The sequence below is a fragment of the Chroicocephalus ridibundus genome, chromosome 25 (assembly GCF_963924245.1).
Source record: "Chroicocephalus ridibundus chromosome 25, bChrRid1.1, whole genome shotgun sequence".
NCBI lineage: Eukaryota > Metazoa > Chordata > Aves > Charadriiformes > Laridae > Chroicocephalus > Chroicocephalus ridibundus.
In genome coordinates this window covers 2170753-2241027 of record NC_086308.1, presented here as the reverse complement: position 1 = coordinate 2241027, position 70275 = coordinate 2170753, and the positions used below count along the sequence as shown (strand labels likewise).

The following is a 70275-nucleotide window of genomic DNA, read 5'->3' as shown; positions in this document are numbered from 1 at the left end:
CTCAGACACTGATGCTGCACGTCCGGTCATGCTGGTGTATCCAGGGAGGAAAAGCATCCAAATCCACTTGTGTTTTGGGCTCTGGGGACTGCAGTGTGTGGGGCTGAGAGCAAGCCGGCCCTGTGGGCAGGATACTCCATCTTTAGGCTAGTTGGCTCTTTCCCAGGAGTGTCCTGCTTGGCTGCACGCTGCCCTCCAGAAGGGCTCAGCTCTCCCGTGGCGTCCCTGTGTCGTCTAGCAGCCCCACGGAGTAGACATGTCAGTGCCAAGGCCACGTAAATCCAGCTGGAGGGCTTAATGTAGGCAGCTGCAGTGAGCCCCCTGTGTCCCTGGCTGGGAGGGGAGAGCTGAGATCCTCCTGGGGTCCAATGAGCTCAGGTGAGGGGCTGGGAGAACTGCGCTTGTAAATGGGACTCCTCTGCTCTCAGCAGTGTCCAGGTTCTTCTCAGGGGAATGTCTGCTTGGGATCATCCTCCAGCTCAAAGAGGCAGCAGCACAGGGCAGCTGAGAGCAATTCCGATGGACAAACTCGCTGTCCTCGCTCTGCACTGAGGGACAGTCCCCTTGGCTCGTAGGACCCACAAGGTTTCACTTGCAGCACAGCAGAAATGCCAGGGATTTCTGCCTTAAAAACACTCCTCAGGTGTGGTGGGGAAACTACAACAGAACAACACCAACAACAAGGTGCCCTGTGCTCTGCCCTGCAGTCGGGTGACAATGCTGAAAAGCCCTTTGATGCCAGGAGTGGATTTAATCTGAGATCACCCCGTGTTCCTTTTTACCCATGGCTGTAGGGCAGGACTGAACCCTGCAGAGATCTCAGGAATCTGGTGGACTATCAGCCAGCACCAACCAGAGTGTACAAAAAGGACCTGCAAAAGGTCTTCCTGAAAGGAGAGAGCCAGTTTGGTGGGTTTCTAAGACCAATTGAATACTTTAGTTTGAGAGAAATCTTCCCCAACTTCTCACTGCTTTTCTTTCCATTAACAGGTCTCCAAGCCCAGGGGAAGAAAATGTCGAATGGCAGCTCCATCACCCAGTTCCTCCTCCTGGCATTTGCAGACACACCGGAGCTGCAGCTCTTGCACTTCTGGACCTTCCTGGGCATCTACCTGGCTGCCCTCCTGGCCAACGGCCTCATCATCACCACCATCGCCTATGACCACCGTCTCCACACCCCCATGTACTTCTTCCTCCTCAACCTCTCCCTCCTTGACATGGGCTCCATCTCCACCACTGTCCCCAAAGCCATGTCCAATTCCCTCTGGGACACCAGGGACATCTCCTATGCAGGATGTGCTGCACAGCTCTTGTTCTTCGTCTTCTTTCTTGCAGCAGAGTTCTGTCTTCTCACCATTATGGCCTATGACCGCTATGTGGCCATCTGCAAACCCCTGCACTACGGGACCCTCCTGGGCAGCAGAGCTTGTGTCCACATGGCAGCAGCTGCCTGGGGCACTGGGTTTCTCTATGCTCTCCTGCACACGGCCAATACTTTTTCCCTACCCCTCTGCCAGGGCAATGCCCTGGGCCAGTTCTTCTGTGAAATCCCCCAGATCCTCAAGCTCCCCTGCTCACACTCCGACTCCCTCAGGGAAGTTGGGCTTCTTGTGGTTGGTGTCTGTTTTGGCTTTGGTTGTTTTGTGTTCATCCTGCTGTCCTATGTGCAGATCTTCAGGGCCGTGCTGAGGATCCCCTCTGAGCAGGGACGGCACAAAGGCTTTTCCACGTGCCTCCCTCACCTGGCCGTGGTCTCCCTGCTTGTGAGCACTGGCACATTTGCCTACCTGAAGCCCCCCTCCATCTCATTCCATATTCTAGACCTGGTGGTGGCTGTGCTGTACTCAGTGGTGCCTCCAGCAGTGAACCCCCTCATCTACAGCATGAGGAACCAGGAGCTCAAGGATGCCCTGTGGAAACTGATGACCAGGTGATTTTCAGAAGCAATGAACTTCTTCGGTCTTGTTTTGGAAACCACTCAGAATGTAACTTGTTACAGGGCAAGCCCATCTTCTGTAGCTTTTGTTAGTTTTGGTTTGAGTTTGTGATTTTGGCATTGGTTTTCTTTGTATAATGCTGTCCACAAAGAAGTGTCATCATTTTTGCTGTTTGTAATTATGCATCTACCTTAATTTGTGAATCCCACAGACATTGTAAAAGAGGACCTGTGCTCTCTGTGTCTTTAAACAAAAGAAAGAATCTTCTAGCGACTTGTTTGCCCCAGATCCTTCCTTTGGGACCTGCTCTGGAGCTGCAGGGCTGTGCCTGTGAGCAGAGGTGGAGGGGAAAGGGTCTCAGCACAGCAGCACTGTCAGGGAGCCCCAGCCTTGCTCTTTTCAGACTTATTCTCTTTCTGTTTCCACACTCTCCTGCTGAGCGCAGGTGTTGCTGTAAGGACCGAGTGCTCTGGCAGCTCATACTCCTGCTGTGTGCTGTCCTGTCCCCACAGGCAGGGACAGGCACTGGGCGCTTCTCCGGCAGAGCTGGCCTCCCCAACAGCTCCTCCGTCAACGTCACACCGTGGCATTGCCGCAGGGCGGTGCCTGAAGGCTCAGGCCTTCTTCCAAAGTTGCTCTCAAGGAAATGCCCAGGAAAGTGCCCCGCAATCGAAAACACCTGTGTGCAGCTTAACTGTGTGAGTGTGCAGGCTGGGGACAAGCAGCAGGTCCCTCGCCCAGACAGGGCTCCTGGGAAAGACATGAAGGACCAGCAGAGCAGGTTCTTGTCAGGTCCTGTGTGTGCAGGACACCCCAGGGAAGCTGCCACAGGGCAATGGTCGCACACCTGAGTAGTAAGAACCACAGGCCTGAGCATAATGTGTGTGTGGTGAGATTAACCTGAGTGAGAACAAACACCATCAGCTGTTCCTGGGGGTTCCATTAAGGGCTGTGGGACAGACAGTGTCTGGAGGTCACTTCACTTGGAGGGTAATGTCCCCTGGGAAACCCCCTGAATGCAGCACTGGGATGGGCTTCCTTGACCCCAGGTCCCTGTGTCCATTCCTCACGCCGTGGGGCATCTCAGAGAGGTGCCGAGCAGGGAGACACAGCGCGGGGCTGAGGTGCTGCCGGCCTCTGGGAGTGGCAACGGGAGGCCATGGAGTCTGCTGCAGGGCCTCTGCCCGTGCCAGGGAAGGACTCGTGTCTCTGAGCAGCCCTGCCAGCGCCCTGACAGTGCTGGGTGTGTCTCCAGGAACAGCCTGTGTGCTTCTCAGTAAGAGACGAGGACAAAATAAGGTGAAAAAAATAATGGGTCAAAATAAAAGTAAGTAGAAAGAAGAAAAATCAACAAATAAAAAACATTAAAAAAAAAAGAAAAAGCTTAAAAGCAAAGGCCACATGCAGAAGAAAAGGCAAACCGAGGAAGATTTTTTTCTCTATTTCCCATCATCAGACAATGTCAAGTCACCTCCTGGGAGGCAAGGATTCAGTACATGTACTGGTTTTTATGGAAGACAAATGTGTTCAAAGCGAATGTCCTCCCAATTCCTTTCTCTCAGCTTTTATTGCTGAGAATGTTGCCACATTGCATGGAATATCCCTTTGGTCAATTCAGTAAAGCTGTCCCATCTATGGCCCATCCCAACCACTTGCCCACCCCGAGTGTACTACCTTTAGAGGAGGTTGGAGGGACAGCCTTCATGCAGTGCGAGCGCTGCTCAGCGATAGCCAAAACACTGGTGCGGTATCAGCACCATTCTAGGCACGAGTAGGAAGCACAGCAGGGTATGGCTGCTATGGGGAAAGTTAACTCCATCCCAGCCAGACCCGGTACAAGGGTGTTCAGGGGTCTCTTCCAACCTGAACCATTCCAGGGTTCAATGAATCTCTCCTTGGAGAGCTCTTTGAAGACAGAATAGAGAGAGGAAGAAGAAGAAACAGAGCGGCAGAAGTAGAGATGCAAAATGCACCATTCTAAATATAGAAGTTCCTCTGAGGAACATTTCTCCCCTCAAAATATTGGTAGGAAATCTGTGAGAGAAATTTGATGAAAGAAGCACCCTTTTTTCTGCTCAGGGACTGGGCCACAAGGAGGGTGATGGGTGGCTATGGACTCAGAATCACAGACTCATAGAATGATAGAATGTATTGGGTTGGAAGGGACCTTGAAAGGTTATCTAGTCCAAGCCCCCTGCAGTGAGCACGGACATCTTCAACTAGATCAGGTTGCTCAGAGCCTCATCCAGCCTGACCTTGAATGTCTCCAGGGATGGGGCCTCCACCCCCTCTCTGGGCAACCTGGGCCACTGTCTCACCACCCTCAGTGGAAAGAACTTCTTCCTAATGTCTAATCTAAACCTGCCCTGCTCTAGTTTAAAACCATTGCCCCTCTTCCTATTGCTACATACCCTTGCAAATGTCGAGCCATTGACCACTACCCTCTGGATGCCATCATCCAACCAATTCCACATCCACTGAACAGTCCATCCATTCAATCCATATCTCTCCAATTTAGAGAGAAGGATGTTGTGGGGGACTGTTTCAAAGGCCCTACGAAGCCCCGATATACAACATCTGTAGCTCTTCCGCTGTCGACTGATGTGGTCACTCCATTGTAGAAGGCCACTAGATTGGTCAGGCAGGACTTGCCCTTGGTGACGCCATGCTGGCTGTCTCGAATCACCTTGCTGTCCTCCATGTGCCTTAGCATAGCCTCTAGGAGGATCTGTTCCATGATCTTGCCAGGCACAGAGGTGAGGCTGACAGGGCCGTAGTTCGCAGGGTCCTCCTTTCTACCCTTTTTAAAAATGGATCTCATGGTAACAGCATCAGAAAAAAAAAATCCAAAAAAACCAAAAACAGTAAAAAAAACCCAACACAAATTTGAACATCGTGGGAGCACAACTGGGATGGACAGACTAGCACACTGATATCACCCTCAGGGACTGAGCAGCTGCCTTCTGCTTCCTCATCATCTGCAGGCACTACAGTGTGTCACCCAAGTCAGACCCTTGGGTCAGATGAACCATTTTTCAGTTCTCATAGACTATACTCATTATTTCTCCATCGACTCTGACAAGAGCCGAGTTACCCAGATATCCAGGCTGTGGACGGCATATTTCTCATGCAGTGACCACTTGGAGTAGTTCTACTGACCTCTCTCCATATTTGCCATTCTACAGCTTTGAGAGGAGGAAATCACCCTGCAGCGCCTGGCCCTGTCCATGGCTACTCCAAGCCATAGCACTGATTCCTCACAGCCTTTCTGACTTTGGTCTTTCCGTCCTGGTGGGAGATGATATTATTGTCTTAATCCTGAATTTGTTGGGAACCCAAAAGGAGAGACTGGAGGCTGTTGGGTTACATGTAGGGCTTCAGAGAAATCAGGGAGTGCATTAACCTCACGCAAGGGCAGGAGATACTTCCCGCTGGAAGGGGTTATTTGTGCTATTGGCCACACAGCCACCCAAGGCAGCTGGGGTAAGAATCACCCAACCAGGTTTTAGGCATTGGGGTGAAATGAATCTGCACAAATACAGAGATTTGCAGTGTAGTGACGTGACCCCGTCCTTTTTTCCTTCTCATGCACGCAGCTCAAATACAAGCTTTGTCTCCAGGCCCCTTCTGGATGTGAACCATCATGCAGACAGAACAAACAGTGTGAGCTCAGCCTCTCGGGGCAAACTTTGTCTAACATGGGGATAACGTGGGGCACAGGCCCAGGTTTGAACGCAGAGAAGTGGAGGTGCGGAGAAGCCTTTTGAGTTGCTGCACCATTGAGGTAAACCCAGATTGACTTGGCTTTTTTTCTGCTTCCCTGCGTTTTTGGGGTTTGTTTTTCATTCCCCTTCCACGAATTTAGCAGTTTTTCTTTAGCAGCTAAATCTCTTTTTTCAGTTTCTCCACTTTTTAAAGGCATAGCTGAGTCATGACTGACATCTCGTGATGGATGAGGGAAATGTCTCAGCCTGCAACTGGAAATAGGTGAAGTTGTGAGGAGATAAATGTGTTGCTTCAGACAACAACTGGTATGAATACAGCAAAAACAGAGAGTGAAGGTGAATAAGCAGGAAAAAAAGGAAACCTGCCCAGTCCATAGAGCTCTGCAGAAGGGGGCTGGAGCTGTACATAACATGAGGTGATACAAGTGGGATCACGACTTAGAGAAAATTTTTCAGCAAGGCTGTGTGAGAGAGGACCAGATAAACAAGAGACTCCACAGTGTGCGGAAGTGATGGGAAGAAAGGTCTTGGGGTAAAAGCGTGAGAAACAACGGGAGAGATTTGGGTTGCAGAGATTTGAAGTAGTCCTGTCCATGTCTGAGAAGGCTGAGTTTCAGAGACAAGGGAAAATAGAGAAACTCTCAGGCATGTTTTGGAATTCGTGGTACTATCACTAACAACAGAGAGGACGTTGCTGCAAGGCAACTCTTATTCTTCATGATGATGCACTAAAGCTCTTTTATTTCCTTCCTGACAGTTACTGTTACTTGTCAAAGTTGCTGTAATTTTCAGTAATTAGCCTCTAGCATGAAGTTCTTAGAACAGTGTTTTTGCTCTCGCTGCTATCTCTTTGTCACCATTTAAAGATTACGCCTCGTAGACAGAATTGCCCTGAATTCATGCCCGCTTTGTGTATTTTCTCCCTGGTTCCAGTAAGAGGTGGAGGCGGGGAATAGGGTAGTTGGTCCAGGCCAAGGTACAGATCCCAGATTTCTGGAAAGGCACAAAGGAAGGCAAATTTTTCATGTGGTGGTGTGACCGGTACCCACTGCTCCTGACCCCTGGAGTACCCTGACACAACACTGTGACCTGCATTTCCAGTCTGCTGAGTCCGAACTGTGCAGCAGAGATCCTAGAAGCTCTGAACTGCCTTCGTCTGCCCTGCGTTTCAGCACGTCAAATGAAAGTAACCGAGTCAAAGAGTTGGTTTTGAGCTTCTTCACAGCCTAAAGCGCCGCATGGGTAAGGAGACTGGCCAGGAAATGTAAATAATCAAAGGTAGGACGAGACACCTACAGAGCACAGGACAATGCCACCTTGAATTGTCCCAGGAGCTGAAGAAACCCTCACCTGTAGCTGACTCTCTTCTCCCAAGGAACACTGCAAGGCACAGGCTCATGGAAGGGTTTTTGGGAAAGGGGTTGATGGGGAAGCCTCTGGTCCAGCCTCTCACCAAAAGGTAGGGTTGTCAATCCCCAGGTCATGTTGGGTGACATTCTGGGGAGCTGAAAACCTCCAAAGATGGAGATAACAGAGAGTTGATGGGTGTCCTGCTGCAGGGCAACGTCCGCCTAGTCCGTGTTTCCTAATGCTCAGTATAAATCTCCATGGAGTATGCTTGCCGCTGTTGCCTCTGCCAAACGTCTGCCACAGCAGAAGAGTTTGCCTCCACTTTCCTCTCTCGAGGAAGATGTCACCTGCTCTTAGACTGCCCTGTGCCTCCCCTTCAGCAGACTGAAGAGGCCCAGTTGTCTCAGCCTCTCCACACAGCTCATGTGCTTCAGGCCCCTAACCCCATCCTCACAGACTTCCTCTGGACTTTCTCCAGTTTCTCCATCCTCCTTTCACAATGGGATCCATATATGGCATCCACCATAACTCCCACACCCTTCTCCCCAGGACACTCCTCAGCCACTCGGATCACAGCCTGTCCCAGTGCACGGGCTTTGTTCTGCCCCCAGTGCACACCTTGCCCCCTTTGCCTTATGAAACTTCACTCCAGGAGGTTTCATTTGGCCAAGTCCCCAAGTGCGTCAAGGTCCCTCTGGACTGAAAGGCCAAATCATCAGCATTTAAGGTTTGATGGACAGTGCCTCAAACCAGATAAGCATATGGGGAATTGCAGGATGCTACAGGTCATGAAAGAGAATGATTTGCTTTATGGATTTGCCACCCAAGTTTGAAAATCAGCACACCAACCACCTCAGATATACCCCAAGGTTGTAAGAAAAATGAAAAGCATGGCCAAGGGGGAATGGATGGACAGGGAAACCGTTCATTTTGGAGGGTAGTTGGATAAAAAAAGAGAAGCAATTGTCGTTTCAAGGAATGAAAAGGTCAGGGCTGTTTGGGGGCACCTCTGAAGCACCCTGGCACCTGATGTGAATTACTTCTGTGGTCAGAGACAACCTAAGAGCTTTCCCTAATTTGAAGAAATGAAGGGGAAGAAAGGACAGTCATATTTAGGCTGGAAGGGACGTTGGGAGGTGTCTCGAGCAGCCTCCTGCAGGGCCAGATGAGATTACTGAGGGCTTTCTCCAAACACATCCTGGTCACTTGCTAGAAGAGATCCAGTGCACGCTCCCTGGGAAACAGCTTCCAGCACTTGACTATCCTTATGCTGGAAAAGTTTCTCCCTGTATCTGCCCTGACCCTCTTGTTTGTCATCCCATTGCCTCTTGTCTTTGTGTCTTGTACCATGGACATGAGGCTGACTCAGTCTTCAGAATGAAAAGTCTGGGAAGATCATGGAACAGATCCTCCTAGAAGCTATGCTGCGGCATATGGAAGACATGGAGGTGATTCGAGACAGCCAGTATGGCTTCACCAGGCTCATGTCCTGCCTGACCAACCTAGTGGCTTTCTACAACGGCGTGACTGCATGAGTGGACAAGGGGGGAGCTATGGATATCATCTCTCTGGACTTCTGCAAGGCCTTTGACACGGTCCCACACAACATCCTTCTCTCTAAGTTGGAGAGATACAGATTTGATGGGTGGACTGTTCGGTGGATAAGGAACTGGCTGGATGGTCGCATCCAGAGGGTAGAGTGGTCAATGGCTCGATGTCCAGATGGAGAGGGGTGGCAAGCAGTGTCCCTCAGGGATCTGTACTGGGACCAGTGCTGTTCAACATCTTCATCAATGGCATAGACAGTGGGATCAAGTGCACCCTCAGCAGGTTTGCTGATGACACCAAGCTGAGTGGTGCGGTTGGCATGCCAGAGGGACAGGATATCATCCAGAGGGACCTGGCGAGCTAGAGAGGTGGGCCTGAGCAAACTTACAAAGTTCAACAAGGCCAAGTGCAAAGTCCTGCATTTGGGTCAGGACAACCCTCGTTATCAATACAGGCTGGGGGATGACTTGATAGAGAGCAGCCCTGTGGAAAAGGACTTGGGGGTCCTGGTGGATGAAAAGCTGGACATGAGCCAACAATGTGCGCTTGCAGCCCAGAAGGCCAATCGCATCCTGGGCTGCATCGAAAGAACCGTGGCCAGCAGACCCAGAGAGGGGATTCTCCCCCTCTACTCTGCTCTCATGAGACCCCACCTGGAGTATCGTGTTCAGCTCTGTAGCCCCCAGCACAAGAGGGACATGGACTTGTTGGAGCGGGTCCAGAGAAAGGCCCCGAAGATGATCCGAGGGCTGGAGCCACCTGGGACGACAGCAGCCTTGTTCAAGTCCGAGTTTTCTCCACTGCAGTCTGTAGCTCCATCTTTCACTCCATCAGCACTGGTATCCACAAGTTTTATGAAAACCAGTGCCAGCCTTGGCTGTCGCGACCATGAAATAGTGGGGTCTCACCTCCCAAGGAGAAGGAGAATAGAAGAATGCAGATGACAGACCTCAGAGGAGCAGACTTTGGCCTAGTCGTCTGACTTTTTGGTGGGGAGCCCATGTGAGCAGCACAGAAGGGCAGCAGAGGGTCTGCAGTACAGTGGTCTGCAAGGACAGCGTCTTTCAAGTACCAGAGTGTGTGGTCATACCCATAGTGAGGACAACAAGCAGAGCTACCAGAAGAAGAGCTGGGGGAAACCAGACACTCATGGGGAAGCCCCAGAGAAAAAAGGAAGCATGAAGAGGTGGATGCAAGGATGAAAACAAAGGAGGAATTGAGGAATATGGTTGGTTTTGGAAAAGCCAAAGCTCCCGTAGAGTTGACACTTGCAAGGGATTTGAAGGGCACAACAATGAGCAGTTACTCCTTCAGGAACAGCTAAAGAATAAACAAAGATAATGTGTGGTCATGGCTGAATTTGCAGAGAGTAGGTGTAGATAGGTACGAGGTACTCTTGGCCTGCGTCTTCACCAGCAAGGTCTCCCAGGTCTGTGTGCTTAAGAGGCAGAACCCCATGCGAACTCCAGCAGTGGAGGCAGATCAAGTCAGGGGCTACATGGGTTAGGTCAACCTTTGGTCGTCCATTGGACCAGATGGGATGAATCCAAGGTAGCTGAGAGACCAGGCTGATGTCAGAGCAGGGCTGCTCTGATCCAGTTTGGATCACTTTGCGTGGCTGGGCAGCAGCTCTGTGGAAATGGCCCTGTGGCTTCTTGAGCTTTATCAGGCCAAACAAGAGCCAGCAGCAAAGGCGGCCAACAGCATCTGAGGTAGGAGCACAGCCAGAAGAAGTGATTGTCCTGCTCTGCTCAGCACCTTTTACACCACACCCTGACCAGTGACAGTGAGACAATGGCAAACAGGAGCCAGCTCACTGGAGGGCCACTAAGGTGGTAGCCCTTCCGTTGTCCTTCAAGTGTTTGTGTGATTTCCCTAACAACAGCAGCATATACCACAACAAAAAAACATTAAAGCAACAACATCATTGATCGGCCTAAATATAAATACCTGCCCTGGAGCAGTCTACATCTGTGGTAGCCCCTCTGGGCAATGACAATGGAATCAAAGAATCAGCATCGCAGAACAGTAGGGGTTGGAAGGTTTGAAGAGGTAAGGTCTGTTCAGAGGATGTTCAGACTTCTGTGACACTGACTGTGAAAACATTCATGAGAGGCCTTTACCCTATTTACAACCACTAACCTGAAGCCCTACCACCACCTCTAAGTGAAGGTAGTAGGGTAGCAAACACTGAGGGAAATGGGCAAGACAAATTGGAGCAGGGCTGAGTAGAGAGGAAGGATCACCTCCACCGACCTGCTGGCAGTGCTCTTCCTAGTGCAGCCCAGAAAGCCATTGGCCACCTTTGCTGCAGAGGTGCAAAGCCTGGAGAAGAGAAGGCTTTGGGGAGACCTAATATCAGCCTTCCCACATCTTCTTGGCTGTCACCATGAAAAAGGCTCTTCACTGTTCTGTGTGATGGGAGGATGAGGGCCAATGGCATCAGCTGAAACAAATGAGCAAAACTTTATACCTGTCAAGACAGTCAAACACTGGAGAAGATTTCCCAGAGAGCTTGTGTCATCTCCACCCTTGGAGGTTTTCAAACCCAAAATGAAGGAAGCCCTGAGCAACCTGGTCTGACCCCGTAGCTGATGCTGCTATGGGCAGGAGGGTGGTCTAGAGATCTCCTCAGCTTCCTTCCAGCATGAATGATTCTGCGTTTCAATCCACCATCTTTCCTTCATGAGGGGAGGGAAATCAGTCAGGTTCCTGGTGACCATGGAAGTCAACCAGAAAGTGTGGTCAGACGATCAGGGACTTTCTTGTCGCACTCCAGGCATGGTTGCTCAGATGCAGGGCTGCTTGGCAGGTCCCCCCAAACAGCCCTGATCCTTTCCATTGTTTCACCGTTTCTTTTTCCCTCTTTTCCCACTCAAAAGTTTTTCCCCTTGACCATCCCTGTACCCTCCCATGGGCAAATAGCCCATCTCTATTTCCTCTTTCCTCCATGGTCCTAGTTTGGCTTCCTTTGTACTTTCATTTCATGTTTCCGAGCTTCTCACCATGGGAATGTGTACCTTGGTGAACAATGGCATTGATCAAGTGCCTCCTTTGATTATCTGTAGTGTCCTGCGATTCCTCATGCTGTTATCTTGTCAGAGGCAGCACATGTCAGGGAGAGCCATCTGCAGGCACACATGAACGACTGGCCCAATGGAGCTTCATTCCTGGGGGACCCTGATAAACTCTGGGATTCAGCAAATGGAAAACTCACACAGTTTTACAAGGAGAAGTGGTCAGACCTTTCCTGGGGGCAGGATCACCCCACAGGTGAGGGCATGCTGTGACCTGACTGGCCGAGGACTGACCCCGAGGAGAAGGGCCTGGGCATTACGAGGGATGCAACTTTAGCCAGTGGTACATGCGGACCGTGAACTGAACTAGCTGCACACAGGGCTGCATTAGGGGGCACGTGGCCACCAAGACAAGGCATTTATCTTGTCTGAGGGCAATAAAGAAAGATTTCAGGGCCTTGGGATGGCTTGTCAAGGGTTCAGGAATACAAATTGCGTTCTCGTCTGCCTTCCAGTTTTGGGGACTGATGAATGTGTAAACAAGAAAATCAGACAGATCAACACCTGGCTCCAAAACTGGTGCGACGAGTAAGGTTTTGGGTTCAGTGATCATAGTTTAATCTACAGGACACCGGGCTTGCTTGCTAAGAATGGGAAAACCCTGTCCCAAAAGGGGCAAAGGGGACTAGGCCAAGAGTTAGCAAGGCTCATGGACAGGGCTTTAAACTCGTATCGAAGGGGGAAGGGGATAATACCAGGCCCACTAGTAATGAGCCTAGGGATAAAGGGCCAAGGATGGGGGTGAAATTGGTAGTCCAGCGGAAGTGCATCTACACGAATGCACGCAGCATGGGCAACAAACGCGATGAGCTAAGCCATTGTGCAGCAGGACAGCTCTGATGTAGTCGCCATCACGGAAACGTGGTGGGATGACTGTCACGACTGGAATGCTGCAATGAATGGCTATAAGCTCTTCAGAAGGGATTGGCAAGGAAGGAGAGGTGGGGGTGTGGCTCTGTACACCAGGGAATGTTTTGATTGTATAGAGCTAGATTCCAGTGATGGTAAAGTCGAGTGTTTATGGGTAAGGATGAAGGGGAAGGCAAATAAGGGAGATCTTGTGCTGGGAGTATGCTATAGACCACCCAACCAGGATGAGGAGACGGATGAGGTATTCTATAAGCGGCTGGCTGATGTCCCGCAATCGCCAGCTCTTGTTCTGGTCGGGGACTTCAACCTGCCAGGTATCTGCTGGAAATATAACACAGCAGAGAGCAGGCAGGCTAGGAGGTTCCTCGAGTGCGTGGAAGAGAACTTCCTGACACAACTGGTAGGTGAGCCTACCAGGGGAGGTGCCTTGCTACACCTACTGCTCACAAACAGAGAAGGACTAGTGGGAGATGTGGTGGTCCGAGGTTGTCTTGGGTTTAGTGATCATGAAATGGTCAAGTTTTCAATTTGTAGTGATGTAAGGAGGGGGGTTAGTGAAACCTCCACCTTGGACTTCTGGAGGGCGGACTTTGACTTGTTCAGGACACTGGTTGAGAGAGTCCCTTGGGAGACAGCCCTGAAGGGCAAAGGGGTCCAGGAAGGCTGGACGCTCTTCAAGAAGGAAATCTTACAGGCCCAGGAGCAGGCTGTCCCCAAGTGTCGCAAGTCTAAAGGTCGGGGAAACTGGTCAGTCTGGATGAATAAGGATCTTCGCATGGGACTTAGGAATAAAAGGAGGGTTTACCCCTTTTGGAAGAAGAGACAGGCAACTCAGGAGGAGTACAGAGATCTCCTTAGGTTATACAGAGAGAAAATTAGGAAGGCAAAAGCCCAGCTGGAGCTCAACTTGGCCACTAATATTAAGGACAACAAAAAACACCCCATGGTGTTCAGCCTCCTGAGCTGGAAGATAAGGATGGAGAGCAGAACAACTCACCCATAACCCAGGAGGAAGTAGTCAATGATCTGCTTCTGCACCTAGACGTACATAAGTCTATGGGGCCAGATGGGATTCACCCAAGAGTACTCAGGGAGCTGGCGGGAGAGCTCACCAAGCCTCTCTCCATCATTTATCAACAATCCTGGTCAACAGCGCAGGTACCAGATGACTGGAGGGTGGCTAATGTTATGCCCATCTACAAGAAGGGTCGGAAGGAGGATCTGGGGAACTACAGGCCTGTCAGCCTGACCTCGGTACCAGGAAAGATCATGGAGAGGATCATCATGAGTGAGCTCTCACGGCAAGTGCAGGGCAGCCAAGGGATCGGGGCCAGCCAGCATGGGTTTAGGAAGGGGAGGTCCTGCTTAACCAACCTGATCTCTTTCTATGACCACGTCACCCGCCTTCTGGATGCGGGGAAGGCTGTGGATGTTGTCTATCTGTGCTTTGATAAGGCCTTTGACACCGTCTCGCACAGCATTCTCCTGGAGAAGCTGGCGAATCCTGGCATAGACAAGTGTACTCTTCGCTGGGTTAAAAACTGGCTGGATGGCCGTGCCCACGGAGTTGGGATTAATGGGGTGAAATCCTCTTGGCGGCCGGTCACCAGTGCTGTCCCTCAGGGCTCAGTTTTGGGGCCAGTTTTGTTTAATATCGTTATCAATGATGTGGATGAGGGGATTGAGTGCACCCTCAGTAAGTTTGCAGATGACACCAAACTAGGTGGGAGTGTTGATCTGCTTGAGGGTAGGAAGGCTCTCCAGAGGGACCTGGACAGGCTGGATCGATGGGCCAAGGCCAACTGTGTGAGGTTTAATAAGGCCAAGTGCCGGGTCCTGCATTTCGGTCACAACAACCCCAAGCAACGCTACAGGCTTGGGGCAGAGTGGCTGGAAAGCTGCCCGGCAGAAAAGGACCTGCGGGTGCCGGTGGACGGCCAGCTTCACATGAGCCAGCAGTGTGCCCAGGTGGCCAAGAAGGCCAACAGCATTCTGGCTTGTATCAGGAATAGCGTGGCCAGCAGGAGCAGGGAAGTGATGGTGCCTGTGTACTGGGCACTGGTGAGGCCTCACCTCGAGTGCTGTGTTCAGTTCTGGGCCCCTCTGTAGAAGAGGGACATTGAGGTGCTGGAGCGTGTCCAGAGGAGAGCGACCAGGCTGGTGAGGGGTCTGGAGACCAGGGCATATGAGGAGAGGCTGAGGGAGCTGGGCATGTTTAGCTTGGAGAAGAGGAGGCTGAGGGGAGACCTCATTGCCCTCTACAACTCCCTGAAAGGAGGGTGGAGAGAGGTGGGTGTTGGCCTCTTCTCCCAGGGGAATAATGACAGGAGCAGAGGAAATGGTCTGAAGCTGCGGCAGGGGAGGTTTAGGTTAGATATTAGGAAGAATGACTTTACTGAAAGAGTGGTCAGGCACTGGAACAGCCTGCCCAGGGAGGGGGTCAAGTCACCATCCCTAGAGCTATTTAAGAAACGTCTAGATGTGGCACTTCAGGGCATGCGCTAGTGGCAGAGACTGTAGTTTGTTTGGTTGGACTCAATGATCTTAAGGGTCCTTTCCAACCACGAAGATTCTGTGATTCTGTGGTTTCAGCAGACCTGCTGATCTGTTAGTCTCAGTCTCTTGTCCAAACTTAACATCTGCTTTTCCATTTCTCTCCCCTCCCCAACACTCACCAGCAGTAGGAAACTCAAAGCACAAACTCAGGAAAGATCTTTGCCATTATAGGAATTTCTGCATTAACAACAGTCACGACAACTCCCCTCAGAAATGTCCTGGGGGTGATGTGGAATTGTGAATAGCCATGACCCATGCAGCACCCTCAACAGCAGAAGGACTCTGCCCTGCTCGGGGTCACTCCTTCCACCCACACCTTCTCGCTGCAGCGCTGTGAGGAGCTCCTTGGGCAGGCTGAGAGCTGACCCTGGCAGGCAGCACAGTCCCTGCCCCGGCACACAGCCCCCTGGGGTGCAGGGACCCTGCTCTGAAGGACAGCCCTGGGCACCCCTGGCTGCACACCCACCTTCACAGTCCTGCAGCCGTCCCTTGAATAAGGTGTCTGTGATGCCGTGTCCCTCTGAGGGTGTAGCGGGGCAGCCCTGCTCTGCAGTACATCCTTCCTCTCACTAAGGAAATTCTTCGAGTCATCCTGCCAGATTCTAGATTCTTTCTGCCTCAGGGTGGGATGTGCCACCTCCAGGAGACTCTTTCAGGATACTCATCTGCATTGCCCAGCTGCCGGGTACTTGCTGTGTCGGGGCGTGAAGACCTCTCCCTCAGTGAACTCCCAGTGTCCTCCCAGTACTCTCAATCCCTTCATCCCCCAGCCTGTATTGATACCAGGGCTTGCCACCACCCAGGTGCTGGACCTTGCACTTGGCCTTTCTGAAGCTCGTAAGGTTCACATGGGCCCACTTCTTGAGCTTATCCGGGTCCCTCTGGATGGCATCCAATCCCTCAGATGTGTCAACTGCACCCCTCAACTTGGTGTTGCCTGCAAACTTGCTGAGGGTGCACTTGATCCTTCTCTCTGTGTCGTTGATGAAGATACTAGAATCAAAGAATCATAGAATTGCCTGGGTTGGAAGGGACCTTTCAGATCACCAAGTCCATCCACCAGCCTAACGCTGACAAAACCCATCACTAAACCATATCTCTAAGCACTACGTCTGCCCATCTTTTAAATACCTCCAGGGATGGTGCCTCAACCACTTCCCTGGGCAGCCTGTTCCAATGCTTGATAACCCTTTCAGTGTAAAAAAGTTTCCTAATATCCAGTCTAACCCCCTGGCGCAACTTGAGGCTGTTTCCTCTTGTCCTGTCTCCTGTTACGTGGGAGAAGAGATCCAATGGCTCTTCAATGGCTCCCTTTCTTCAATGACTGATGGCTGAGGAGGACCCTGTCTGTTATCCGGAATCCTGTTCCCATCCATTGCTGAGTCCAAACTGAAACTTCCCCAGAGCCTGCTGGTGACATCTTCCTGGGAACTTGATACATTTTTTTATCTGTTGTATCAATATCATTATTTCCTTTTTATTTTATTATTATATTTTATTGAAGTAGGGGAGTTCTTTCTAAACTCATAAATCTCTCTATCTGTCTCCTTCCTCTCCTTGGAATGAGAGGTGGCGGAGAGCATCTGTCATCTTGTCATTGGCCAATCTGGCATAAACCAAGACACATGGGCACTGCTGGTTTCCCTCTCTGGAGAGTGCCAGAGGCTGGATCCCCTTCTCAGGACAGTCTCCTTGCAGGAAGCCACAGGCACCGGGGCAGCTCACCGGGTTCTTACTGGCACTTCACTGGCATCTGTTTTGATATAGTTGGTGCTTTTCTGTGACTGCTTTTTCTGCACAGGTGATCATAAAAAGACAACTATTCCCAAAGAGATGGTCAACAATGCCCCATTATGGCCAGGAAAGAGCTCTGGAGGAAGGAAGGAAGGAAGATTATAAAAAGCACCTGGACGATGTAAAATGCTCACGGCATCTTCAGCAGAGTAAGCGGTCCTGAGCAGCAGTAATTGTCTGTGTGTAGGTCTGGGACAGAGGGTCTGGGGATGTCAGTGGTAAACAAGGGGATGGCTGACGGCTTTCATGAATCCTGAAAACCATGTCTGCAACCAGCAATGGAAAACAGTTAATGTCTGTGGGCGGAAGCTGAGGAAGAGGATCATCCTGAGAAGATGTCAGGAAGGAAGGTCTCCTCCTGTGCAAACCAGGGATGAGAGGGACATTTCCACCTCGTGTGCAGGCCTCAGCCTAGGAGATGGGGAATGCCCACGGCTTGGCGTAGCTGTGCTCAGTCGTGCCCTATGAGCTGACCTTGCCCTTTTCTTCCTCCACTCCCTACACATGGATGGACCTCAGGAAACATCCATGAGCCTGGAGGATGCACAAACCTCCTGGGCCAAGGTCCCATCACTGCAGGGGGAAAGAAGCGGATTTCAAGACACATAAGCGTGCAGGAAGAGAGTGTCGTGTGTGTGACAGCGTGTGTGACAAAGACAGGAAGAGGGCATGAAATAGCAGGGAGTGGGAGAGTGCCATGCTGAAGTGAAATAGGTGAAGTTTTCATTTTGAGGCAGCAGAAAAAGGAGTACGTTGTGTTCAGTGCTGGGATATGGATCTAAATAGAGGATTCAAGCAAGTTTATGGGCTGTGACATCTTTGGTGATTGAGGAGCAGTAGCAGGGCTTTGGAAGAAGCTGCAGAGGTTATGAGGAACTCTCAGATATTGGCAAATCCTCAGAAAATGCCAGCTTTGTGTTTGAACTAACAGTGAGTGAGGGTGGGAGTCATCAGTAAAGCTCGTGACATCCTGGGGTCAGAGCGAGGTGGGGAAGCAGGGGTGGTGGTAGTTAAAACCTGCAGAGAAAGTCACTGGCATAGGACAGTGTAGGACAGCCTGTGGTGGTGGTGGCCCCTTCTTGGGGGCTGGGATTGCCCAAATCCATGTCTATTCAACCATGGCTAACATATCTTCGATTGAGGTCCCCAAGAGGACACCGGGTCACTACAGCTCCAGGGCTTTCTTGCCTCTTCACCCACCCACTCACTGCCTAGAGCCTAGGAGGACTCCTACCGCTGTCCTGCACTCGGCATCGCACACCCCCATGTCTCCCTGCCCCCAGGAGCAGCCCTGAGCATCCCATGAGGGAAAGGATCCCCATTGCTGGGGGATGGCCGTCAGCGCTTGAACATCCTGCTTGATGGAACACATCAGGGGCTTTCACAGGAACCTCCAGATTTGATTTTCAACCTATAACCAGTGCCTCTGACTTCCTGCGTCACCAGCCACAGGGGATGTTCCCTTTCCTGGTCATTCCCTCCATGGTCTCTCTCCACTGATTAGCCTCACTGGGGCCCAGTAGCACCCTCAGAAACTTGGAGATTTGCTGCTGACTTCTACTTCTCTAGAAGCTTGGGCTTTCAGGATCTGCAGTTCAGGAACTTGGCACCAGAGGGCTCATTAACATGTAAAACACATGTAAAACTCACTAACAAACCGAATCTGTCGGTATGTTTTTATTAATTCCTTAGTTCTTATCTGGTTCATTAGAGAGACTTCAGAAGTGAAAATATTTCAGTAATAGAAAACAATAAGAAAGGTTTTCCTTTTGCTTCAATTTTCTTCATTCTCTTCATTGCTCTCCAGTTTCCCATCCCCTTACTCCTCGCTCAGTCACATCCCTCTAAACTCCCCAGGTGCTGCTTTGAGCTTCAGGCAGTTGGAAGAATGCCCTGGTCTTTCAGCAGGCTGATAATCTCTTCAGCCAAATCCTTCCATGTGTTTATATCTGTCATATCCCATCCATCTCTCTCCCATACTTGGAGTAAGGTTATCCCTTTTGGATGGTGACCCTCACTGGAGGAGGTTCACCATGTTCAAGAAGCCCATGTCACTCACCATCCCCACACAAGGCACATGCTTTAGGCCCCTATCCTCAAAAGTAAGAAATTCCAACTGAACTCAAGAAAACAGGTTTTGGCATCAAGAACACACAACCCTGGCACGGGCTGCCCTGAGAGTCTGTGGAGTGTCCTGTCATGGAGATACTAAAAACCAGCCTGGACATCTTCTTAAGTGACCTGCTCTGGCTGACTCCCTCTAGGGCAGCAGGAATGAACTAGACGATCTCCAAAGATCCCTTTCAATCTACATGATTCTGTGAGGACATGGCAGTCCAGCAACATCTAGGGTAGATGCTTGTGAGGTCCCTTCTGCCTGAGAACCCAACAGGCCAGCAGCAGGCCAAGGCCTGGCGTGTTGATTGTGAGGTCACTGCTGCTATAACGGCAGGAACCTGGTGGCAGGCCAACCCCCGGCTCAAGGCTGGGTTCGGTGCCTACGAGGTCATTTCTCCATGAGTACCTGACAGGCCAGCAGCAGGCACGGGGTGTGGGTGTTGGTTATGAGGTCAGTGCTGCCACAGTCTCTGATAGGCCAGAAGCAGGCAGATATTGATTTGGAGGTCACTTCTGCCTGAGTCCTTGATAGCCCCACAGCAGGCAAATGGCCTGAATGCCAGTTGTGAGGGTGCTGCTGCCTGAGGACCTGAGAGACCATGAGCAAGCTTGTGGGTGTTTGAAGCCCTGTGTTCCAGAGCACCCCTTAGGCCAGCAGGTTGAAGACCAGGCTTGGTTCTTGTGAGGCCCCAAGTATGGGACATGCCAGCAGCATGCGTATGAATGCAACACACAGTATGGGACACGCCAGCATGTATGGAACACACCAGCAGCTAGAGGTTGCTTGTGGGATCACTGCTGCTTGGGCACATGATTATCCAGCAGCAGGCTCATGACTGGGGTCTGTGTTTGTGAAGTCATTTCCTTCTGAATACCTTTGTAGGCCAAAATGAGGCTTGTGGCTGTGTTTGGAGCCTGTGTGGTCTCTTCGTCTTGGAAACTTTCTGGACCCTAACATAGGTGGTGGGACATCCACACTAATGGTCCCAAGGCTTCTTCCAGCGTTTACTTTCTGAGCAGTGAAATGTCTTGGGATTTCTCTTCCATGGGCTGAGGTTTCTGGGCTCACTGGTAGGGCGTCCAACAAAGCTAAGATGCCTGGGCGTGAAGAGTGAAATATTTATTAATATATGCTGCGATTGAGAGACGGGACGCTGCTTGATGCAAGCAAAATGTCAGTTTATTAGACGCGTCGGAAAGCCTTTTATACAGCTACTCAACAGTTACATAAATTCTATCATTTCTGATTGGCTTAGCTCTAAATGTTTCATTACAATAATCCCTCTTACTTGCGGTTTCGCTACATGCTAGAAGCTACAGTTTTGCTATGTGCTAGAAGCTACAGTTATAACTTGTTGCTTAACTCCCTACTTCCTCAAGGTTATTTGTCTGGGACCTGCAAGGCCAGCTGTTCCCTGACTCCTCAGAGCTATTTGTCCCAGATCTGCAAGGTCGGCATGCCCTTGAGTTTCTTGCATACTTGTACTTTTCCGCTGGCAGACCCGACATCTCCCCCCTTTTTGTTTCTTTAAAGGCAGAACTGAGGCGCGGGTTTAAAGGTCATCATACTCAGTGAGCTGGACAGAACTAACACTATCGTAAATCTTCGGAATATCGCCGTTTTGAATAAACCATGTATGTTGAACAACTTTAGTCACCATGAACCTAACACAGGAAAGAGCGCAGCTTAGAATCAAAAGGCCTACCAATGTAATAACTAATATGAGTACAGCAGATTGTACCAGGCTCCTAAGCCAGCCCTTTAGCCCAAACCAATCACCCAAAGCACCCAATCCGAAGAAGTCCGTATCAGATTGCACCTTTTGTGAATGCGTGAGGAGTTGTGTAATTTGCTTATGTATCGAAGAAGAGTGGTCCTCTAAGTCCATGCAGCACATTCCGTCAAAATCCTCACAGCCATGTCTGTGGGCCAGTAGCAAGAAGTCAATAGCGGCTCTGTTTTGCAGGACTGCGTGTTGTACCGTGGACAAGTCTTCAGCCATCTCAGATAGTATGCGGCTGGTAGCATTTGCTTGCTTAACCACCCAACAGGCAATTGCATCTAAGTTTCTGTGGGCTCTCGCTGCTGCCACCCCAGGGGTAAATAGCGAGGCGAAAAAAACCTCCCAGCGATTCCATAGCTTAACATTATTGTCGCAAGTATTATCTAATGCTTGTGTTGTGTCACGAGTAAAACGTAACCGCTGTTTCGGGCTTGGATGATAGTGAGGAGTGCCAAGACTAAGCTGTCCAATAGTACACGGGCCTCCTCTAGGGTTGGAAGGGATCCCAGACCAAGCTCTATTTCCGCAAATAAAAAAGAACCCCAAGGGGAGCCGCCTAGGGAGCATGGTACCGGGGGCTGAGTGAGTGGCGTCTCGAGCAATGCTCAAACACCATTGTTGTTGCCAGAGGGTAGCATTACCAATAGGTGAGATGGCGGTCGGTGCAGAATCCTTTACTAAGCGCCCCTCATTTTGGGCCCCCGACCATGACCTAAGGCCAATAAACAAACAGTGAGAAGCATTAAGAGAATCTGCTAAGTCAATTTCCTGCGGCTCCGGCCCTATTGGTAATTTATCATCCCAATTATCGTTTTTTTCAAAAAGGTCCTTAAGATTTTTCCATGAAAAAGGAAGCCTTCCAGAAATACTGTACTGCTTCCGTAAGGTTGTCATAGAGTTATTAAACAGTAAAAAGGTCGAGTTATTCAGTGGTACCCCTACTAAGCAGGTGGTGAAGGGCGAGCTGGGCGTAGCAAGACTAGCACAAAAGCTAGTTGTATTGAGCGACCTGGCCAGAGTAACCCAGACATTTTGACGGGGGTCAAAAAGGTGAGGGTGGTACCCTGGCAAAGGATTGGCATGTGTCCAGGGTGCGTATATACAAAAAAGTGTTAACAGGATCATGATGTTTGAAGGACTCTTCCCCCCACCCCCCCCCTTTTTTTTTTTTTTTTTTTTTTTGCAACGCTAAATTCTTACAATGCTAACTTCATATATTAGGCAACTGTCACACCATCTATTGGCCAATGTTAACCATCGCTACCATCTCTTACCACAGCGATAGCAGTCACATAAAACCCAAGGGTCACAATTACCACAGGCGACGCAATGAATATGTTCTACTGGCGTCTCTGCTCTATTGTCCATAAGAGCACTGCATCAGTCCTCCGAATGTTCTCCGGTATGCTGTTCAGGGGAATGATCTAGCTGTGGATTGGTGTTGTGGCTGCCGGACTGTGGTAGGGGTTCACGGAAAGGTCGCACGCTCTTCGCTGGGATCCACCTGGGGCCTCATTCTGTGGAAACACAAGCATAGCCTCTGCCCCATGTGACAAGGGGGTATGGCCCCAAGACCTTACCTGTCTCAGGGTTGCGGATCAGGACTGGAGCTTTTACGCTGGCTTCGAAAGAAGTGTTTGTGTTAAAGTGGCGAACGATCGGAGGGTTGTTATCTATTAAAGAACAATTTAAAAAGTTAAAAACATACAAGGCTTTCTGTAGACGTTCTTCAGGGGTGGCTGTCCCTACTCCCCCTTTCTGTTGCTGTAACAAGCGCTTTAAAGACTGATGAGAGCGTTCAATCAGGGACTGGCCCGTAGGGCAATGCGGGATCCCAGTGATGTGAGTGATCCCCCAAGAGATAAAAAAGGTTTTAAGTGCAGCCGAGATATAAGCAGGGCCATTGTCTGTTTTGATTTGTGCAGGGATGCCTAAGGTAGCAAAAGCACGCAGCAGATGCCTGCAAACATCTTTCGCCGCCTCCCCCACATGGCAGGAGGCAAATAGAGCGCCTGAAAAGGTGTCAATAGAGGAATGGACGTATTTTAATCTCCCAAATTCTGGATAGTGTGTGACATCCGTCTGCCATAATTGCAGGCTTTGTAAACCTCTGGGATTAACCCCACCTGGTGCCGTAGGAAAAGAATGTTTTTGACAATCAGGGCAGACAGCGATAATGTTCGCCGCTTGCTGAGAAGTGAGGCCAAACTGACGTTTGAGGCCCCCTGCATTCTGATGGAAAAAGGAATGACTAAGCTTAGCTTGTGCAATACGGTCAGGTAAAACTTGTACCAGCAGAGTGAGCATATCGGCCTGTCGATTGCCCTCTGCAATAAACCCGGGTAAAGAGGTGTGCGATCTAACATGTAAAACAAAATAGGGATGTGTTCGAGAGGTTAAAAGGAAAACAAGTTCCTGCAACAAAGCAAACAAATCAGCATGCGAAGTATGACGCAGCACCGAGGCCTCTGCCCGTTCGACGACGCCTGCAACATAAGCAGAATCAGTAATAAGATTCAGTGGTGTAGACCACTTACGAAAAGCTCGAACAACAGCGGCAAGCTCTACGATTTGAGGGGACCCGGAGACCGTCTCAACGTCCAATTCCCATTGTTGAGAGCGGTCATCCCACCAGACAATCACCGACTTGTGTATTTTTCCAGACCCATCGGTGAACACAGTAAGGCCTTGGAGGGGCTGGTGACATCTCTTTGGTATGGATATTAAGTTAAAATGAGCATGTAGAAGCTTGTGGGACGGAGGATGTGAGGTTAGTTGACCCGAATAATCTGTTAAAGCAAACACGAAAGCATCAGACTGTTGGAATAACCATTGTAGGTACATATTAGTTACAGGTAAACAGATAGAAGCAAAGTCCATCCCTGACAGGGCAAGCAAGCGCTGCCGTGCTTTAATTATCAAGGAAGCAAACATTTCATGTTGCGTCCAAATTGTTTTAGTGGGCTGGTTGGGTAAAAAGACCCACTCAATGATTAATAAGGGATCAGGATTGTTAGGGTCCCATTGAAAAATCAAAGCATATGGCTGACGTGCAGGGTTCAAAATAATTAAATTGAAGGGCAATTCAGGCGCACAGCGGTGTGCTTGCCGTGAGGCAATGGCTTCCGCTACTTTTTGTAATGAGGCAGCAGCTTCAGGACCCAGTCGACGAGGGGAGCGTAAATCGGAATCTCCCTTGAGGAGTTCAAACAAAGGGCTTAAGTCTGAATTGGAGATTCCTAGCAAGGGTCGGACCCAAGTAATGGTCCCTAATAATTTTTGAACATCGTGCAAATTTTTAATGTCCGCCTGTATATGCACAGGTTGGGGAACTATCGTCTGGGTCCTGATGCGCCAACCCAAGTAGGTCCAAGGGGGCATTTTCTGGACTTTTTCGGGCGCAATACAGAGGCCTGCCCAATTGACAGTGGCTGTGACAAGGGCTACGGCCTTTTCCATGAGCTCAAGGTGAGGCGCAGCCATCAAGATATCATCCATATAATGATATAACAGAACTTGAGGCAACGCAACCCTGACAGGGCTAAGTACCTTAGCGACATACCATTGACAAATTGTCGGGCTATTTTTCATTCCCTGTGGCAGTACAACCCACTGATATCGTTGCACAGGGGCTTGCATATTGACACTTGGGACTGAAAAAGCAAATTTGGCACCGTCGTCAGGGTGTGGTGGAATATTAAAAAAGCAATCCTTAAGGTCAATAACGGTGAGATGCCAATTGCGGGGGATCATAGTTGGAGAAGGGAGCCCTGGCTGCAGAGCTCCCATATCTACCATAGCATCATTGATTTTTCTGAGATCATGGAGCAGGCGCACTTGCCAGATTGCTTCTTAATAACAAAGACAGGTGAATTCCAAGGACTAGCAGTAGGTACTATATGTCCTTTTGCTAATTGTTCCGTAACCAGTTCTTGGAGAGCGCGAAGCTTTTCGAGTGGTAGGGGCCATTGATCTACCCAAATGGGCGTCTGAGTTTTCCAAGTCAGTTTCAGGGTGTCGCGCACCTCAATGGCCCCCCCTAAAAATGCGACTGAATGGAAGTTCCCCATTGTGACAGCACATCACGTCCCCAAAAGAGCATAGGAACAGGCAGCACAAAAGGCTTGACGGAAGCCACTCGTCCTTCTGGGCCTTTGATTTGGATCAATTCCGAGGATTGGTGGCTTCTACCAACTCCTCCGATTCCGGCTAGTGCCTGAGGCACAGCTGCCAAAGGCCATTGTGGAGGCCACTTCACCTGTGAAATTACGGTAACATCGGCCCCTGTGTCAATAATCCCATTCAGGATTACTTGCTGAGTGCCATGAATAAGAGTACACTGACAAAGTGGTCGCTTCTGGGAAATGGACTGTACCCAGAGAATCTGTGGATCCCCAGTAGATCCAAAACCTCCTTGTCTTTGCTGCGGAGGTGGGTGAGGCGAAAGAGAGCTTGCGTTCTGCGGGATCAATAGTAATTGTGCAATGCGGCTTCCTTTGGGTACTGTGCAAGGGGGAAATGGGGTCCAGGCCATGATTTTAATTTCCCCAATGGTATCCGCATCAATTACTCCAGGCAATACAAAAAGTCCGGCTAAGGTAACCGATGATCTCCCTAATAGTAGCCCTTGTGTTTTCAGGGGTAAAGGACCTGAAACATTAGTTGCTAATAAATGAACAGAGGAATCAAGCAACGTTACTGCGTGTGAGGTTGCCAGGTCCAATCCGGCGCTACCGGCTGTTGCTGGGCGAAGACTTGTGGCGGGGTCACACCCATCTGCATGGCTCGATTCACCGGCGACGATACTTGTGTCTGTGCGCTTCGCTGCCCCGCGCTCCGCAAGCGGTTTCCCTGTATCGGCTGCCCTTGAAAATTATACTTAGAACGACATTGATTAGCATAATGACGCCCCTTCCTGCATCGGGGACAGATCCCAGGGACTTGGGCTTTAGCTCCCCCATTAGAAGCGGGACAATTTCGTTTGATATGGCCTGGTTTACCACAACCGTAACAATTTCCTCCCCCAGACATGCCTCTCATAGCTACGAAAGCAGCTGCCATCGCTTCAAATTTGTGGTCTACAGTACCAATACGATTACAAGCCTCCACCATTTTGACCAAAGTCGGAGCTGGGTTAGGGAGAGATTTAAGTAATTTTTTACAGTCGGCGTTAGCATTTTCAACTGCTAATTTTAATAGCAAAATCTCTCGAGCTTCGGTATTATGTATTTGGCGCTCTAAAGCTTGCTTAAGTCTACCAATGAATTGCATGTACGGCTCCCGAGGTTCCTGCGTAATAGAGGTGAATGCCTTTTGAGGTTTACGGGAATCGGGTATTTTGAGTAAAGCCTTTTTTGCTTCTTCGCAGATCGCTTCCAGGGCCTCTCGTGGACAATCTCGAGCCTGTGCCGCTGGATCAGAGTGCTGACCCGTACCCATAAGGTGCTCCACGGTCAGTGCGGCAAGAGCAGCATTATTATGACCTACGTAGCTGGTGAGGAGAGTTTGAAGACCCCCTCTCCAATGCGACTCCCAGATGGAATACTGGGTAGGGGTTAATAACAATTGCGCTAGCGATTTTAAATCATGAGGAGTCATAACATACGTATCAAAGACAGAAGACAGCAGGCTCGCAAAATATGGGGAAGAGAGCCCGTGTTCTGTGATGGTACGGCGCAGCTCTTTAATCACCGGGAAGGACAAAGCCTCCCACTGCACTCCCCGGCCTTGATAAATAACAGGGGCGACTATCGTTCGCGCTATTTCCAAGTCACCTTCTTTTAAAGCTTGACGTCTAATATTCGCCCATGTATCATGAGGGTCAGGGGGATACAAGTCAGGCTCTTTATCGGGATCAACGGGCCCCGGGTCAAGCGGATCTTCCTCAGGAGGGTAGCCTGCGGCACAGACCTTTAAGGGTCCGGGCGACTTAGCGCGTTGCGGAGGTAGCGGAGGGGGAAGCAAAGGCTGAGCTGGTGGAGGTTCCCCCTTAGTATCTGGAGAGTCTTTATGTGATTTAACAAAATTAGTAGTGAACGCGACAGTGTTTTATGGGATGTGATGACAAGGTACACCTGATTCTTTATTGCATAGAGGACAGAGTCGGACAAGCTGTCAGGGAGACCCTCCCGTTGAGTCATGAGGCTCAACTTGCTTTCTAAACTCCTTCTCGGAGAGGAGTCTGCCTGTGGCTGGATCCAATGCGAGTCCCAGCCTTGGTTAATGGTTTATGTCTAAAGGATTATATATGTGCAATCAATCCTTTCTATCACTTAGCTAAGATTTCACAGTTTAAAGTTCTATTAATCACCTACCGAGAATCTGTTGTGGCAAGGAATCTCTCGACGTCTAGGAGTAGAACCTTAAGCGAGCATCCCTGCTCAAGGGGAGATCCTGGCGTGCAGCCCACCGCCGTGCAGGAGAGCTCCAAGCACTCTTGGGCTGTCCACTGTTTATAGAGTAAGAGAATTGACCTACAGTCATATTTGCATGGGAACAAAATATCTAGGCCCCCACTCCAGACAGTGTGTTGGCTGTGTTGCCAGCCATCCCCCAAAGTCCAGGTGACACTCATCACACCTCCCACTGATGGTTATGGCTTGAGCAGGAGCTGGGGAGGGGCAGAAGCGGGAGAGCACAGCGCCACAAGATGCGGCACACAGGGATGTGGTTTAGTGGTGGACCTGGCAGGGTTGGGTTTACAGTTGGACACAATGATGTTAAAGATCCTTTCCAACATAGATGATTCCATGAGTCTGTGATTGTTTTGAGCCTCAGGACTCTGTTTCCTCCTCGCCCCTTCTCTGGGAGGCCAGGAGGTGTCACAGAATTTTCCTACACTTGGCATTGCTCCCCCTCACATCCCCCTGCCCCAGGAAGAGCCCTGGGCCACAAGCGAGGGACAGGATCTGCCTTGCCAGGGCCTGGGGCTGAGGGCTTGGCCTTTCTGCTGCATCAAACAAAGCAAGGGTTTCTTCAGCATTACAGCCACCTGCACTCTGCCTTTGCCCACCTGCAATCACAGCCTGCAATTATCTGCTCTAACGAGTCCCTGGGGAGGCTTTGTCAGGAATGGCCCTCAGTGGGGCTCATTAATGCTTCCAGGTACTTGGAGTTTGACTTCTGATTTCTTGAGCACTCTGTTCAACCTTCTCTCAGGATCTGAGGTCTGTGGACTCAGCAGCAAATACCCCATGGGGCTCATTAAAAGACAGAAAGCCTTAACAAGCTTCTCTTTTTGTAATTTTCTTCAAGACTTGTACAGCTAATTGGAGAGGTTTCATAGTGTAATGAAGTAGGAAGATTTCAAAATGCATCTGATAAAAATGATCTTCTCTGTTAAAGGATATATTTTATTACTTTTCACTTTACAGAAGAGGTGATAGAAGCATTCTCTGATTGATATTGGTGCAGACTGTTTCCTCAGGAAGTCTGGACACCTAGGGAAAGCAGTCCCTTGATGTCCATGGCTGGATGGACAGCCTTGCTCCTCACCTCCCCAACCTCACCATTTCTGACATTGCCCACCTGGGACTTGCATCACTGCTCCTTGCATCAGACTTCTCCACTGCTCTCTGCAGCTGCAGGTTACAGCTCCATTGCACCATCTCCCACCTGAGCCCCTTAGAGACCTGGCTGCACCCAGGCACAGGAGAATTTTCCCCATTCTTCAGAAAAGAAAAGTAAAGCACAATCACTTTTCATAAACAATAAATGATATTCTGTAATCATATGCTAAGTACAAGCTACCACTAATGAGGTTGATTTCTACAAGGGATAAACTTAGGTAGTTAGATAAAAAACGATAGATATAAACATAATTAAAGAGCTGGCTAAGGAGGCAATTAGACTGTTGAGAGACAGTCAGGCTGTTCAGTCCCTGAAGGTGAAAGCAGCGTGGGCAAGAGGTACCTGAATGAACAAAGAGTAAATGGAGAAGAAAACTGAAGAATTACGGAAAGGGCCTTTGCCTAGACAGTCTGGATCTGACAAGGTGACTTTAGAAATGGTCACTGTATCAGGACAAGTAGACAAAAAATTAGAGAAACTAACTGCGCTGTGTAACAGGGAGAATAGTTGTAATGGCGTCACAGGGAAGATCAATATTTCTTTGGAATATCCTTTCTGAGAGGTCATGGGATTGGCAGAGGTCTCTTGTGAGAGAGGACAAGCAAGTGGTGCACCCGTCCTTGGAAGAATCCAACACTGCACCGCAGGGAACCAGAGGCTGCACAGGCTCACATCGGTGAGGAGAGGGCCATCAGTTGGAGTCCTCTTGGGTGACATTTGCGGGCACCAACAGCAGAACGTGTCCAAAACCCATCAGCATGGACTTACCAAGGGTCAATCATGCCTCGCCAACCTGACTGCCTTCACCATGAAGTAACTGCATTTGTGCATGAGGGCAACTCTCGCCATGTTTGTCAATAGCAATAAACTCGGAGGATCATTTGTTTACCAATTAATTGACCAATGACTGCCATGGGCAAAACAGACCCAACTTGGGAAAATTCATTAAATGTATTTCCAATTGATTGTAACAGAATAGGACAGTGAGAAATAAAACACAATTCAAATCCCCTTCCCCCCTTCCTCCCTCCCTTCTTCCCAGGCTCAACTTCATTCCTAACTCTTCTACCTTTGCCCCAAGTGGCACAGGGGGGTTGTGGAATGGGAGTTGCCGTCAGTTCATAACACTTTGTTTCTGACCTTGCCCAACTGTGGGTCCTTCCCACTGACTGCAGTTCTCCACAAACAGCTCCAGCGTGGATGCTTTCCACAGGGTACAGTCCTTCAGGCGTGGACTGCTGCAGTGTGGGTCCCCCACAGGCCACAGGTCCTGCTGCAAAACCTGCTCCAGCATGGGCTCCTCTCCTTGGGCAGCAGGTCCTGCCAGGAGCCTGCTCCACCGGGGTCCTCCATGGGCTGCTGCTCTAACGCTCCTAAAGGAAAAAGGCCAGCCCAGCACGGCTTCTCTTCTGGACCAGACCACAAGAAGTCCCGGAGGACGGCTGTTTCCTATGCCCGTGGGACTTGAGAAAACTCAGAAGACTCCAGTGTTTTGGGTATTGCTGAACAGAGTTTGCATGGTGTCAAGGCCTTCTCTGTTTCTTCATTCTGCTCCCTCCAGCGAGTAGGTGGGAGGTGAGAAAGAAGTTGAGAGGGGACCCAGCCAGGACCGCTGATCCAAACTGACCAGAGGCATATTCCATACCATATGACCTCATGCTCAGGAATAAAAGCTTGAGGCACAGGAGGAAGATGGTGGGGTTTTTTATTGTTTAAGGAGTCTGCTGCTTGGAGACTGGCTGGGCATTAGTCTGCTTGTGGGAGGTGTTGAGTGATGGTCTCCGTTTCACTTGTTGAGGTTTTTTTTCATCTCTTCTCTTCACCAGTTAAATTGTTTTGTTGACCCAAAACTTTTCACACTTTATTTCTTCCTTGTCCCACTTGTGAAGGGGGAAGAAAGTGTGAGCGACTATGTGGCTGCTGGGCTATTGGCTATTGGCCATGGTCAACACATCACAGCAAGGAAGATTGTGATAGCTGGGAGCGAGTTCAGCGGTTGGCCACCAAGATGCTTAGGGGCTGAAGGGGAAGGGCCTTCTTTAGCCTGGAGAAGGGAAGGTCTTGGGAAGCTCATAGCAGCCTGTGTGTCCCTATGGGGACATTTTCAGGGCCATGGGGCCAGGCTTGTGACAGTGGTGCTTGGCAGGAGGTTAATAGACAATGGTCAGATGTTGAAATAAGGAAGGTTCAGGACAAAGAAAATGAAAATCTTTTTCTCTGTGAGGGCATCCAAGCATTGCAGGAGGTTTCCCAGTGACATTGTGCCATCTCTGTCCTTGGATGTTTTCCATCTCCTACGGGATAAAGCCTTGAGCAACATTTGACCAGCATTGGTCATGCCTTGAGGCATTTGACCAGCTTCCTGAACAAAGCTATCAGTATGCCATGCCTCCTGAGATTCCTGGGAGCAGCCACTTTCTTGTCCTTCTACAAACTTCTCCACATCTCCAGACCAAGTGGTGATTTAGGCTGTAAAGAGAATGGAAACAAAGCCTCTGGCTTGGTTACTATCAACTTAATTGCTAAAAGAGAGTGAGATGGAGGGATCTCAGAGCTTCCAGATTTCTGTGGAAGGTTGAAGGCCTCCAAGAAAGGAGTTGAAAATAAGAGTGTTGAACTAGCCCAGCCTTTAAATCACTTCACATGGGATGCTTCTGCTTCCCACTTTCAGTCATTGGCACCCAGAAACCTCACATGCTTTTCTTCCTCTCCTCCCCAAACCTGACCAAGTGACATGAAGAAAGAACGCAGAAAGGCCCTAGGCCCCTGTGAATCAGCTGGGGTCTGGCACTTGGAGGGCCGCTCAGTGAATGGCAGTTCTTTCGTGGTCCACCCGATAAAGAATCAAGCTGGGAAGTCAGCCTGCAAGAGCAAACCAACAAGGTCCATGGACAGGCAAGGCTGTGTCTGGAGAACCTTTACACCTACAGCGTAGATCAAGCTGGGGCTGAACCTCAGGCCTGGGCTTAAAGGGGATCCTGAGCTGATGGACAGAGGGGTGGGAGGAGGCCCCAGGTGAAGCTGCTCAGGGCCATGAAGGCCTGTGGATGTTTTCAGGGCCCTGACATGGTTTCCATGCGAGCCCACCTGCCAGTGCCCTCAGTAGGCCTCCTTCCCTACTGTCCAGGGTCTGTGCTCTGCTCCTCTCCTTCCCTGTTCCCCTGGAGATCTGGGAGACCACCATTTGATGGTCACTACAGCCAAGGCTGAGACTGGTCTTCACATCTCTGACCAGCTCTGCCTCTTGGCAGTACCAGCTCCACTTGTGCATCAGTGTGGCCCATTTGGCAGCTGTGCTAAGAACCATCAGCATGGACTTACCATGGGTAAATCAAAGCAAAAGGAAGCCTACAGAAGGTGGAAGCAAGGACAGGTAGCCTGGGAGGAATACAGAGAAATTGTCCAAGCAGCCATGGATCATGTTAGGAGAGCTAAAGCCCAGAGAGAGTCAAATCTGGCCAGAGCCATCAAGGGCAACAAGAAAGCTGAATAAAGAACACAGACTTCACAGTATCCAAGTGCTGTTGTGTAGAGTTTGTTTCAACACCAAGCTGTGTGAAGCAGTTGACAAGCTGGAGGGATGGGATGCCATCCAGAAGGACCCGGACAGGCTTGAGAGATGGGCCTGTGTGGACCTCATGAAGTTCAACCAGGCCAGGTGCGAGGTCCTGCACATGGGTCGGGGCAATCCCAGGCACAAATACAGGCTGGGTGGAGAATGGCTTGAGAGCAGCCCTGAGGAGAGGGACTTGGGTGTGCTGGTGGATGAGAAGCTCAACGTGAGCCAGCCATGTGCTCTCGCAGCCTGCTCCCGTGTGGGTCCCCCACAGGCCACACTTCCTGCTGGCATGCAGAGGCATGCTGGAGTGGATGGCAGGTGGACACAAAACGATGGATGAGATTCCCACAACGAGAGTAAAAGCTGCAGTCCCCAGGGCCAGAGAGAAACAGGCCTTGGCTGTGCAGCCCTGGCAGGAGAGGGGTTTGCTGTCCCAGGTTACTCTGAAGCACTGTGGAGCTGATCTGCAAGAAGGACAAGCTGCTGCTGAGAAAGTCCCTGGGGGAGGACAGCTTGTGATCTAGCCACACTGTGGGCATCATGCTGGGGGCTGACTGGCTAGATAGTGGCTCTGCAGAGAAGGACCTTGGGGTCCTGGAGGACAAACAGCTGAGCATGAGCCAGCAATGCACCACCATGACAAAGGCCAACAGCCTCCTGGGCTGCAGCAGGAAAAGCATTGCTGGCAGATGGAGGGAGGTGACCTTCCCCTCTCCTTGGCACTGGTGAGGCCACACCTGGAGTGCCCACACCCTGCACACTCACACAACTTAGCTCTACACTGACATTTTCCTCTCCCAGGCTTTTACCAGCCCACCCCAGCTGTTCCTCATCTGCCTCCAGAGCCCTTGCCCTCTCCTCTGCCCAGCCAAGCACAGCTGCCCAGTCTGGGCTGGTCCCACAGCAGTGCCCACCACAGTCGCTGCAGAGCTCTCGGCACTCACTCCACAGCCCCAGCTCCTCTGAAGGGCACACAGCCCCTGGGGGGCAGACAAGGAGCTCAGACTCCCCATCAGCCCCAGGCTAGTGCTGGCCTCAAGGCAATGACGAAAACAGGCTAGTCACTCTGCCTCTCCTGATAGCCTTTTGAGGTGACCCCCAACCCTGAGTGAATTTGTCCCCTCCTCTGCTCACATCAGCCCCGCTCCCCAGGACAGCACAACATTCCTTGGCCCTGAGGGTCCTCCGGAAGCTCCCACACCTCTCCAGCCTCCCTCTCCCACGCCTACCGGATCCACACTGACTTTCTGGGCATTGCAGAGTCCTTGTTTGTGCATACCTCAGTTTAGTGTTTTGCTTGTGGGGGACTTCACCTCTGTGGATGTTTCATCTCCTGTGTCTTCATTCACTCCCAGCTCAGGGCACGTGGTGAGTCCCCATCCTCTCCTCACACGTCCAAATTCATTTCCATAGAGTCTGCTGTATGCCATAAGTCCTGACACATGTGAAGCAGCCTGAGGAGGTAATCAGGAGCTCATGCACCATCTCCACTACCACTGGAGACAAGAAGAGAGCCTTTCAAACCAGAACATTTGGTCCACGGAACCCAATAGTACAGTGAGCTTAACCCCAAACACAGGGAGAACACAGGGAGAAGAGACTCTTTGAAAGACCAGTTCGTTGGACATTTTATTGGCAGCACCTTTGGAGGAAGCACCTAGCATCCAGGCACTGCACCTGGGAGATGCCTTTTTCTTGAAGAGCTGCTATTAGACAGGTCACCTTTGACACAGTGTTGTGCAAGGGTCAGACACAACTGGAACAAACCTCAAGACAAGTGGTACAAGCCCAGAAAATTATACAGAAGCAGGATGACTGCAAGAGAAAAAAGCAGGCTTATTGCCTAAGAGAAAGTCTAGAAAACATGCGGAGAAGGGGAGACAATTTATTAATGGTGAAACAACGTCCATTAAGCCAGTTTCCATAGGGCATCCTTGAGCTCCTGGTTCCTCATGCTGTAGATGAGGGGGTTCACTACTGGAGGCACCACTGAGTACAGGACTGCCACCACCAGGTCTAGAGCAGGGGAGGAGATGGAGGGGGGCTTCAGGTAGGCAAACATGACACTGCTGAGAAACAGGGAGATGACAGACAGATGAGGGAGGCACGTGGAAAAGGCTTTGTGCCGTCCCTGCTCAGAGGGGATCCTCAGCACAGCCCTGAAGGTCTGCACATAGGACAGCACAATGAAAATAAAACATCCAAAGCCTAAACAGACACTAACCATAAGAAGCCCAGCTTCCCTGAAGTAGTAGTCTGTGCAGGAGAGCTTGAGGATCTGGGGGATTTCACAGAAGAACTGGTCCAGGGCATTGCCCTGGCAGAGGGGTAGGGAAAATGTATTGGCCGTGTGCAGGAGAGCATTGAGAAACCCACTGCCCCAGGCAGCTGCTGCCATGTGGACACAAGCTCTGCTGCCCAGGAGGGTCCCGTAGTGCAGGGGTTTGCAGATGGCAACGTAGCGGTCATAGGCCATGACAGTGAGAAGAAAATACTCTGCTGAAATGAAAAAGACAAACAGAAAGACCTGGGCAACACATCCTGCATAGGAGATGTCCCTGGTGTCCCAGAGGGAATTGGCCATGGCTTTGGGAAGAGTGGTGGAGATGAAGCCCAGGTCAAGGAGGGAAAGATTGAGGAGGAAGAAGTACATGGGGGTGTGGAGGCGGTGGTCACAGGCGATGGCGGTGATGATGAGGCCATTGGCCAGGAGGGCAGCCAGGTAGATGCCCAGGAAGAGCCCGAAGTGCAAGAGCTGCAGCTCCCGTGTGTCTGCGAATGCCAGGAGGAGGAACTGGGTGATGGAGCTGCCATTGGATATTTGTCCTCTGGACATGGGGACCTGTTCAAAGAAGAGACCAAAGTCTATTCAGTTTCTCAGAAAAACTTCTGAAAGTTCCTCTCCCCTTTCAAGCAGACCTTTGGCAGGTCCCTTTCATGAGCTGTGGTTGGTGCTGGCTGAGGGTGCCGCTGGGAGCAGGGGGCTCTGCAGGATTCAGTCCTGCCTACAGCAATTGGTCGATAGGAAGACGGGGTGATCTTAGCCTACATCCACTTTTGATATCGAAGAGCTTTTCAGCATTGTCACTCCTAATTCACCCGACGGCAGAGCAAAGTTGAGGGGAATTTGCTTTGTGGACTTTGTTCCAGTTGTCACACAAGAGCTGAGGAGTTTTGGAGCATTCCTGCTGCACTCCAAGTGAAATCCTGTGGGTGCTGGCAGGCAAAGGGACTGTCCCTCAGTGAAGAGTGTGGAGAGCTGACCTGTCCCTCAGCCCTGCTCCCAGCTGCCCTGGGCAGGCACCTTTTTGAGCTGGAGGACAGTAACACCCAGGTGTTCCCCCCAGAAGACCAGGACACTGCTGAGAGCAGAGGAATCTCATCTCTCCCCTCCCAGCCAGGGACACAGAGGCCTCATTGCAGCTGCCGACCTACAGCCATCCCGTGGCATCTCCCTCTGTGTTGGTTGAGCTGTTGGGAAGGAAAGTGATGGCCGAGTGTTTGTGACGCTGAGAGTGGGGGGCTGCACTGTGTGGGAGAGGAGACCTGGGAGCTGCTGCAGGAAAGGTGCTTGCACTGCAGCGGATGGCAGGGGGGTGCCCGAATCCCCCCTCCCCTCACGTTTCTGGGATCTCCTCCCTCTCCCTCTCTGACAAGGTTTCTGCTGCCTGGAGCTGTCTCTGCTGGGAACCACTTCTCTGTGCCCAGGTCTCCTCCTTTGCAGTGCTCACAGAAAGAGAACTCCATCCCACCTGCGATGTGCTCAGCTCTGCCCTGCAAACACCTCCTGGCAGCAGGGAACTGCTCCAGGGCATCTCTGCCCACACAGGGGCAAAGAAGCCGCTCAGAGAACTCAAAGGGAGCGGGCAACCCCGTGCCTTCGCAAGAGTGGAAAAATGAAGTCCCATCTCCCACTGTCCACCCAGCCAAACAAGGTGACTCATCTCAAAGCACAGACTCCTTCCCTTTCAGGTAATCCCCACTTTGACCAGCCTCTTGAAAAGTTTCCTTGGAAATGCCCTGGCAGTGATCCCCCGGGGTGCAGGGACCGTCTGCGGAAGGACAGCCCTGGGCTCCTCTGGCTGCACACCCAGGTTGGTACCCCTGCAGTCATCCCAAAGACAAGGAAACCACCGTGCCCCGACCTGCTGAAGTGCAGCAGGGAAGCCCTGCTCCAGAGCACGTCCTCCTCCTCTACTTGGGAATCTCTGAGAATCCTCCTGCCAGGTCCTGCAGGCTGCGGGATGAACCAGGTCTAGGATGTCCTCCAAAGAACACCAAACTCAGTGCCCTGCAGCCAGAGACTTACCATATAGAGGGCTGTGAAGATTCCTCCCGCAGTGAGAGCTCAGCTATGCCCCCGCTCCTAGAGTGCCTTTAACATCTCTGCCTTGCTCCTCTGCCCTTGGCACCTGCAGGCAGTGCCCTCAGCCCTGCTGCGCTTTGGGCAGAGCTGTCTCTCTGCAGTGCTGTGGAAGGAGTGCTGCCCGCTTGCCATGAGCTCCCTCTGTCCCAGGAGCCCAGCCCAGCTCAGCAGCAGAGGAGCAGCCCAAGGCAGCCCTTGCTCTGCCCACTTTGGCCTCCCTTCAGGTGTCCCTGGGGCTTCGGGAGAACCTGCTGGGAAACAGGCTGAAGTCAGCACTGAGGTTCCCTTCCTCAGCTGGGCAGAGACACTTCTTTCCAGCTGTGTCGTTTCTATTACCAGAGACAGAGTTAGGCATGAGAATAGCCTTTCCTTGTCTCACCATTAGACAGGACACCCAGACAGCTCTTTACCCCTGGTGAGCGCAGTGATGCAGCTGGATCATTTGAGGCATCTCATCCTGGGTTTGAAGTCCTGGGCTAGGAGAGGACTCCCTCTTGTTCCTTCCACAAACCCACAGGAGGTGGGATTCTTCTTGCCTCAGTTCAGGTGTGCACAAATACAGGCAGCTGTATGGGAGCTCCTTGTCTCAGCTCTCAGGCTACTTCATGGAGATTGAGGGTGTTGTTCAGGTGGAAACACCTGGTGACATTGGAGGTGACACCAGAGCTGGTCCAAGACATTTGCAGGTGACTGCAAGCTCTAATGCAGCAATGCTGAGAGACAAGGCAGCATCGGGGGGCACCATCCTGGAGCCTTGTGAGGAATTCCTTTGGCAGATGGAAATGACAGCAGGTGTTTACATTTAAGACAACTAAAACCTTTCCTTTTCCTTATATCTACAGCAGCCTACAGAGGTCATCAGCTGAGCAAATGGACCTAAGTCCCTCTCTTTCTCTTCTCCATCAGCTGTAGTTCCTAGCTCTCCACTGACTGTAATGGCAGCTGTTTCACGGACATCCCTACATGGCTTAACCCAATTCAGGAAGCTTCTCAATGGCCAAACACAGGCCTGTGGTGCTAAGTGAGATGCCAGCGCTCTCCAGCACAGGCTGGCAGGGACCGCACAGGACCTATGGGAAAGCCATTGGTGTTCAGAGCAGATGCCTGAGGGACACCTCAGAGGGCACTGCAGGCCGATTTGGTTCCTTTGTGCAAGCCTATGTGGCATCTCAGGCACGTTCAGTTTCCGTGATCAGTGACTGAAACCCACCACTGCAGTGAGGCACGGTCTCACCCATCTCCATTCAGCTGATGCAGAGCAGGTCGTGAACAGGAAGCCTATCACACTGGGGTCTCAAATGATTTGGCCGCTCCCAAACTCTCCCAGTTCTTTCAACAATCCTTTCCTGAGGCCCTTGATGATACAGTCGACACAGGTGAGTGATTTTCACAGTGTTCCCGGATCACAGCTTATCCACACGCAAGGACATTTTGAGCAGCACCTTGTCATCCTGGAGATCAGCTTCACCTCCAGCACAGGTGTTCAGCAACACTACAGACAACAAAGCCCGCTTCTTCCAGGGCTACAGAGCCCAGCCTGGCTTTTCTGGTGTTGTAGGGAGCAGCGTTTCCTCGTTTAGTGCCTTCACATTGCCGCCTGCCGTCGCATCCAGTATGTCTCTGGTCTCGAGCACAGCATTAGCAGGTGTGGGGTCTTGGGCACTTGGTACTGGGTTTGCCTGGGACAAGTCCAAGCTTGGCCCCAGTGCTCCAGCTCAGGTGCTGCAGACCAAATGTGCACCAGTGCCCTCAGCCTGGGGCACAGACAGGAGGAGCTGGAGTCCCATGTGCCATCCTAGAGTTTGTACGTTGGTGGAATAAGTGGCAAGGGGTGGTGGGACAGCGCACAGTGGTGCTGCCCTGGTGCATAGGGGCTTTTCAGGAGAGACGGGCCAGGAAGATGAGGAGGGAGATGCCCTCCATGTGCAGGAGCTTGTTCTATGTGTGGAGCTCCTCTATGGGATGTGCAACAGGTTGCGTGAGCCCTTGTGAGTGAGGGTGAGAGGAGAGGCCTGTTAGTGTGACACCCTCGTGGGAGACAAAGCACCTGCAATCAGGGCAAGGAAGTGGAGAAAGGTTTGCTTAAGCAAGCCATGGAAGTCCTCAGATCCATGACCCCAAGTGCTATTGGAGACTTTAATGACCCTCACTGGCAGGTGAGCATGGCAGGATGCATACTGTCCAGCTGGTGTTGGGCTCTCTTTGGACAACTTCTTTGCACAGGCGCAGACCAACAAAGGTGATGCTCACTCCAATCCAGTCCTTGCAAAAGACGAAGCGCTGATCAGGGATGCGAAAACCAGTGTCAGCTTTGGCTGTAGGGACCATGAAATACTGGGAGAAGATTTTAGCCTCTTCAGGGGACTTTCAGTGGTAGGCCCATGGGCAGCAGTATTCAAAGGCAGCAGAGCTCAGTACAGTTGGTCTTTCAGAGAAGCATCTTCCAAGCATAAGAACTGTCGACATCCATAAGCCGGAAAACAACCAGACATTTCAGGAAAGCAGCTTGGCTAAGGAAGGAACGTGGATGCAAGGACTGAAGCAGGAATTTAGAAATAGGGATGGCTTTAGAGGAGCCAAAGCTTCCCTAGTGTTGACCCTTGCAAGAGCTTCGAGGACATCAAGAGGATCTCTTAGTACTTCCAGAAGAATTCAAGAAAAAAACCAAAGATTATCTGTGGCCACTGCAGAATTTAGTAAGAACAGGTGTAGAGAAATATGAGATACTGTATCCCCCTTGCCTTAGTCTTCCCCAGCAAGGTCTCTCAGCCCTTTGCTCCTCAAGGCAGGAGTCTGGAAGAAAATAACCAGCAGTGAATGCGGATCAATTCAGGTGTCACTTGGGCAAACATAGTCCTTACCAGCCTATGGGGCTGGAGGGGCAGGCTCCCAAGGACCTGAGCGAGCAGGACGGTGTCACCGTGAGGCCCTTCTCCATCATCTTTGAAAGGTCACGGAGTCTGAGGGAACTCCCTGATTACTGTAAGAACCCAAACATTGCATGCACCTTGCAAAAAGGCCCAAAGGATGAGCAGGGTAACAGAAGGCTGTGTGCCCGAGCACGCCCACTCGGATCCCCTTTCTGGGTGTCTGAAAGAGAAGGTGATTTACCCTGGATTTACCCAAGGTAGCTTCTTCCTGGCCATCCTTTTTACGTTTTCTGAAGAAAGGAGAGGATTTCTGGGTAAGGAAGAGCAATGATTGTCTTCTACCTGGAAGTCAGCAAGGCTTTCAGCATCATCCCCCACAATGTTCAATGTCAGCACACTATGGGCTGCATGGATGGATAAATAGATGGGTAAAAACCAGCTGGACAGGAGGGCTGTCGTGGTTTGGGGCAGATTGGCCAATGGTGAGATGACAGATGCTCTCCCCCACCTCTCACTCCAAGGAGACACAGAAAAGAGAGAAAAGATTTATGTGTTTAGAAAAAAATGGTTACTGTAATAAAAAAGTAATAGTTCATTAAAGTAGTTACATCAATGAAATATTAATAATTAAATATAAAGGAAATAATGAAATAGATACAATGTATACCAAACTGTTTCAAGCTCCCCAGGAGATGTCAATGGCAGGCACTGGGGAAGTCAAGGACTGGACTCAGCACCAGATAGGAACTGGATATCGGATATAGATTCAGGAACGCACAGATCAGGATCAAAGGCAGAAAAACAGGGTCCTCCTCAGGCATCAGTCACTGAACAAAGAGAGCCATTAAAGAAAAGAGCCGACCTTTTGATCCCTCAGCTTTTACACTGAGCATGGGAGATGGGATGGAACACTCAGGAGATGGGATGGAACCATGGTAATGCTGGCCTCCTTTGTGGTATCTCTGCAATAAAAGGGAATTTCCTGATTGCCATGGGTGAAAATAGGCCTTTTCTTCCCAAACTGGAGTGCAGAACACACTCAGGGAACTGAAGGCTGAAAGGCCTTGATGATGTGCTTGGGTGCTGAACGGACTTGGGGGATGGATGGGGGCATCCCTCCTGTCTCATCATGATGAGAAGTCATGACATGAGATGTCAAAACTGGCTCATAAGTCATGACTGACTCACCCCAGAATTCCCTCTCGATTGCCGGTACATCAACATTCAGGGACGGAGCACCAGCCACGTCCCTTGCCTTTGGGGATTCACAAAGTCCAAGCCTGATGGTGAAGTCGTCACTCACAGGAACGATGGGTGGCCCCATTGAGGCCATCGCTCCTCTTCAGGAACAGCAGGGAAAGCTCTGGATGACGAAGGATGCCAGGACATGCTCCAGAAAGAGAAGATCAGTGCTAATCCTGACACCTGAGTGCAAAGAAATAGCTGCACCTCAACAAAATTAATTACAAAAAATCCCAAACTAAACCCAGAGAACAGCATCCGCCACCAGCACCGTTTCAGTGGTAGTTCCAACCGCTGCAGAGCTGCAGCTGATGGCCCTGCTGTCCCTGTCGCAGGAATCCAACTGACAGCAGTTACCAAGGCCCTTTGGGAAGACTGCGCTGGGTGTCACCTTCTCTGAAGAGGACCTGCTGCTTCCCTCTGGCTGCCATTAGCAGCAGAGCCTTCTGGTTCTCCAGCCCACACTTTGTGCCCTTGGACACAGGAGGGACCGGCTTTCAGCTGCTGCCTTAACAGCTGCCTTTGCTGTGCTCCTTTTCTGTCTCTCTTCCTACCGCATCCGTCAGGATGGGCTTCTTCTCATTCCAGATGGAGCCCAAAGCCTCAGAGTACACTGCCACCCCTACTTACCCACCCTGGGATGTGTTGAAGAAATAACAATTAGCAAATAGGAACTCTACGCACAGTGCGTATCTGGCCAGCCTATAAAGCTGTATCAGCTCATCCTAAAGCTCCGAAGGTATAGACCTGATGCTACTTTGATCCCACATCTACCTCCTGTATGATCTGTCCTGTAGGTCAAATCATCGTTACCTTTGGAAGAGGATGGGATGTGAGGAGAAGTGGGCAGTAAACGATGAATGGTTGGGAAAAAGCAGCCAAGCAAGTGGCAAAGGAAGCAGCCGAGTTGTCCCAAGGCCAGCTCAGCCCAAGGAGCTTTGGCTGGCGCGCTCTTGAGGATGCCAAGCCCTGGCCAGGTGAGCTCACAAGCAGTGGGTGGGTGTCACATCACTGCCCCTTTGTGACAGGGGCCACCCCCAGATGCACGGGGACGCACTGCGGCCCCTCAGCCACCACAGCTGGGGCACCTCCTGCAGCCACCAGCCGGCAGCTGTTGGGCTGCCCCAGGCACTGCTGGCCAAGGGCTGCTCATCTGCCCACAGAGCTCCCGCCTCTGCCTGGAGCCGCACCAGCCCCAGGCATAAAAACCTGCCCAGGGCTGTCAGCGAGCCCCTTCACAGCTTTGGCTGGCACAGTCGGGGGGCTGAGGACTTCTTTTCCACTCTTCCCAGGCACAGGACTGTGTCTGTGAGACTCCTGCAGCAAAGCACCTGGTGTCTGACAGGTTCAGAACGTCTTGACTTCAAGGGTGGCAGAGCACGGGGACAGGCTGCCCAGAGAGGTGCTGTAGCCTCTGTATCTGGAGATATTCAAACCCCACCTGGACGCATTCCTGTGCAACCTGCTCTAGCTCAACCTGCTCTGGCAGGGGAGGTGGACTAGATGATTTCCAGAGGTCCCTTACAACCCCTATCATTCCCCGATTCTGTGATTTTATCTACCCCACAGGATCCAGCCACAGGCTGACTGAAGGAGCGCTACAAAAGAACCACCTTGAGCAACTGCACTGGGTGCACCTTGGGTGGCTGCCAGGCCCCCACCCAGCTGCTCTCCCACCCTGCAGCTCCAAAAAACATTTGTGGGTGGCTTTTTAGCATCTGGTTTAACCCCACGACCTGCCTGGAGGGCAATGAGTGTTGCCTCTGCCCCAAGAAGGCAGCTGGTTGCTATTCCTGCCCTCCTTGAGCTCACCAGTTGGGCCCCTGCACCGCCTGCGTCCTCCAGTTTTCCCCACTCTTGCTCGGGGCACTGAGTTCCTCCTGCTCAGCTCAGGACAGGGAGTTTTCCTCCTGCTCCACTTGGGGAGGCTTTCTTCTTTATATCCTTCCCTTGGGGCATCCAGTGTGGCCTCAGCCTTGCTTGGGTGGCTTCTTTTCATCGTGTCCCCCTCAGGACAGCTGGTTTTTCCCCTCTCTTGCCTGGGGAGGCTCCATTTGCCCCTGCCCTACACCAGGTGCCTGGATTTACTCCTGCCCCGCTCAAGGTGGCTTTGTGCCTCTGCTGAAATCGGGGTGACTCGCTTTGCTCCTGCCCCACTTGGGCCATTTAGTTTTTTCCCTCTCCGGCTCAGGACATCTCCTTCTGCCCCTGCCCCTGCCCTGCTCGCAGGGGCCATTAATGTCCCGGCCACAGCAGGACCACCGGGGCTCCAGCGCCATGTGCCTGGGACCAGCCCCTGGTCAAGTGCTGCCCTGAATTGTCACATCACAACCACGCTTTTGCTTCCCAGCCTCCTCTAGCACCGCTCCTCCGGCTGGCATCTGACATTGAAAAAAGAGCCTGAGCCCTGTGATCCCTCAGCTTTTATACTGAGCAAGGTGCAGGTGGGATGGAGTACTCTGTTAGTCAGCTTTGGGTCACCTCTCCTGTGCGCTCCTCCCCAAAGGTGCCATCCCTCTGCGCTTCTCCCTTCCGACCCTCCGTGCCCTGCCATGTGTAACCCACCACAGTCATCCTTCCCAACTCTCCTGCCACCAACAGTGCTAACAGGGTGGGATTCCTCAAGGGCTCCCCCAGCTTGGCATCATCTACAAAGGAGGTGAAAGTGCATTGTCTGCCATCATACGGAGAGATAATAATGTTCCATAGTAGTTGTCAAGGGCTGGTCTTTGATGGATGCCACTAGTAAGTGGGTTCCAGAAGGACTTTGTACCACAGATGATGTCCCTCTGTCATTACTCAGACAGCTTTCCAGCAAGCACATCGTCCACTTCTTCAGCCCGGCTGTCAACAACCTGGCTATACGGAGACTACAGGAGACCATGTCAAAGGCCTTGCTAAAGTCCGGGTACACAACATCCCCTTCTTTTCCCTCCCACATGTCTTCTGCCATCCCTTTCTTGTCCTTCAAACGCCTGCAGATGGCTGCAGGAGGACTTGTCATATCCCCTTCCCTGGTGAGGCTGGCCAGTCTCTCATTGTCCCAATCCTCCTTCCTGCCCTTTTGGAACACTGGGTTCATGTCCGCATTTTCCAAGGCCCCAGGAACCTCTCTGACGGCTCTGGCCTTTCCAAGGTGTTGGAGAGAGATGTCACAATGACAGTGGCCAGCCTTCCCCATCTCCCTGACACCAAAAGTCTTCTCACTGTGGAAAACTTCCAGAGGCGTCACTTTCCAAGGAGTGCCCAGGACACAATACTTAACTTGTCCAGGCCCTCAGGGACACTTCAGAAGAGTGATTTCTTCCTACAAGCCCACGACTCCAACGGGATCTCTCGGCAGCCGACAGCTTTCCTCAGCTGTTTCTGTCAGTTCCTCCCAACCCCCATCCTTCCTTCTCCTCAGGCTGTAGATGAGAGGATCGAGCAGGGGTGAGGTGCGTGTTGAAACAGGGCTTTGTTAAACTCTCTCAGGAGGGCTGTTCTGGGCATCCCACTGAGAGTGGTGGGGGTGCCTTAGAAAGGAGTGGCTCCAGGGAGGGGAGAGGAGCCGGTGGAGAAGGCCTTCTGCCTGCCCATGCTGGGCAGGAGAGCTGCCCCCAAGTGCAGCTCTGATGCACGCACAGGATTCCAGCATGAACAGGAAGGGGAAGAATGGGTCTAAAAAGAGGTTATGAAAACAAAGTCCATGATGAATGTAATGGTTTCACGTCAGGAGAGTTTCAGCATTGGTGCAAACAGCCCAGCCCACCTATTTCTGAAGACATTTGCTTCTCTGTCAGGTGCTTAAAAAAATAGTGAAGGACGTTCAGAGAGGTGAAACATGGAGAGTGTGTGCCTCTCACTGCATTCCTACTCCCTAGACGTGCTCTGTGCTCTGTGAGAGGTGAGAAATGCCATCTTCTAGAGGGCAATGCCGCTCACGCCTGCAGAACCCTTTCGGACTGCACAGGGGAGATGCTCCACAGAGGTGCTTCTGTCACACCGTGTCATCAAAGGGACAGGCCATGAAGAGAGGGGAGGGTGAGGTAGCACACAGGCTGTTCCTGGAGACACACCCAGCACTGTCAGGGCGCTGGCAGGGCTGCTCAGAGACACGAGTCCTTCCCTGGCACGGGCAGAGGCCCTGCAGCAGACTCCATGGCCTCCTGTTGCCACTCCCAGAGGCCGGCAGCACCTCAGCCCCGCGCTGTGTCTCCCTGCTCGGCACCTCTCTGAGATGCCCCACGGCGTGAGGAATGGACACAGGGACCTGGGGTCAAGGAAGCCCATCCCAGTGCTGCATTCAGGGGGTTTCCCAGGGGACGTTACTCTCCAAGCGAAGTGACTTCCAGACACTGTTTGTACCAAGGGACTTTATGGCATCACCAGGAATAGCTGATGAGTTTTGTGCTCACTCAGGTTAATCTCACAACATGCACTTTACGCTCATTGCTGTGGTTGGTACTAGCCGGGTGTGCTCCTAGCCGGGTGTGCGACCATTGCCCTGTGGCAGCTTCCCTGGGGTGTCCTGCACACACAGGACCTGACAAGAACCTGCTCTGCTGGTCCTTCATGTCTTTCCCAGGAGCCCTGGCTGGGTGAGGGACCTGCTGCTTGTCCCCCCCTGCACACTTTACACAATTAAGTTCTACGCTGGTGGTGCCATTTGTGGGGAACTTTGCTGGGCATGTTCTTGACAGCAACGTTGGGAGACGACCTTCCAAAGGTGTTTTTGCCTGAAGGCCTTCAGGCACTGCCCTGAGGACATTCCCTGATGTGATGGAGGTGCTGTTAGGGAGGCCAGCTCTGTCAGAGAACTGACCCGTCCCTGCCCCTGCCTGTGGTCACAGCGCTGCCACACCACAGCAGTAGGAGAGAGCTGCCAGAGCAATCAGGCCTTCCAACAGCGCAAGGGATCAGAATGGAGAATGTGGAAATGGGAAGAGAGCAGCTGTGAGAAGACCAAGGCTGGTTCTCCCTCCTCTTCTTCCCTCTCCTCTGTCCTGTTCTTTCCCCTCCACCTCTGCACACAGGCATGCCCTGCAGCTCCAGAGAGGCCTTCAAAGGAAGGATCTTGAGCAAACAAGTCGCTGGAAGGTGCTTTCTTTCTTTTTTAAAATACACAGAGAGCGCGGGGCCTCATTTACAGAGACTGTGGGACTCACAAAATTTGGAAAGATGCATAATTAGAAACAGCACAAATGACAATATTTCTTTGTAGAAAACTTTATACAAAGAAAACAAAGAAAAAAAAAAACATAACAAAACAACCAAACCCCAAACCAGAAACTAATACCCAATGGTACAATTACTTTGCCTGCGAAGCCAACATGGGCTTGGCCGGCAATGAGTTACATGATGAGAGATTTGCAGAAGATGACTGTTTATTGCTTCTGAAAATCATGTGGTCATCAGTTTCCACAGGGCATCCTTGAGCTCCTGGTTCCTCATGCTGTAGATGAGGGGGTTCACGGCTGGAGGAACCACCGAGTACAGAACTGCCATCACCAGGTCTAGAACTGCAGAGGAGATGGAGGGGGGCATCAGGTAGGCAAACATGACAGTGCTGAGAAACAGGGAGACCACGGCCAGGTGAGGGAGGCACGTGGAAAAGGCTTTGTGCCGTCCCTGCTCAGAGGGGATCCTCAGCACGGCCCTGAAGATCTGCACATAGGACAGCACGATGAAAACAAAGCACCCGAAGCCTAAACAGGCACTGACCACAAGAAGCCCAACTTCCCTGAGGTAGGAGTGTGAGCAGGAGAGCTTGAGGATCTGGGGGATTTCACAGAAGAACTGGTCCAGGGCATTGCCCTGGCAGAGGGGTAGGGAAAATGTATTGGCCGTGTGCAGGAGAGCATTGAGAAACCCACTGCTCCAGGCAGCTGCTGCCATGTGGACACAAGCTCTGCTGCCCAGGAGGGTCCTGTAGTGCAGGGGTTTGCAGATGGCAACGTAGCGGTCATAGGCCATGACAGTGAGAAGACAATATTCTAATGACATCAAAAAGAGAAAAAAAAAAAACAACTGGGCAGCACACCTCGGGTAGGAGATGGCCCTGGTGTTCCACAGGGAATTCACCATGGCTTTGGGGACAGTGGTGGAGATGGAGCCCAGGTCAAGAAAGGCGAGGCTGAGGAGGAAGAAGTACATGGGGGTGTGGAGGCGGTGGTCACAGGCGATGGTGGTGATGATGAGGCCGTTGGCCAGGAGGGCAGCCAGGTAGATGCCCGAAGTGCAAGAGCTGCAGCTCCCGTGTGTCTGCGAATGCCAGGAGGAGGAACTGGGTGATGGAGCTGCTGTTTCCCTATGTCAGAAAGTCCTAAGAAGTAGGTGAGATAGATGCCGAGATCACAGAAATGATGATGCTTTCTGTAGAGAAAGGAATGGGTAAAGGCACTTTTTCAGGTTCCTCACAGACCCACTGGTTTCCCGTTGTAACGCTGTAGGAGTTGCAGTCTCTTGTGCAAGCATCACAGCTCCATTGCTGTGATTGCAAACACCACAGCTCCCCAAGTACAGGTCCTCCTTTCTACCCTTTTTAAAAATGGGTGCAATGTTTGCCTTTTTCCAGTCCCTGGGGACTTCACCTGACTGCCATGGCTTTTCAGATATCATGGAGAGTGGCTTGGCAACTCCATCAGCCAGTTCCCTCAGGACTCTGGGATGCATCTTGTCAGCCCCCATAGACTCCTGCATGCTCAGGTTCCTCAGGTGGTCACAAACCTGATCCTTTGCCACAGTGGGGGGGACTTGGCCCCTCAAGTCCCTACCTTGAGGTCCCCCCACTCGAGAGGTGTGGGAAGAGAGGTTGGCAGGGAAGACTGAGGCAAAACTGTTGTTGAGTACCTCAGCCTTCTCCTCGACCATTGTTACCAGTTTGCCAGTCTTGCTCATCAGGAGGGGTACGCTTTCTTGGACCTTCCTTTTCTGGCTGACGTATCTATAGAAGCCCTTCTTATTCCTTGCCTCCCTTGCCAAGTTCATCTTGAGCTGCGCCTTGGCCTTCCTGACCCCATCCCTACGCTCTTCCCAGGATACCTGTCCCTGCTTCCACTGCCTGTGCATTTCCTTCTTGCCCTTTAGTTTGACCAGCAGGTCTCTGCTCAGCCATGCACATTGCTCAAGGCTTTATCCATGGGGATTATCTCCACCCCAGCCACACCCAGTGCACTGAATCTCCCCTTCCATGTCATTCCTGGTCGCATCTCTGTCTCATTCCCTGTCCATTGCAGACCAACCATCTGCAATATAAATGTGGGCACCAGATGAACTCCTCCTGGGGCCTTTGACAAGCACTTGGACCTCAAAGAGCAGAGAGGTGCCTCTGGGAGGTCCTCCTCTTCCCGAGATATGCTTCCTCAACTGGTGTCTTTAGGATGCATGAGTGGTAAATGGAGAAACATGGTCATCCCCTGAGAGCTTCTTAACGTTTCAGTTAGTGTTAGGCAGTGATTGGTAGTGGGTAGGGATGCCAGAGAGGGCAGAGGAAACTCAGTGACAAACAAGTCTTATGAGGAGCGGCGGAGGGAACTGGGATTGTTTAGTCTGGAGAAAAGGAGGCTGAGGGGAGACCTTATCGTTCTCTCCAGCCACCTGAAAGGAGACTGTAGAGAGGTGGGGGTGGGTCTCTTCTCCTAAGTAACAGGCAAGAGGAAAAGAGGAAACAGCCTCAAGTTGCACCAGGGGAGGTTTAGACTGGATATTAGGAAAAAATTTTTATTCTGAAAGGGTTATTAAGCATTGGACGAGGCTGCCCAGGGAAGTGCAACCATCCCTGGAGGTATTCAAAAGACGGGTAGACATAGTGCTTAGAGATATGCTTTAGTGATGGTTTTTGTCAGAGTTAGGTTGGTGGTTGGACTCGATGATCTGAAAGGTCTCTTCCAACTTAGGCAAGGCTATGATTCTTTGCACCCCAGAATGCAGGTTGCCCTCTTGGCTGCCAGGGCACTCTCCTGACTCACATTAACCCAGCTGCCAACCAGCGCCCCCAGATCCCTTTCTGCAGGGCTGCTTTCCAGCCACTCCTCTTCCAGCCTATACTTGTGGCCACCATTATTTCATCCCAGGTGTAGAATGCAGCCTTTGTTCTTGTTAAACATGCTGAGAGTTGCCTTCTCTGGGTCATGGACACAGGTGCTAAACCAAACAGGGCCCAGGAGCCAGCATCCCTGTGCTGCCCCACAATGCCCCAGTATGTCCCAGCACGTACCCTCAGTAAGTCCATGCTGACTGCATTTGAAGACAATTTTTTCTTTTTGGTGCCAAGAAATGTCACCCAAGAGGACACTAACTGGTGGCACACTCCTCACCAACGTGAGCTTGTACAGCCAGGGACTTGTTCCCTGAGTTGCATTTTTGGCCTCGTTCAGAGCTGGGTGCAACACTTGCTTGTCCTCTCTCACAAGAGACCTCTGCTAACCCAATGACTTTTCAAAAGGGATATCCCAAAGAAATGTCAATCTTGTTCTGTAACGTCACTACCACTATTTTGCCTGTAATCCTACGTACATAATTTCTCTAATCTTTCATACATTTTCACCTGTCCAAATACAATGACCATTTCTAAAGTCATCTTTCCAGGTGCAGACTGTCTAGACAGGGGCCTTTTCTATTATATTCCCGTTTTCTCCTTCCCTTACTCTTTGTTCTTTCAGGTTCCTGTCACCCGTCCAGCTGCTGCTTTGAGCTTCACATGGTTAAAGGTTTCCCCGTCTTTCACTAGTCTAATTATCTCCTGTAGCCAACTCTTTAACTATGTTTATATCAACCTTTCTGTACCTACCTATCTAAAGCATTTCTCATAAGATTACAACCTGGCTTCTGTTGTCAAGGACAACAAAAAAAGTTTCTATAAATGTATTAGCAATAAGAAGAGGACTAAGGATTATCTCTGTCCTCTAGTAGATGGGGCCGGCAACATAGTGACCAAGGATGAGGAAAAGGCTGAGGTACTTAATGAAGTCTTTGCCTCAGTCTTCAGCAGTAGGACCAGTTGTTCCCTGAGTACCCAGAGCCCTGAGCTAGAAGACAGGGATGGGGAGCAGAATGAAGCCCCTGTAATCCAAAGGGAAACGGTGAGGGACCTGCTTCAGCACCTGGAGGTGCACAAATCTATGAGGCCGGATGGGATCCACCCAAGGGTACTGAAGGAGCTGGCAGAAGTGCTCGCCAGGCCACTTTGCATCATTTATGAGCAGTCCTGGACAACCGGGGAGGTCCCAGCTGACTGGAGGTTGGCAAATGTGACACCCATCCACAAGAAGGGCCGGAAGGAGGATCCGGGGAACTACAGGCCAGTCAGTCTGACCTCGGTGCCTGGGAAGGTCATGGAACAGATCCTCCCCAGTGGCATTACACGGCACATGCAGGAGAACAGGGTGATCAGGCCCAGTCAGCATGGGTTTGTGAAGGGCAGGTCATGCCTATCAAACCTAATATCCTTCTATGATAAGGTGACCCACTTAGTGGATGAGGGAAAGGCTGTGGATGTTGTCTACTGGGATTTTTGCAAAGCTTTTGACACTGTTTCCCACAGCATTCTCCTGGAGAACCTGGCTGCTCATGGCCTGGACAGGTGTACTCTGCGCTGGGTAAAAAACTGGCTGGATGGCCGTGCCCAGAGAGTGGTGGTAAATGGAGTTAAATCCAGTTGGTGTCCAGTCACAAGTGGTGTCCCCCAGGGCTCGGTGCTGGGGCCGGTTCTCTTTAATATCTTTATCAATGATCTGGATGAGGGGATCGAATGCACCCTCAGTAAGTTCGCAGATGACACTAAACTGGGCGGGCGTGTTGATCTGCTTGACGGTAGGTTGGCTCTGCAGAGAGGTGTGGACAGGCTGGACCAATGGGCTGAGACCAATGGTATGACGTTCAACAAGGCACAGTGCCGGGTCCTGCACTTGAGTCACAACAACCCCATGCAGTGCTGCAGGATTGGGGCAGAGTGGCTCAAAAGCAGCCCCGCAGAAAAGGACCTGGGGGTGTTGGTGGACAGCCGGCTGAATATGAGCCAGCAGTGTGCCCAGGTGGCCAAGAAGGGCAACAGCATCCTAGCCTGTATCAGGAATAGTGTGGTGAGCCGGACTAGGGAAGCGATCATCCCCCCTGTACTCTGCACTGGTGAGGCCCCACCTCGAGTACTGCGTTCAGTTTTGGGCCCCTCGCTACAAGAGGGACATTGAGGTGTTGGAGCGTGTCCAGAGAAGGGCTACAAAGCTGGCGAGGGGTCTGGAGGACAAACCTTATGAAGAACGACTGAGGGAGCTGGGGTTGTTTAGCCTGGAGAAGAGGAGGCTGAGGGGAGACCTTCTTACCCTCTACAACTCCCTGAAAGGAGGTTGTAGAGAGATGGGGGCTGACCTCTTCTCTCTGGTGACAAGTGATAGGACGAGAGGAAACGGGTTCACGTTACGTCAGGGGAGGTTTAGATTGGATATTAGGAAACATTTTTTCACTGAAAGGGTTATTAAACATTGGAATAGGCTGCCCAGGGAGGTGGTGGATTCACCGTCCCTGGAGGTGTTTAAAAAAAGGGTAGATGGGGCACTTAGGGACATGGTTTAGAAGAGGCTTTTGTCAGCGTAGGTTAAAGGTTGGACTCGATGATCTTAAAGGTCCCTTCCAACCTCAGCAATTCTATAATTCTATGATTCTATGATTCTACCCCTTGCAGAAAAGCAACCTCATTAGAGGCAGCAGGTACTTAGCATATGGCCTCAGAGGGTGTTTTATTGTTTATCAAACACGATCCGACATGATCAGGCTTTAATTTTCTTTGCTTGCAAAGAGGAGAAACCCCCCTGTGCCTGGGCGCAGCCAGGTCTCTAAGGAGAGCCAGAGGGATCTGGTGCAATGGAGCTGTAACATCCAGCTGCAGAGATCGGCGGCGAAGTCTGATGGAAGGAAAATGATGTAAATCCCAACTGGGCAATGACAGAGATGGTGGGGTTGGGGTGGGGGTGAGGAGCAAGGCTGTCCACACAGTGTCAGACCTCAAGGGACTGCTTTTCCTAGCCATCCAGACCTCCTGAGGAGACCCTCTGGATCAATATCAGTTGCAGAAGACTTCTATCACCTTTTCTCTTGACTGAAATGTAAATTAAAAGAAACCCTTTCAACTAAAAAAAAAATAATTTATTAGGTTCTGATTGAAATCTTCCTTCTTAACTACACTATGAAAGAACTCCAATTAGCTGTAGAAGTCTTGAAGACTTGAAGGAAATTGAAGGAAGAGAAATAGGTCTTTAGGGCTTTCTGTACTTCAATGAGCCCCATGGTGTATTTAGCTCTGAGTCCACGAACCTCAGATACTGAGAGAAGATTGAAAACACTGCTCAAGAAGCCAGAGGCAAAACTCAAAGTACCTGGAAGCATTAATGGGCCCCACTGAGGGCCACTACTGACAAAGTCTCCCCATGGACTCGTTAGAGGAGATAGCTGGAGGCTGTGATTGCAGGAAGGCAAAGGCACAGTGCAGGTGGCTGTAAAGCAGAGAAAACTGTTGCTTTGTTTGATGAAGCAGAAGGGCCAAACCTGACCCTCAGGCCCTGGGAAGGCAGATCCTGCCCCTCAGGTGTGGCTCAGGGCTCTTCCTGGGGGCAGTGGGGTGTGAGGGTGAGCAAGGCCAAGGGTAGGGAGACTGTGCAACACCTTCCGGCTTCCCCATGCAACGTTGAAGCAGAAACCAAGTCCAGAGCCTCAAAATAAAGTTTTTTCTGGTAGGCCTTGGTGGCAGAGGCAAGTGCCATAGCCAAGGGGACAAAGACCATGGTGCTGTTGGGTTTTTTAGCCTGGCCAGAGCCCTAGGCCACCTCTACTGCAGAGTGACCATCACTGTCCCATGCCTGTGCCTCTTTCCTTGTAGGCTGCAGGCACCCATTGTGCTTTCCCACATCGCTCTCGCCCCGGCATTTCCATATCTTTTCTGTTGTCTCTCCACTCTCACCGGCTGTTCCTTGAAACACAAAGCCATGGGCTGATCAAGACTCCCTCTGGGTGACCTCTTGCACCACAGTGCATCCCTTTGGGTGAGATTTCTTTTTCCTCACATGCAGTCCAAACCTTCCAAGCTGCACTTTGTTGAGGTTTCCTTCTCTTCCCACTAGCAAGAAAAGCTCCACCGCCTCTGAAGCCACCCTTCAAGCAGGTGCAGGCTACTCCTAGAGAGCCCTGGGCCTCCACTTCAAAAGGTACAGAAGCCCAGCTCCCTCAGCTTCTCCACAAAGGCCTCAAACGCCATCCTGGCCAATGTCCTTTGGAGCTTCTCCACTTCCTCCTCCTTCCTTCAGAACAGAGAGCCCCACACACAGACACACTAGACCAGATGTGTCCACAACAGTGCTGGGTCAAGGGGGATGATAAGTGCCTTGTCTGGGTGGCCGTGTGACCCCTAATGCAGCCCTGTGTGCAGCTAGTCCAGTTCACGGTCCGCATGTACCACTGGCTAAAGTTGCATCCCTCATAATGCCCAGGCCCTTCTCCTCGGGGTCAGTCCTTGGCCAGTCAGGCCACAGCATGCCCTCATCTGTGGGGTGATCCTGCCCCCAGGAAAGGTCTGACCACTTCTCCTTGTAAAACTGTGTGAGTTTTCCATTTGCTGAATCCCAGAGTTTATCAGGGTCCCCCAGGAATGAAGCTCCATTGGGCCAGTCGTTCATGTGTGCCTGCAGATGGCTCTCCCTGACATGTGCTGCCTCTGACAAGATAACAGCATGAGGAATCGCAGGACACTACAGATAATCAAAGGAGGCACTTGATCAATGCCATTGTTCACCAAGGTACACATTCCCATGGTGAGAAGCTCGGAAACATGAAATGAAAGTACAAAGGAAGCCAAACTAGGACCATGGAGGAAAGGGTAAATAGAGGTGGGCTATTTGCATGGGAGGGTACAGGGATGGTCAAGGGGAAAAACTTTTGAGTGGGAAAAGAGGGAAAAAGAAATGGTGAAACAATGGAAAGGATCAGGGCTGTTTGTGGGGACCCGCCAAGCAGCCCTGCATCTGAGCAACCATGCCTGGAGTGCGACAAGAAAGTCCCTGATCGTCTGACCACACTTTCTGGTTGACTTCCGAGGTCACCAGGAACCTGACTGATTTCCCTTCCCTCATGAAGGAAAGATGGTGGATTGAAACGCAGAATCATTCATGCTGGAAGGAAGCTGAGGAGATCTCTAGACCACCCTCCTGCCCACAGCAGGGTCAGCTACGGGGTCAGACCAGGTTGCTCAGGGCTTCCTTCATTTTGGGCTTGAAAAGCTCCAAGGATGGAGATGACACAAGCTCTCTGGGAAATCTTCTCCAGTGTTTGACTGTCTTGACAGGGAGGATGTTTTGCTCATTTGTTTCAGCTGATGCCATTGGCCCTCATCCTCCCATCACGCACAACAGTGAAGAGCCTTTGTCATGGTGACAGACAAGAAGATGTGGGAAGGCTGATATTAGGTCTCCCCAAAGCCTTCTCTTCTCCAGGCTTTGCACCTCTGCAGCAAAGGTGGCCAATGGCTTTCTGGGCTGCACTAGGAAGAGCACTGCCAGCAGGTCGGTGGAGGTGATCCTTCCTCTCTACTCAGCCCTGCTCCAATTTGTCTTGCCCATTTCCCTCGGTGTTTGCTACCCGACTACCTTCACTTAGAGGTGGTGGTAGGGCTTCAGGTTAGTGGTTGTAAATAGGGTAAAGGCCTCTCATGAATGTTTTCACAGTCAGTGTCACAGAAGTCTGAACATCCTCTGAACAGACCTTACCTCTTCAAACCTTCCAACCCCTACTGTTCTGCGATGCTGATTCTTTGATTCCATTGTCATTGCCCAGAGGGGCTACCACAGATGTAGACTGCTCCAGGGCAGGTATTTATATTTAGGCCGATCAATGATGTTGTTGCTTTAATGTTTTTTTTGTTGTGGTATATGCTGCTGTTGTTAGGGAAATCACACAAACACTTGAAGGACAACGGAAGGGCTACCACCTTAGTGGCCCTCCAGTGAGCTGGCTCCTGTTTGCCATTGTCTCACTGTCACTGGTCAGGGTGTGGTGTAAAAGGTGCTGAGCAGAGCAGGACAATCACTTCTCCTGGCTGTGCTCCTGCTCATACAGCCTCAGATGCTGTTGGCCGCCTTTGCTGCTGGCTCTTGTTTGGCGTGATAGAACTCAAGGAGCCGCAGGGCCATTTCCACAGAGCTGCTGCCCAGCCACGCAAAATGATCCAAAATGGATCAGAGCAGCCCTGCTCTGACATCAGCCTGGTCTCTCAACATCCTTGGATTCATCCTGTCTGGTCCAATGGACTACCAAAGGTTGACCTTACCTATGTAGCCCCTGACTTGATCTCCACCCACTGCTGGATTTCGCATGGGGTTCTGCCTCTTAAGCACACAGACCTGGGAGACCTTGCTGGTGAAGACGCAGGCCAAGAGTACCTCGTACCTACCTACACCTACTCTCTGCAAATTCAGCCATGACCACACATTATCTTTGTTTATTCTTTAGCTGTTCCTGAAGGAGTAACTGCTCATTGTTGTGCCCTTCAAATCCCTTGCAAGTGTCAACTCTACGGGAGCTTTGGTTTTCCAAAACCAACCATATTCCTCAATTCCTCCTTTGTTTTCATCCTGGCATCCACCTCTTCATGCTTCCTTTTTTCTATGGGGCTTCCCCATGAGTGTCTGGTTTCCCCCAGCTCTTCTTATAACAGCTCTGCTTGTTGTCCTGACAATGGGTATGATCGCACTCTTGCACTTGAAAGACACTGTCCTTGCAGACCACTGTACTGCAGACCCTCTGCTGCCCTTCTGTGCTGCTCACATGGGCTCCCCCCAAAAAAGTCAGAAGACTAGGCCAAAGTCTGCTCCTCTGAGGTCTGTCACCTGCATTCTTCTATTCTCCTTCTCCTTGGGAGGTGAGACCCCACTATTTCATGGTTGCGACAGCCAAGGCTGGCACTGGTTTTCATAAAACTTGTGGATACCAGTGCTGATGGAGTGAAAGATGGAGCTACAGACTGCAGTGGAGAAAACTCGGACTTGAACAAGGCTGCTGTAGTCCCAGGTGGCTGAAGAGAGAAATGTGGGTTGGGACAAGGACTGCCCATAGTGTGTCTGACATTTGGGGTCTTTACTTGTCTGTATTTTCAGCCTCATTGGAGATGTCGGCTTTCAATACCGTTTGGAGATTGCCGCTATCACTTAATGTGTAAGAAAAGAAATGAAGAAAACTGGAGCAAAAGGAAAAACCTTTCTTATTGTTTTCTATTACTGCAATATTTTAACTTCTGAAATTTCTCTGATTAACCAGAAAACAACTAAAGAGTTAAGAAAATCATGCCTACAGGCTTGGCTTGTGGGTGAGTTTTGCATGTTAATGAGCCCTCTGGTGCCAAGTTCCTGAACTGCAGATCCTGAAAGCCCAAGCCTCTGGAGAAGTAGAAGTCAGCAGCAAATCTCCAAGTTTCTGAGGGTGCTACTGGGCCCCAGCGAGGCTAATCAGTGGAGAGAGACCATGGAGGGAATGACCAGGAAAGGGAACCTCGCTAGGAAGGGAACCTGTGGCTGGTGACGCAGGAAGTCAGAGGCACTGGTTATAGGTTGAAAATCAAATCTGGAGGTTCTTGTGAAAGCCCCTGATGTGTTCCATCAAGCAGGATGTTCAAGCGCTGATGGCCATCCCCTAGCAATGGGGATCCTTTCCCTCATGGGATGCTCAGGGCTGCTCCTGGGGGCAGGGAGGTGTGGGGGTGTGCGATGCCGAGTGCAGGACAGCGGTAGGAGTCCTCCTAGGCTCTAGGCAGTGAGTGGGTGGGTGAAGAGGCAAGAAAGCCCTGGAGCTGTAGTGACCTGGTGTCTTCTCAGGCACCTCAACTGAAGATAAGTTAGCCACAGTAAAATACACAAGGATCTGGGCAATCCCAGCCCCCACAAAGGGCTCCCCAAAGCCCCCCCGCCCCCCGAAAGGAGAGTGGGATCCCACCAGAGGCTGCCCTACACTGTCCTATGCCGGTGACTACTTCCCTGTACCCTTGAACTCCTTTGCAAGTGTTCTAGCTCTGTGTGAGCTCTGGCTTTCCTAAATCCAACTCTGTTTCTGAATTCCTCCCTTTTTTTGGTATTGTGTTCTGTTGTTTTTGGTTTTTTTAAATCCTTGCTTCCACATCTTGCATGTTTCCTTTCTTCTATGGAGCTTCCCCATGACTTTCCTGTTTCCCCAAGCTTCTCTCCTGATAGCTCTGCCTGTTGCCCTGACGATGGTTCTGCACACTCTCATACTTGAAGAACTGCTTTACCAGGGATATCTTTAACCAGAGCAGGTTGCTTAGAGCCTCATCAAGCCTAGGCCTTGAATGTCTCCAGGGATGGGGCCTCCACCACCTCTCTGGGCAACCTGTGCCAGTGTCTCACCACCCTCAGTGGAAAGAACTTCTTCCTAAAGTCTAATCTAAACCTACTCTGCTCTAGTTTAACCCATTGCCCCTCATCCTATCGCTACATGCCCTTGCAAACAGCCCATCCCCAGCTTTCTGATAGGCCCCCTTCAGGTTCTGGAAAGCCGCTATAAGGTCTCCCTGGAGCCTTCTCTTCTCCAGGCTGAACAACCCCAACTCTCTCAGCCTCTCTTCATAGGAGAGGTGCTCCAGCCCTCGGATCATCTTCGTGGCCTTTCTCTGGACCCGCTCCAACAAGTCCATGTCCCTCTTGTGCTGCTGGGGGCTACAGAGCTGGACACGATACTCCAGGTGGGGTCTCATGAGAGCAGAGTAGAGGGGGAGAATCCCCTCTCTGGACCTGCTGGCCACGGTTCTTTCGATGCAGCCCAGGATGCAATTGGCCTTCTGGGCTGCAAGCACACATTGTTGGCTCATGTCCAGCTTTTCATCCACCAGGACCCCCAAGACCTTTTCCACAGGGCTGCTCTCTATCACGTCATCCCCCAGCCTGTATTGATAATGAGGGTTGTCCCGACCCAAGTGCAGGACTTTGCACTTGGCCTTGTTGAACTTCATAAGTTTGCTCAGGCCCACATCTCTAGCTCGCCAGGTCCCTCTGGATGATATCCTGTCCCTCAGGCAGGCCAACCGCACCACTCAGCTTGGTGTCATCAGCAAACCTGCTGAGGGTGCATTTGATCCCACTGTCTATGCCATTGATGAAGATGTTGAACAGCACCGGTCCCAGTACGGATCCCTGAGGGACACTGCTTGCCACCCCTCTCCATCTGGACATTGAGCCATTGACCACTCTACCCTCTGGATGCGACCATCCAGCTAGTTCCTTATCCACCGAACAGTCCACCCATCAAATCCATATCTCTCCAACTTAGAGAGAAGGATGTTGTGTGGGACCGTGTCAAAGGCCTTGCAGAAGTCCAGAGAGATGATATCCATAGCTCCCCCCTTGCCCACTCATGCAGTCACGCCGTTGTAGAAAGCCACTAGTTTGGTCAGGCAGGACATGAGCCTGGTGAAGCCATACTGGCTGTCTCAAATCAGCTCCATGTCTTCCATGTGCCTTAGCATAGCTTCTAGGAGGATCTGTTCCATGATCTTCCCAGACTTTTCATTCTGAAGACTGTCAGCCTCACGTCCATGGTACAAGACACAAAGACAAGAGGCAATGCGATGACAAACGAGAGGGTCAGGGCAGATACAGGGAGAAATTTTTCCAGCATAAGGATAGTCAAGTGCTGGAAGCTGTTTCCCAGGGAGCGTGCACTGGATCTCTTCTGGAAAGTGACCAAGATGTGTTTGGAGAAAGCCCTCGGTAATCTCATCTGGCCCTGCAGGAGGCTGCTCGAGACACCTCCCAACGTCCCTTCCAGCCTAAATATGACTGTCCTTTCTTCCCCTTCATTTTTTCAAATTAGGGAAAGCTCTTAGGTTGTCTCTCACCACAGAAGTAATTCAGATCAGGTGCCAGGGTGCTTCAGAGGTGCCCCAAAACAGTCCTGACCTTTTCATTCCTTGAAACGACAATTGCTTCTCTTTTTTTTATCCAACTACCCTCCAAAATGAACGGTTTCCCTGTCCATCCATTCCCCCTTGGCCACGCTTTTCATTTTTCTTACAACCTTGGGGTATATCTGAGATGGTTGGTGTGCTGATTTTCAAACTTGGGTGGCAAATCCATAAAGCAAATCATTCTCTTTCATGACCTGTAGCATCCTGCAATTCCCCATATGCTTATCTGGTTTGAGGCACTGTCCATCAAACCTTAAATGCTGATGATTTGGCCTTTCAGTCCAGAGGGACCTCGACGCACTTGGGGATTTGGCCAAATGAAACCTCCTGAAGTGAAGTTTCGTAAGGCAAAGGGGGCAAGGTGTGCACTGGGGGCAGAACAAAGCCTGTGCACTGGGACAGGCTGTGACCCGACTGGCTGAGGAGTTTCCTGGGGAGAAGGGTGTGGGAGTTATGGTGGATGCCATATATGGATCCTATTGGGAAAGGAGGATGGAGAAACTGGAGAAAGTCCAGAGGAAGTCTGTGAGGATGGGGTTAGGGGCCTGAAGCACATGAGCTGTGTGGAGAGGCTGAGACAACTGGGCCTCTTCAATCTGCTGAAGGGGAGGCACAGGGCAGTCTAAGAGCAGGTGCCATCTTCCTGGAGAGATGAAGGTGGAGACAATCCACCTCCAGGATGTTTGGCAGAGACAACAGCGGCAAGCATCCTCCATGGAGATTTATACTGAGCATTAGGAAACACGGACTAGGCGGACGTTGCCCTGCAGCAGGACACCCATCGACTCTCTGTTATCTCCATCTTTGGAGGTTTTCAGCTCCCCAGAATGTCACCCAACCTGACCTGGGGATTGACAACCCTACCTTTTGGTGAGAGGCTGGGCCAGAGGATCCCCCATCAACCCCTTTCCCAAAAACCCTTCCATGAGCCTGTGCCTTGCAGTGTGCCCCAGGAGAAGAGAGTCAGCTACAGGTGAGGTTTTCTTCAGCTCCTGGGACAATTCAGGGTGGCATTATCCTGTGCTCTGTAGGTGTCTCATCCTACCTTTGATTATTTACATTTCCTGGCCAGTCTCCTTACCCATGTGGCGCTTTAGGCTGTGAAGAAGCTCAAAACCAACTCTTTGACTCGGTTACTTTCATTTGACGTGCTGAAACGCAGGGCAGACGAAGGCAGTTCAGAGCTTCTAGGATCTCTGCTGCACAGTTCGGACTCAGCAGACTGGAAATGCAGGTCACGGTGTTGTGTCAGGGTACTCCAGGGGTCAGGAGCAGTGGATGCCGGTCACACCACCGCATGAAAAATTTGCCTTCCTTTGTGCCTTTCCAGAGATCTGGGATCTGTACCTTGGCCTGGACCAACTTCCCTATTCCCACCCTCCACCTCTTACTGGAACCAGGGAGAAAATACACAAAGCGGGCATGAATTCAGGGCAATTCTGTCTACGAGGTGTCATCTTTAAATGGTGACAAAGAGATAGCAGCGAGAGCAAAAACACTGTCCTGAGAACTTTGTGCCAGAGGCTAATTACTGAAAATTACAGCTACTTTGACAAGTAACAGTAAGTGTTGGGAAGGAAATAAAAGAGCTTTAGTGCATCATCATGAAGAATAAGAGTTCCCTTGCAGCAACGTCCTCTCTGTTGTTAGTGATAGTACCACAAATTCCAAAACATGCTTGAGAGTTTCTCTATTTTCCCTTGTCTCTGAAACTCGGCCTCTCAGACCTGGACAGGACTACTTCAAATCTCTGCAACCCAAATCTCTCCCGTTGTTTCTCACGCTTTTACCCCAAGACCTTTCTTCCCATCACTTCCGCACACTGTGGAGTCTCTTGTTTATCTGGTCCTCTCTCACACAGCCTTGCTGAAAAATTTTCTCTAAGTCGTGATCCCACTTGTATCACCTCATGTTATGTACAGCTCCAGCCCCCTTCTGCAGAGCTCTATGGACTGGGCAGGTTTCCTTTTTTTCCTGCTCATTCACCTTCACTCTCTATTTTTGCTGTATTCATACCAGTTGTTGTCTGAAGCAACACATTTATCTCCTCACAACTTCACCTATTCCCAGTTGCAGGCTGAGACATTTCCCTCATCCATCATGAGATGTCAGTCATGACTCAGCTATGTCTTTAAAAAGTGGAGAAACTGAAAAATGAGATTTAGCTGCTCAAAGGGAAACTGCTAAACTCATGGAAGGGGAATAAAAAACAAACTCCAAAAAACCCAGGGAAGCAGAAAAGAAACCTGTTCAATCTGGGTTTACCTCAACGGCGCAGCAACAGAAAAGGCTTCTCCGCACCTCCACCTCTCTGCGTTCAAACCTGTGCCTGTGCCCCACGTTATCCCCACGTTAGACAAAGTTTGCCCCGAGAGGCTGAACTCACACTGTTTCTGTTGTCTGCATGATGGTTCACATCCAGAAGGGGCCTGGAGACAAAGCTTGTATTTGAGCTGCGTGCATGAGAAGGAAAAAAGGACGGGGTCACGTCACTACACTGCAAATCTCTGTATTTGTGCAGATTCATTTCACCCCAATGCCTAAAACCTGGTTGAGTGATTCTTACCCCAGCTGCCTTGGGTGGCTGTGTGGCCAATAGCACAAATAACCCCTTCCAGCGGGAAGTATCTCCTGCCCTTGCGTGAGGTTAATGCACTCCCTGATTTCTCTGAAGCCCTACATGTAACCCAACAGCCTCCAGTCTCTCCTTTTGGGTTCCCAACAAATTCAGGATTAAGACAATAATATCATCTCCCACCAGGACGGAAAGACCAAAGTCAGAAAGGCTGTGAGGAATCAGTGCTATGGCTTGGAGTAGCCATGGACAGGGCCAGGCGCTGCAGGGTGATTTCCTCCTCTCAAAGCTGTAGAATGGCAAATATGGAGAGAGGTCAGTAGAGCTACTCCAAGCGGTCACTGCATGAGAAATATGCCGTCCACAGCCTGGATATCTGGGTAACTCGGCTCTTGTCAGAGTCGATGGAGAAATAATGAGTATAGTCTATCAGAACTGAAAAATGGTTCATGTGACCCAAGGGTCTGACTTGGGTGACACACTGTAGTGCCTCCAGATGATGAGGAAGCAGAAGGCAGCTGCTCAGTCCCTGAGGGTGATATCAGTGTACTAGTCTGTCCATCCCAGTTGTGCTCCCACGATGTTCAAATTTGTGTTGTTGTTTTTTTTCTGTTTTGTTTTGATTGGATTTTTTTTTTCTGATGCTGTTACCATGAGATCCATTTTTAAAAAGGGTAGAAAGGAGGACCCTGCGAACTATGGCCCTGTCAGCCTCACCTCTGTGCCTGGCAAGATCATGGAACAGATCCTCCTAGAGGCTATGCTAAGGCACATGGAGGACAGCAAGGTGATTCGAGACAGCCAGCATGGCGTCACCAAGGGCAAGTCCTGCCTGACCAATCTAGTGGCCTTCTACAATGGAGTGACCACATCAGTCGACAGCGGAAGAGCTACAGATGTTGTATATCGGGGCTTCGTAGGGCCTTTGAAACGGTCCCCCACAACATCCTTCTCTCTAAATTGGAGAGATATGGATTGAATGGATGGACTGTTCAGTGGATGTGGAATTGGTTGGATGATGGCATCCAGAGGGTAGTGGTCAATGGCTCGACATTTGCAAGGGTATGTAGCCATAGGATGAGGGACAATGGTTTTAAACTAGAGCAGGGCAGGTTTAGATTAGACACTAGGAAGAAGTTCTTTCCACTGAGGGTGGTGAGACAGTGGCCCAGGTTGCCCAGAGAGGGGGTGGAGGACCCATCCCTGCAGACATTCAAGGCCAGGCTGCATGAGGCTCTGAGCAACCTGATCTAGTTGAAGATGTCCCTGCTCACTGCAGGGGGCTTGGACTAGATGACCTTTCAAGGTCCTTTCCAACCCAATACATTCTATCATTCTATGAGTCTGTGATTCTATGAGTCCATACCCACCCATCACCCTCCTTGTGGCCCAGTCCCTGAGCAGAAAAAAGGGAGCTTCTTTCATCAGCTTTATCTCACAGATTTCCTACCAATATTTTGAGGGGAGAAATGTTCCTCAGAGGAACTTCTATATTTAGAATGGTGCATTTTGCATCTCTACTTCTGCCGCTCTGTTTCTTCTTCTTCCTCTCTCTATTCTGTCTTCAAAGAGCTCTCCAAGGAGAGATTCATTGAACCCTGGAATGGTTCAGGTTGGAAGAGACCCCTGAACAACCTTGTACCGGGTCTGGCTGGGATGGAGTTAACTTTCCCCATAGCAGCCATACCCTGCTGTGCTTCCTACTCGTGCCTAGAATGGTGCTGATCCCGCACCAGTGTTTTGGCTATCGCTGAGCAGCGCTCGCACTGCATGAAGGCTGTCCCTCCAACCTCCTCTAAAGGTAGTACACTCGGGGTGGGCAAGTGGTTGGGATGGGCCATAGATGGGACAGCTTTACTGAATTGACCAAAGGGATATTCCATGCAATGTGGCAACATTCTCAGCAATAAAAGCTGAGAGAAAGGAATTGGGAGGACATTCGCTTTGAACACATTTGTCTTCCATAAAAACCGCTACATGTACTGAATCCTTGCCTCCCAGGAGGTGACTTGACATTGTCTGATGATGGGAAATAGAGAAAAAATCTTCCTTGATTTGCCTTTTCTTCTGCATGTGGCCTTTGCTTTTAAGCTTTTTCTTTATTTTTAAATGTTTTTTATTAGATGATTTTTCCCTCCTTCTACTTACTTTTATTTTGACCCATTAGTTTTTTCACCTTATTTTGTCCTGGTCTGTTGCTAAGAAGCACACAGGCTGTTCCTGGAGACACACCCAGCACTGACAGGGCTCTGGCAGGGCTGTTCAGAGACACGAGTCCTTCCCTGGCACGGGCAGAGGCCCTGCAGCAGACTCCATGGCCTCCTGTTGCCACTCCCAGAGGCCGGCAGCACCTCAGCCCCGCGCTGTGTCTCCCTGCTCGGCACCTCTCTGAGATGCCCCACGGCGTGAGGACTGGACACAGGGACCTGGGGTCAAGGAAGCCCATCCCAGTGCTGCATTCAGGGGGTTTCCCAGGGGACGTTACTCTCCAATGAAGGGACACTGCCTGTCCCACAGCACTTTTGGGCATTTCTAAGAACAGCTGCTGGTGCTTGTGCTCTCTCGGGTTCATGTCCCCACATGCACACGGTGTGCATGCCGAAATCTCCTCTGAACCATGCAAACAGGGACTTCTGACCTCGTTATTCGGTGTCTCTCCACAGGCAGACAAACATCCTCTCTGGGTTTGCGTAGGCGTCCAGTTCTGCAAATGGTGGTTTCAGGTGTCTGTTCTGTGACGATTGCCCTGGGACAGCTTCCCCGGGGTGTCCAGCAAACAAAGGCACAGACCAGACCCCGCTCTGCTGGTCCTTCAGTTCTGTCCCTGGAGGTGTGGCTGTGCAAGGACACTGTTGTGTGTGCCCTCACCCTGCACACGCACACTCTTTACCTCTTTACTGGGCATCCCTCACCAGGGCACGTTTGAAGGAACGCTCTTGACAGCAACTGTGGAAGAAGACCTGATCCTTCCTGCGCTGCCCTGAGCAGATCCCCTTTCATGGCTGAAACTCTGTTATGCAGACGAGCTTTTTCTCAGAGGTGCCCATTGCTTCTCCTTGCCTGTGATCACAGAGCTGCTACACAGCAGCACCATGACCAAGCTGCCAGAGCACTCAGGCCTTAGATCAACACAGGGGCTCAGAAGGCGAGTGTGGAAGTGAAAATAGAGCAGCCCCGGAAAGAACAAGTGTTGGTGCTCTGCAAGTACTGGGATTCTTTCCCCTCCTCCTCGGCGCTCCGGCTCTACCCCTGCAGCTCCAGAAAAGGCCTGAGAAGAAGGATTTTAGGCATGACGCTGTGAGTCTCAGAAATTTGGATAGATAGGTAGTAAAAAAAAAATCTCAAATAATGACATTTATTTGTGGACAAAAGTATATAATTTAAAAAAAAAAAAAGGCAAGAAAAAGCCAAAACCCTCAACCAAACCTAACACACAGTTACCTAACCCCTAACCAAACCTATAGAAGACGGGCTTGGCGTATAATGAATTACATTATGAGTGATTTGCAGGAGACAGTTTATGGCTGAAGAAAATAACCTGGTCATTAATTTCCAGAGGGCATCCTTGAGCTCCTGGTTCCTCATGCTATAGATGAGGGGGTTCACGGCTGGAGGCACCACGGAGTACAGCACAGCCACCACCAGATCGAGAACTGGGGAGGAGATGGAGGGGGGCTTCAGATAGGCAAATATTCCAGTGCTGACAAACAGGGAGACCACGGCCAGGTGAGGGAGGCACGTGGAAAAGGCTTTGTGCCGTCCCTGCTCAGAGGGGATCCTCAGCACGGCCCTGAAGATCTGCACGTAGGACAGCACGATGAACACAAAACAACCAGAGCCTAAACAGACACTGACCACAAGAAGCCCAACTTCCCTGAGGGAGTCTGAGTGTGAGCAGGAGAGCTTGAGGATCTGGGGGATTTCACAGAAGAACTGGTCCAGGGCATTGCCCTGGCAGAGGGGCAGGGAAAATGTATTGGCCGTGTGCAGGAGAGCATTGAGAAACCCACTGCCCCAGGCAGCTGCTGCCATGTGGACACAAGCTCTGCTGCCCAGGAGGGTCCCGTAGTGCAGGGGTTTGCAGATGGCAACGTAGCGGTCATAGGCCATGACAGTGAGAAGAAAATACTCAGCTGACATGAAAAAGAAAAAGAATAAGAGCTGGGCCACACATCCTGTGTAGGGGATGGCCCTGGTGCCCCACAGGGAATTGGCCATGGCTTTGGGGACAGTGGTGGAGATGGAGCCCAGGTCAAGGAGGGAGAGGCTGAGGAGGAAGAAGTACATGGGGGTGTGGAGGCGGTGGTCACAGGCGATGGCGGTGATGATGAGGCCGTTGCTGAGGAGGGCAGCCAGGTAGATGCCCAGGAAGAGCCCGAAGTGCAAGAGCTGCAGCTCCCGTGTGTCTGCGAACGCCAGGAGGAGGAACTGGGTGATGGAGCTGCTGTTGGACATTTGCTGCCTCTGGGTATTCATCACTGAAGAAGTTAGGAGAAAGGCCTAACTTCTCAGACAAAAACTGAGAAGTTAGGGGAGACTTCTCAGGGCAAAATCCACACCATTTCTCATACTTCACACTCTGCACTGCTTTTCCATTTCTATCAGATCTTCATTCAGCTCTGTGGCTGGAGCTCTGGTTGGTTCTGTCCAGGTGTGCCAGGAGGAGCGGGACCTCTGCCCGCCGGATGCCCAGGAGTCAGCCCTGCTCTGCAGCAGCAGATTCGTGGGAATGGGGTGGCCAGTCCTGGTGTCCCAATTTCTCAGATAAACCTCTCCTCATGAAAAAAGGGCTTCTCAGTCTCTGCACTCCCATTGCCATGAAACCACAGTTGCAAGAGTGTTGGAGAGAGGTTCTTATACAGCTCTCTCCCGTCTCAGCAGGAGATTCTCTTGGATTTCAGAAACCGTCACCATTTCTGCTACATTCAGGGACAGCAAAGGGAGTCCTGCCAGGCGAGGGGATTGTCTGAGGGTTAGTGCAGAGCGAGGGGAGCTGGTCTGTCCCTCTGTCTTGTTCCCAGCTGCCCTCTGCTTGTGCCTTTCTGAGACAGAGGGGAATCGCACTCACATGTAGACCTGAAAAGACACCAGGCGCTGCTGAGAGCAGAGAAACTCACTGCCGAGAGCTCAGCGTCTCACCTTTTCTCAAGGTCTCAGCACCCCACTTCTCGCCAAGGACACACATGGCTCGTTTCGCAAACCCAGCAGCCTTTCCTTGGTCGTAGCGTCTCTGCGCTTCTCCACTGGGCATTCAGGTAACACCAGGATGCTCCAGGACAGACTGGCATCCTGGAGGGCAGCGCAGTGCTTGGAAGGACACCCCAAGGAGACACCCAAGTGTCCTAGTGATGGTATCTCAGAAGGGGAGAGTCAGCTCATTCCCCAGCCACATAGACTACTTTGCCCACAGCCCCACGGGTTAGAGGAGAGCTTGGACACTTCATTCCCATGGAGACACTTGCTCAGGGGAAGGGGTCTGCATTGGAGGGGATCCTACAGAGTTTTCTGAATCCTTCCTCCCACAGCATTTCTGGTTTCTCTTTCCTCTCATTCCCTGATCATAGCTCTGCTGCCGGGAGATTTTCCTCCTGGGAGGTGTTTCCCTGTCCCATGTCTTTTCCCTGTCAGCTCTCACAGACCCCATCCCAACCCCTGTGCGCTCCCCTTGGCCCCACAGAAACCTGCCTGTTTGCCGGGCACTGGCCGGGTTCATGTTCCTGTTTGCAGGTGGAAAAGGGCAGGTCAGAACAACCCCGATGGGTCCAGCAGAGCTGATGCTGGTGCTGCCCATGGGCAGAGGAGTGGCTGAAGGCACTCCAGGAGGTTCCTGGCAGACCTGCTGATCACTCAGAGCTACAGCTCAGGAGTCTCACTGACTTCTTCCCACTTGAGAGCTCCCTATACATGTATCCCTTGTTCTACCTCCCCACCCTCTCACTAGGAAAATAAAAACACAAACGCAGGAAAGCTCCTTATCTGTAACGTAATTCCTGCCTTGAGCTTTCCCTCAAACAATCCCTTGGGAAATGTCCTGGGGGTGAACTGCAGCTGAGAGCAGCCCTGCCCCACGCAGCACCCCCTTGACAGCAGGACGCTCTCCTGCCAGGAGTTGCCTCTTCCCCCCACAGCTTCTCCCCACACTGCTGGTGGGAGCTCCTCAGGTAAACGGAGAGCTGATCCTGACAGGAGATAAGTCCCTGCCACGGCACAAAGCACCCTTGGGTGAAGGGACCCTGCTCTGAAGGACAGCCCTGGGCACCCCTGGCTGCACACCCACCTTCACACTGCAGCCATCCCCGGGTGAAGGCAGCTGATGTGCCCTGTCCCTTTGACAGAGCCACAGGGAAGCCCTGCTCCAAAGCAAGTCCTTTTCCTCTACGCTGGAGAAACTGTGAGAGACCTCCTGATAGATCCCAGAGGCTGTGGGATGTGCCAGCTTTGGGAGATCATTCCAGGAACCGCAGCTGCATTGCCCTGCAGCCAGAGACTTACCCTGTTCAGGGCTGTGAAGATCTTTCTCCAAGTGAGCTCTCCTCTCTCCTCCCAGCCCAGACTGCCTTTACACTCTCTGCCTCCCTCCTCTGCCCTCGCTGCCTGCAGGCAGTGCCCTCAGCCCTGCTGCGCTTGGCAGAGGAGCTGCTCCTGGGCAGAGCTGTCTCTCTGCAGCGCTGCCCGCTTGCCATCAGCTCCCTCCATGCCAGGAGCCCAGCCCAGCTCAGCAGCAGAGGACCAGCCCAAGGCAGCCCTTTCTCTGCCCCCTCGGGGCTCCCTCCAGGTGTCCCTGGGGCTCCAGGGGAACCTGCTGGGAAGCAGGATGAAATCACCACTGATGTTCCCTCCCTCAGCTGGGCAGAGACACTTCTTTCCAGAACTTTTAATTCTCCTCTCAAAGTTACATCGAAATATCACCTTTTTTGGTCTTATTATTAGATAACTGCAAGCTCTGCTGGAGCCGTTCATAGAGACAGGGCATCGTCTCAGGGATCCTGAATGAGCCTGGTGGGAAAGCCCTTTGGCCAAGTGAAATGACAGCTTATGCCTAAACAAGGGCCATAAGAATCTTCTCCTCTTTGTGTTCATGGCAGTTTTTAGAGGAATTCATATGTACAAGTGCCGTCCTGGCCATAGGGAGAGCTTGGTCTCTCTCTTTTCCATCAGCTCAATTTACCAGATCTCCAGTGCCTCTAATGGCATCGCAGAGAGTGCAGCTGGGTGTCTGTTCCCTTCACTGGTGCCTTCAGTCAGAGGCATCAGTCATCAGGTGTCATCAGAGAGGCGAGGGCTGTCCCTTCTCCACACAACAGCTGCAGGCATTGCATGGACATGGAGCACGTCACACGGGGATCTTTACTCACTGCCCTGATGATACAATCAACGCAAACACCAATAATTTTCATAATGTGCCTGGATACATCTTGTCCTCCAGGGCAGCATCCTCCAGATCCAGCAGTGGTTCATATCAAAACTCAACTGAAACTCAAATAGGAATTCCAGGGCACCGAGATGAGCTTTAGGTAATTCAGGAACAGTTAAACGAAGAAAAGGGAATAATGTAGGACCGCTGTCGAATTTAGTAGGAGTAGGACTAGATCTGAGATATTCAATGTCCTCTTTGCCTCAGTTACCAGCAGCGAGGTCTCCCAGGCCTTGGTGCTTTGAGGCAGGACTCTGGAGGAGAACAACCAGCAGTGGATGGGGATAAAGTCAAGGGTTACTGGAGCAAACTACACCCTTACCAGTCCATGGGTCCAGAGGTTTGCCTCCAGGGGTGCTGAGAGAGTGATTTTTCACTAGGAAGTGTTGGTCTGTTATGATCCCAGTAAGAAAGGCACTCCCACTTCATAATGTATGTTTTGAAACGCTGTTCATGTGGTCTAGCACTGTACGGAGAGTATCCCAGGGGCAATCCTATGTCTTTTTAGCTGGTGGGAACTCCAGGATGTGTGTATTAAATGGGCCTTTGAACTGAACACAGCACACCATGCAGACCCCATCCACAGAAGACAGTCTCCTGTTTTTCTCTTTCAAGCTACTGTAGGATTTTCTTACAGGGAACAACACTATTCACCATCTCTACACTCAAACAGAAAGGAAGTTTCCATGAGAACCTCCTGCTGCAGGGTCGCATACAGGCAAGGCCTCGCAGGAGGCGTAATGTCCGGCAGAGAGTGGGACCTGTCTGCGGGCTCTTGTGTGACAACATGCTGCTGAGGTTGTCCTGCAGCCAAGGGACCTGTGCAGCACAGCACGGGTGTGAAGGCCACGCTGTACGTGCAGCACAGCCCAGCCCAGCACAAACTGCTCGGTGGACAATGGTTGTTCTGGTAAGGATCGGTGCTCAGGTTTCCCTGTGAGGAGACTGCGCTCCACCCTGGTGCCACAGCTGAGCTGCTGCCGCCCAATTGTGCCCTTCCAGGAGGATCCCCGTGTCTTGTCCCAGCCCTGTGATGATTTTGGATTCAATGAGATGTGGTGGCACAGCTTGCTGAGCTGTGGTGCTGCAATGGAAGGACACGGGCTCTGCTGGAAGGAGTGGCAGGGAGGATGAGGATGGGGGGATGCCGCCTGTGTGAAGGAGCAGCTCAGATCTATGGAGCTCCTCTATGAGATGGGCAATAGGGTGAGTAGCTTGTGTGAGTGAGGATGGGAGGAGAAGCCAGTAAGGGTGACCCTGTCTTGGCAGTTATAAACTACTTGATCAGGCACAGTAGGCAGAACAAGTCTTAAACAGGAACGCAAAGAAGTCTCCAGGTAAATGAGGAGATTCCTGTGGGGAACAGTAATTGCCCAGGCATTCACTGGCCAGGCAGAGAAAGAAGGTGCCAGCAGCCTGGAGCATCATGAAACGACTTCTTAGCAGAGCTGCCTGGTGGGCCAGAAAGGGCGATGCTCACCTAGACCTGGTCCTGGCCAACAAGGAAGAGCTGGTCAGGGATGTGACAATTAGTGTCAGCCTTGCTGGAGTGACCAGGAAATAGCGGGGTCCCAGAGGCCAAAGAGGAGTGAGGAAGGCCAGCAGAGGAACACACGTGGGTGGCTCCAGAGGAGAAGACTTTGATGTACTCGGGGCACTGATACAAGCGGTGCCATGGCAAGCAGCTTTGAAGGGTGAAGGAGCTCGGGAAATCATATAGGCATTATGGCACAGCCTCCTCCAAGCACAGGAATGATGTCTTGGAATACCATGAAGAGAAACACTCATCTCAGGAGGCTGCTGGTATAAACGGACTGGGCTGCAGGGCAAAAAGGCAGCACACAGGAGGTGGAAGAGGGGAAGCTGCAGAGGAGGCATTTAGAAACCTGGCCCCAGGATGTCGGGAGGATGCCAAAGCCAAAGCTCCCAGAGGCTTGAGAGTTGCAGGGACGGGTAGAGGAAGCACAATGAGCTGACAGAGGCTCAGAG

The 70275-nt window shown here is 51.2% G+C and overlaps 4 protein-coding genes across 4 annotated transcripts in view; 1 reads left to right on the top strand and 3 right to left on the bottom strand.

Annotated features, from left to right (window-relative positions):
• LOC134527062 (olfactory receptor 14I1-like) overlaps positions 1-1397 on the top strand; it is a gene marked incomplete at its 3' end in the record, with an annotated part of 6685 nt that extends 5288 nt beyond the window's left edge. Inside the window, exon 2 of the mRNA XM_063359400.1 lies at positions 1028-1397. Coding sequence (XP_063215470.1) covers positions 1028-1397 — 370 coding nt within the window. The remainder of the gene's footprint in view (positions 1-1027) is intronic.
• Positions 1398-33377: 31980 nt separating this feature from the next.
• Positions 33378-34327, bottom strand: LOC134527048 (olfactory receptor 14J1-like; the record flags this gene model as incomplete). The annotated part of the gene is made up of 2 exons (XM_063359393.1): positions 33378-33383; positions 33866-34327. Coding segments are annotated over 2 exons (468 nt in total), but the record flags the coding sequence as incomplete, so codon positions are not given.
• Positions 34328-43160: 8833 nt separating this feature from the next.
• On the bottom strand, positions 43161-46284 carry LOC134527047 (olfactory receptor 14J1-like; the record flags this gene model as incomplete). Its single annotated transcript, XM_063359392.1, has 2 exons — positions 43161-43235; positions 45823-46284. Coding segments are annotated over 2 exons (537 nt in total), but the record flags the coding sequence as incomplete, so codon positions are not given.
• A 17601-nt stretch (positions 46285-63885) lies between these two features.
• On the bottom strand, positions 63886-65327 carry LOC134527046 (olfactory receptor 14J1-like). The gene is made up of 2 exons (XM_063359391.1): positions 64411-65327; positions 63886-63991 (listed from the first exon to the last, which is right to left on the bottom strand). The coding sequence occupies exons 1-2, from the start codon at positions 65325-65327 to the stop codon at positions 63886-63888; spliced, it is 1023 nt and encodes a 340-aa protein (XP_063215461.1).
• Positions 65328-70275: the final 4948 nt, after the last annotated feature.

Excerpts from the sequence above, each read along its gene's own strand:
- LOC134527046 (XM_063359391.1), bottom strand. The coding sequence starts at position 65,327 with ATGTCCAACAGCAGCTCCATCACCCAGTTCCTCCTCCTGGCGTTCGCA. Across the intron at positions 63,992-64,410 it reads CTCTGGAAATTAATGACCAG|GCCTGAGTGCTCTGGCAGCT; the intron begins GTTATTTTCTTC and ends TGTTGATCTAAG.